General features: G+C 47.5%; 2 protein-coding genes, 1 long non-coding RNA gene and 5 other non-coding genes across 10 annotated transcripts in view; all 8 read right to left on the bottom strand.

The window, feature by feature from the left end:
* Positions 1-11,003: 11,003 nt before the first annotated feature.
* LOC130272831 (uncharacterized) lies at positions 11,004-23,881 on the bottom strand. Its single transcript, XM_056518770.1, has 4 exons — positions 23,802-23,881; positions 21,500-21,688; positions 19,792-19,886; positions 11,004-17,529 (listed from the first exon to the last, which is right to left on the bottom strand). The coding sequence occupies exons 2-4, from the start codon at positions 21,678-21,680 to the stop codon at positions 11,734-11,736; spliced, it is 6,072 nt and encodes a 2,023-aa protein (XP_056374745.1). The 5' UTR covers positions 21,681-21,688; positions 23,802-23,881; the 3' UTR covers positions 11,004-11,733.
* Positions 23,882-42,183: 18,302 nt separating this feature from the next.
* LOC130272832 (uncharacterized) lies at positions 42,184-50,002 on the bottom strand. The gene is made up of 6 exons (XR_008843756.1): positions 49,749-50,002; positions 47,360-47,441; positions 46,209-46,243; positions 45,789-45,870; positions 45,068-45,149; positions 42,184-42,584 (listed from the first exon to the last, which is right to left on the bottom strand). It is a non-coding gene; the product is annotated as an uncharacterized LOC130272832 (long non-coding RNA).
* On the bottom strand, positions 44,380-44,512 carry LOC130274763 (small nucleolar RNA SNORA9). Its single transcript, XR_008844477.1, has one exon. It is a non-coding gene; the product is annotated as a small nucleolar RNA SNORA9 (small nucleolar RNA).
* Positions 45,214-45,346, bottom strand: LOC130274761 (small nucleolar RNA SNORA9). The gene has a single exon (XR_008844475.1). It is a non-coding gene; the product is annotated as a small nucleolar RNA SNORA9 (small nucleolar RNA).
* On the bottom strand, positions 45,937-46,069 carry LOC130274762 (small nucleolar RNA SNORA9). The gene has a single exon (XR_008844476.1). It is a non-coding gene; the product is annotated as a small nucleolar RNA SNORA9 (small nucleolar RNA).
* On the bottom strand, positions 46,343-46,475 carry LOC130274765 (small nucleolar RNA SNORA9). The gene has a single exon (XR_008844479.1). It is a non-coding gene; the product is annotated as a small nucleolar RNA SNORA9 (small nucleolar RNA).
* On the bottom strand, positions 47,513-47,645 carry LOC130274764 (small nucleolar RNA SNORA9). Its single transcript, XR_008844478.1, has one exon. It is a non-coding gene; the product is annotated as a small nucleolar RNA SNORA9 (small nucleolar RNA).
* A 10,223-nt stretch (positions 50,003-60,225) lies between the features above and the next one.
* Positions 60,226-72,089, bottom strand: part of ANAPC15 (anaphase promoting complex subunit 15) — a 16,093-nt gene continuing 4,229 nt past the window's right edge. The window contains exons 2-5 of one of the 3 annotated variants that reach the window (XM_056518791.1): positions 63,747-63,869; positions 61,322-61,381; positions 60,784-60,918; positions 60,226-60,705 (exon numbers count right to left, since the gene is read on the bottom strand). In XM_056518791.1, the coding sequence (XP_056374766.1) occupies positions 60,658-60,705; positions 60,784-60,918; positions 61,322-61,381; positions 63,747-63,866 (363 nt within the window). In that variant the 5' untranslated portion in view covers positions 63,867-63,869 and the 3' untranslated portion in view covers positions 60,226-60,657. The remainder of the gene's footprint in view (positions 60,706-60,783; positions 60,919-61,321; positions 61,382-63,746; positions 63,870-72,089) is intronic. The other 2 variants (XM_056518789.1, XM_056518788.1) reach the window with 2 other exon arrangements.

Consider the following 72,089-nt stretch of genomic DNA (forward strand, 5'->3'; position numbering starts at 1 on the left):
TGCGGCAGAAGCTGTTGCAGCATAGCGGACAACTGAGTCAACTGCTGTCCTTGTAGCGCTATCTGCTGTGATTGCTGGGCGACCACGGAGGTTAGGTCAGCGACACTGGGCAGCGGGACCTCAGCGGGATCCATGGCCGGATCTACTGTCAGGATCCGGACTGGTATGCGGAGAGGACACTGGTGGTGGATCCTCTGTGTCAGTGAGGTGATGGCGTGGGCCGTACCAGGGGAACGGAATCTAAGGGGTTACTGGTTTTCACCAGAGCCCGCCGCAAAGCGGGATGGACTCGCAGCGGCAGGTAACCCCCAGGTCGTTCCACCCTATAGCGACTCAACCTCACTGACAGCTGAGACAGGCGCGGCACACAAGGACAAGGCAAGAGCAAGGTCGGACGTAGCAGAAGGTCTGGGCAGGCAGCAATGGTTCGTAGTCAGGGGCAACGACAAGGGTCTGGATACACAGGCAATGGAACACACAGAAACGCTTTCTCAGGGCACAAGGCAACAAGATCCGGCAGGGACAGGAAGGGGAAGTGGGTTTATATAGTGTAGGGAGTGTAGGGAACCAATTGGGCCAGGCACCAATTAATGATGCACTGGCCCTTTAAATCTGAGAGACCCGGCGCCCGCGCCCTAGATAGCGGTGCCGCGCGCCGGGACTCAGCAGGAGGACGGGGCAGGTGAGAGACACGGGGCGAGATCCGAGAGCGGGCACGTCCCGCACCTCGGATCGCGTCCCCTCCAGGAACATGGAAGCAGCGCTAGCGGTCAGCGGTGCCGACCAGAGCGCTGCATACAGGAGCAAGCCGCGAGCTCTCCGGGGAAGCAGCGGGACCGATCGGAGCGCTAGGCGTGACAAACGTCTAGTCAGCTTGATGAAAAAGGTAAATAGAGCTGTACTAATATCTAGTTAGCCTTATGTATAGAGGTATATGCCAATGTTCAGTTTAGCCTTAAAATGTATCATAAGTTTTATAAAGTTATATAGGAAGCTAGAAACTAAAGGATAGATAGCTTCTTCAACTGTCTAGATAGCATTCAAATGTCTAGATAGCATTCAAATATATAGATAGCATTTAAATGTCTAGATAGTAGTCAAATGTCTAGATAGCATCAAAACTGTGTTTAGACTACTCAGGATATATAGCGAAAGTACAAATCATCCTGTTCTATAGCATGCTGTTCTAATGCTAGTCCTAGTCCCTCTGTCTCAGGGGACAGACGTCAAGGCCGACTTATCTTTAGTAAGGGGGTTTGTGGTGTCCCAGTACCGCATTTCATACGGTACTTATCTATTTATGGGTCCCCATAGCCAGAGTCCCTAGGACGTAGGGATCCCTGTAATCTAGTCTACCCCTAGTCGCCTCTATCTTAACGTATAATTAGTAATTTATGCATAGATAATATGAATAGTGTTGTATAAATGTAAATAAATGGTTAACTACTTGTTTCCATGGTGTCGCAGGGCCTTCGGGTCATGTGATGCGTTCCAAGCCTCACTCTCGATGTGTTCCAGGCCTCACTTTGGTATCTCTAGCCTCGTTTTGGTTTTATAATGTATATAGATCCTGTGACGTAAGCAATCCCATCACACCATGTAAGGTGAATGGCAGACGTTCGGACCAATGAGATTCGCCACGCCCCCTGCCCATATAAGGGAGCGGCGGCCATGTTTCTCTCTCTCGTTCCTGGGTTGCTGAGCTAGCAACACCTCTCTTACCTCGTGGGCTGTCAAGCAAGCAAGACCTGTACAGCAGTAATCGCAGTGAGTTAGGCCCGAGCCTCGCGGCAACGGCTGAACGATTATAATTATAGAGTTTATAACCTCCCAAACACTCTGCAGCATCTCCGGACCTAATACCTCCCCTAAATCCGGACGGATCTGCAAATCTTTTCCAAAATTAAGAGACTTATTGTCTAGCTCAAGGTCCGCAACTACTGCCAGTCGCTAAGTAACCGAAGGACTGTTTGTATGAGACAGTGACTGTACCGTGAATATTGCAAGCACTTCAGTAAACATTGTTCAAGTTCAAATCTCCTTGTGGACCTTCAGTTATTTTATGCACCTATCGTTACTGGGAAGGGCGGCGATAGGCCGGAACACTGATTCAGCATACCAGCCCTCAGCCTGGCGTCACAAACTCTTCTAGGGTTAACATTAACCCCTTATATACCTATACACTACCATACACCCCCCAGGGGCTACCACACTGATGTAACTAAATGTAAATGGTTATTGTACACAAAAACATTTTTGCTTTATGCACGTGTACCCAAAAAGGAAAAAAAAAAATGTAAATAATAGGTGTTATAGTAGTTGCTAGTAGGTGGCTGTTACGCCTAGCGCTCCGGGTCCCCGCTCCTCCCCGGAGCGCTCACGGCGTCTCTCTCCCTGCAGCGCCCCGGTCAGTCCCGCTGTCCGGGAGCGCTGCACTGTCATGGCCGTCGGGGATGCGATTCGCACAGCGAGACGCGCCCGCTCGCGAATCGCATCCCAGGTCACTTACCCGTCCCGGTCCCCTGCTGTCATGCGCTGGCGCGCGCGGCTCCGCTCTCTAGGGCGCGCGCGCGCCAGCTCTCTGAGACTTAAAGGGCCAGTGCACCAATGATTGGTGCCTGGCCCAATCAGCTTAATTGGCTTCCACCTGCTCCCAGACTATATCTGCTCACTGCCCCTGCACTCCCTTGCCGGATCTTGTTGCCATTGTGCCAGTGAAAGCGTTTCCTTGTGTGTTCCTAGCCTGTGTTCCAGACCTCCTGCCGTTGCCCCTGACTACGATCCTTGCTGCCTGCCCCGACCTTCTGCTACGTCCGACCTTGCTCTTGTCTACTCCCTTGTACCGCGCCTATCTTCAGCAGTCAGAGAGGTTGAGCCGTTGCTAGTGGATACGACCTGGTTACTACCGCCGCTGCAAGACCATCCCGCTTTGCGGCGGGCTCTGGTGAATACCAGTAGTAACTTAGAACCGGTCCACTAGCACGGTCCACGCCAATCCCTCTCTGGCACAGAGGATCCACCTCCTGCCAGCCGAATCGTGACAGTGGCTCTCTCAGCTCCTCAGAGAGTAACATTTCTGTCACCCATCACTAACACCATCTCAAAGGTCTACACAAGGGAAACTACCCTTAAGATACCAAGACTGATCTTTCAAGTAGTACTGTACACATAGTACCTCAAACTAATCACTTAAGTGTACTTACCTCACTTAAATTTAGTACACCAAACAACAAAAATATCTCATACTCAAATAAATGCCTATGTCATTTCCCAATTCCTGCCACTGTTGTGTACACTAACTGTTCTCTTCTTTCTCTTATGTGTGCGAGAAGGTGCTCTTGCAAGCTAAACATAATACACGTAATCAAAAGGTAACCTAGGTAAGGTTTATCTGTTGTGTTCTAGGGATAAGAGCGTGTAGCCAATGGACCCTAGTAGCCAGTTTATTGGTAGAAAGCCTCAGGCAAGCCAGTAAAACCCTCAGTGTACTACACAGGTAACCAATATGGCAAAAATGTCTAGTGAGATTCAAAAAATGTCTAGTGAGATTCACAAAGGTCTAGTGAGATTCAGAAGTTTTAAGTAGGATGTATCTCATGTAAATAATAACATACTGTTACTAAATTCATGAACCAAGTAATCCTGTTCATGAGTTTACCCATGCTTATGTATGTACCTCCAAAAAAGTTAAGTAGCTTTGCAGTGTTATACAGCCTGATTGATGGACATTTAAAAAAGTTAAGCTCAGGACTGTTATAAACCAACCTTCACTTTGTCCCTCTGTCGGCCGACTTATTTTAAGTAAGGGGGTTTGTGGTGTCCCAGTACTGTATTGCATACCGTATCTTGTATGGTGGTCCCCAAAGTCAGAGTAACTATGCTCAGGTAGTGTTCCCCACGTGGGACAGCCCCTAGTCGCCTCTCTTCTACTCTAATTTCATAGTGTTTATATGTACATATATAATAATAATGCGTATTTAATATAATGTATAGTATGCTTACCTTGTTAGCGTTGCAGGACGTTCGGTCATGTGACCATGTTAATTCCTCTATGGTTTGGAGGTCCTTGGGTCACATGTTACCCATGATTCTATGTAAAGGTGATTGACAGAAGTATTGGACCAATTAGCTCTAGTCCAGCCCCTGCCCACAAAAGGGAGCTGTAGCCAATTATCGCTCTCTTGGGTTGCTGCTCTCATGGATGCCGGACTAGCAGGATGGATCTGCGCAACTTTCAAAGACACGCTAGGCCTGAAAACCTAGCGGCCTCAGCAGAAACTAAACCGTGACTACTGGACCGCAACTAAATCCCCTAAATCCAGTGGAACAGCACATATCAGTCTAAGGAATCAAAATTGCTTAACGTCCCAACCTTATTGGATTTGCATTTGTAGAGACTGTTCCTGTTATGAAGCTTGCATAAAATCTTCAGTAAAAGTTCCAACTGTTTTCAGCAAACTCTCTCCGGTTGTGGACATTCAATTGTTCTATACCTCCCTATCGCTCTTGGGAAGGGTGGCGGTAGGACAAGCATCACAGAGGAGCCCTCACCCTGGCGTCACGAATAGAAAGGGTTAACCAGACACCCTTTAGTCACCGCACAGCTACACTCCCTATACCCAGGAGGATATTGGGACGGAGGTGCAGGACAGGCAGTTAGCTGGGTTACAGTTAGAAAACGGGGTAGAGGGAAAAGTGTCAGGGAGGGTAGTCCTGATCTGGACACCCCAACAAGTTTGCCGATTGGCAGATAAGGGGGGATGCCATTTCAGAGCTAGCAGTACTGCAGCAGGACTCTGCCTCTGACCGCCGGGGGGACGGGGGGTCTGCTCCAGTAAGGAGGGAGGGAGGAGTGCAGGGCAGGCCAGACAGGTGCTGGTAGTGGGGGACTCTATTATTAGGGGGACAGACAGGACGATCTGGCACAAAGACCGGGATCGCAGAACAGTGTGTTGTCTTCCTGGCGCTCGAGTTCGGCACATCGCGGATCGGGTTGACAGGTTGCTGGGTGGGGCTGGAGAGGACACAGCGGTCATGGAACATATTGGCACCAATGACAAAGTAAGAGGTAGGTGGAGCGTCCTTAAAAATCATTTTAGGTACTTAGGCCGGAAGCTTAAGGCAAGGACCTCGAGGTAATATTTTCTGAAATATTACCTGTACCACGAGCCGCACCAGAGAGGCAGCGGAAGATCAGGGAGGTAAACAAGTGGCTCAGAAGCTGGTGTAGGAAGGAGGGGTTTGGGTTCATGGAGAACTGGGCCGACTTCGCTGTCAGTTACCAGCTCTACCGTAGGGAAGGCAAAGTTTGATCAACTCAGAGAAGCCTTAACAGTATAAATTGGGATAATGTCCTCAAAAACAAGAATACTGACACTAAATGGGAGACTTTTAAGAGTATCTGTAACATGCTGCGCTCTGGCCGCTGACTCCGGCTGGGGACTTAGTTGTCCCCCAGATTAGGAGCATAGTTGTCCCCCAGATAAGGAGCATAGTTGTCCACCAGATTAGGCAGCATAAATGTCCCCCAGATTAGGCAGCATAGTTGTCCCCCAGATTAGGCAGCATAGATGTCCCCCAGATTAGGAGCATACTTGTCCCCCAGAGTAGGCAGCATAGATGTCCCCCGGATTAGGAGCATAGATGTCCCCCAGATTAGGCAGCATAGATGTCCCCCAGATTAGGCAGCATAGATGTCCCCCAGATTAGGCAGCATAGATGTCCCCCAGATTAAGCAGCATAGATGTCCCCCAGATTAGGAGCATAGTTGTCCCCCAGATTAGGCAGCAAACCATGTGAAGGATGGCTTGACACCGCTGTGCCCTACACACGTGGTACGATGCAGGGCCACCGAGATTTGGATGTGCAGTGGAGGCAGAGGACACGGGGAGGAGGAGGCGCACACTGTAACAGGACCAACTGCCTGGGAGCGAGAGCATGGAGGAGGTGACCTGTCCAAGTTGCTGTTGTGGCTGTGCAGGAACAACATTTACCCAGTGGGCCGTAAAAGACGTATTGTCCCTGACCACAGTTGCAGCTCCATACGTCGGCGCTGCCGTGCACTTTTGAACACACCGACAGGCTCAAGGACTGGCCCACCTTCTCTTGTACAAACTTATGCAGGGCTGGTACTGCCTTCTTCGCAATGAAATGACGGCTTGGGACTCTCCACTTCGGCTCGGCACAAGCCATCAATTTCCTGAAAGCTGCAGCGTCCACCAGTTGGACAGGAGCACATTCAACTTCTGCACCGTTGGATGAGTGGGCGCATACTGTTGTCTCTTGGACATGACTTCGCCGATCGATTGTTGGCAGAATGGCTGACTACGAGCGGAAGAAGCAGGAGCGCAAGAAGGATGGTTTGACACAATGCTCCCTTCGGCTGAGGTGGTGGAGCCTTGGCTGGATGACGGAGGGAGCGGATGGCCACTGGGTAATGCGGCAGGCTGGACCACTACATCGGAGCCACGGTTATCCCAGGCCGCTTTATGGTGGCGAATCATGTGTTGACGCAGGGCCATGGTGCCGAGATTGGGACCCTGGCCACGCTTCTCTTTCTGCCGACAGATTTTGCATGTGACTACACTAAGGTCCTCCGGATTCTTTATGAAGAACCACACCGCAGAGTAGCTGATTTTCCCACCCGCAGTCCGCACTATTTCACTGCTATTGGTGCCGTCTCCAGGAACCCCTGTTCCACTACCTCCCTGAATGGTAGCTTGCCGCGAAGCAGGTGGTCTCCCCCTGGCACGTTTGGCTCCTGAATTTCCACTACTGCCACCACCACGCTGATTGCCAACCGTGCTACCACCTTGCTGCCTCATAGACAAAGAGCAAATCTCTTCTCCTGATGATGATGAAGCCCCGGCTTCTGCACCCGGCTCCCAATTGCGATCAGCTTCATCATCATCAAAAGATGTGTGCACGTCACTGATGTCCTCCTCGTGTTCCACAACAGTGTCTGCCTCAGGACCCTGAACAATTGAAACACCGCCTCCCACGTCACTCTCCGCATCACTACTTGCCCGCCTTACGGAGCAAGGGACGCATGTCTCCTCACATTCTTGGCTGCCCATTAGCTGCTGACTGTCCTCTATTGGATCGTCCTCAGTAAATAGTGGAGCTGAACCCAAAGCATGAGATACTTTTTTGGGAGAGGGAACAGCATAGGACAAAGGCAATGGGATTACGGGGACTTCTCCTGGGCCATGCCAACTGAGGGTTGTGTCTGAGGAACTCACCGACTCTTGACTGGGGTTGTCAGATGTCGCTTGTGATGATGGGGATGAGTGTGCAAACCAATTGACGAGGAGAGATGGGTCGACGACACGACCGCTGGGTGTTAACGGGAGCTCAGGCCTATTGCTGCGACTCCTGCTGCCACTCGCCCCATGTCTGCTGCCAACTCTGCCTGATGTATGTAGGCCTCTGCCCCTTCTCTGTGCACGTCCTGGCACTTCCCTGACATACTTAGTGCGTTTATGAGGGTATAGAACAGCAGCAGGCGATTACTTACGGCTGTCCTTTCAAAGTATATAGGTCCTAGACAGAATAACAGTTACTAAATAGTACACTCCTTTGTTGTATGTATGCCCTTTGCAATGATGAGCGCACTGGTATGCGTATTTCTACGCAGAAAAAACACTGTTTTTTTTTTTTAATACACCAGCAGGTGTATACTAATGTGTGGAATAGCACTGAATTTAGCACCGAGACAGAAATACAGGTACTAAATAGTACACTACTTGGTTGTATGTCGGCCCTTTGCAATGATGAGCGCACTGTTAAGCGTATTTGTACGCAGGAAAAACTTATTTTTTTCTTTAATACACCGGCAGGTGTATAACATGTGGTATAACACTGAATTTAGCACAGAGACAGATTAACAGGTGAAAAATGGTAAAAAGGCACTAAAGTCCACACTAATATGACTTACAGGGACTTTTTACAGGGATTAAACCCTAAATTGCACTGTGTCACACAATTGTGAGAATCAGATTTGTGGAGCAACAGAAAAAACTCAATTGGGCTGAAAAAAGAGGAGATTAGATGCTCCATCCAGGTAAAACAGCTGTGAGATCTATGACGCAGGTGACTGCTGTGCAGCACCTCTATGTCTGCTATATGGAGTAAGGAGAATATGAGGTTTTACTAGAATCGTTCTCGGTCAGAACTGCAGAAACACTGTGCCCTGTGTCTTTCCCTAATGCTGATGTCACCGCTGCATATATATTGTATAACGCCGTTGTATGCGATCAGCACACAGACGTGCAGTCACTTCCTTTCCCTATCTCAAGTGGAGAAGATATGACCCGAGGGAAGATGGCCGCCGATTATATGGGGCTCTGACATCACAGGGGTCAGTGAACACTGATAGGCTGCATCTGACATGCTTCCTGCCCTCCCATGGTGCCTTGCCCCATGTACTGACATGTGGAGCCGCCATCTTAGGTCTAAAACAGCCTAGAACGCAGGAAAATGGAGTTTAATAAAGCGATTTGTGCGATCGAATCGCAACGAAGTTCGTATTCGATCAGAATCGAATTTTTCCTGAAATTCGTAACGAATTCGGATTCGTCAGATTCAATTCGCTCATCTCTAAGTAATATTATCGCTGGATATGTATACTAGAATTATAGGGACAGAACGTTGATCCAGGGATTTATTCTGATGCCATATTTGGAGTCGGAAAGGAATTTTTACCTCTAGTCTGAGGGGTTTTGCCTTCACGGGATCAACTCAGTTATAGGTTGAACTTGATGGACTCTGGTCTTTTTTCAACCTTATGAACTATGTTACTATGTATGGTGGGGTGTCTGGGTGCTGCTGATTCCAGGGTACATTATGGTGTGGTGTCTGGGTGCTGCTGATTCCAGGGTACACTATGGTGTGGTGTCTGGGTGCTGCTGATTCCAGGGTACATTATGGTGTGGTGTCTGGGTGCTGCTGATTCCAGGGTACATTATGGTGTGGTGTCTGGGTGCTGCTGATTCCAGGGTACATTATGGTGTGCTGTCTGGGTGCTGGTGACCTTGGGGTACACTATGGTGTGATGTCTGGGTGCTGGTGATTCCAGGGTACACTATGGTGTAGTGTCTGGGTGCTGGTGATTCCAGGGTACACTATGGTGTGGTGTCTGGGTGCTGGTGACCTTGGGGTACACTATGGTGTGGTGTCTGGGTGCTGGTGACCTTGGGGTACACTATGGTGTGATGTCTGGGTGCTGGTGATTCCAGGGTACACTATGGTGTAGTGTCTGGGTGCTGGTGATTCCAGGGTACACTATGGTGTGATGTTTGGGGGCTGGCGACCCCAGGGTACACTATGGTGCAGCATCTGGGTGCTGGTGACCTCGGGGTACACAATGATGTAAGTGTCTGGCTACTAGTGATCCTAGGGTACACACTATGGTGTGGTGTTTAGGTGCTGGTGACCCCAGGGTACACCGTAGTGATCGTCTCTGGGTGGTGGTGACCCGGGGTACACTGTAATGATGGTCTCTGGGTGCTGGTGACCCTGGGGTACACTATAGTGTGGTGTCTGGGTGCTGGTGACCCCGGGGTACACTATGGTGTGGTGTCTGGGTGCTGGTGACCCAGGTGTACACTGTAGTGATGGTCTCTGGGTGCTGGTGACCCCAGGGTACACTGTGGTGTGGTGTCTGGGTGCTGGTGACCCAGGGGTACACTGTGGTGTGGTGTTTGGGTGCTGGTGACCCCAAGGTACACTATGGTGTGGTGTCTGGGTGCTGGTGACCCCGGGGTACACTGTAGTGATGGTCTCTGGGTGGTGGTGACCCCGGGGTACACTGTAGTGATGGTCTCTGGGTGCTGGTGACCCAGGGGTACACTGTAGTGATGGTCTCTGGGTGCTGGAGACCCTGGGGTACACTATGGTGTGGTATCTGGGTGCTGGTGACCCAGGGGTACACTGTGGTGTGGTGTCTGGGTTCTGGTGACCTCGGTGTACACTATGGTGTGGTGTCTGAGTGCTGGTGACCCCGGGGTACACTATGGTGTGGTGTCTGGGTGCTGGTGACCAAGGGATGCACTGTGGTGTGGTGTCTGGGTTCTGGTGAGCCCGGGGTACACTGTAGTGATGGGCTCTGGGTGCTGGTGACCCTGGGGTACACTACGGTGTGGTGTCTGGGTGCTGGTGACTCCGAGGTACACTATGGTGAGGTGTTTAGGTGCTGGTGACCCCAGGGTACACTATGGTGTGGTGTCTGGGTGCTGGTGACCCTGGGGTACACTATGGTGTGTTGTCTGGGTGCTGGTGACCCTGGGGTACACTGTGGTGTGGTGTCTGGGTGCCGGTTACCCCCGGGGTACACTGTGGTGTGGTGTCTGGGTGCTGGTGACCCAGGGGTACACTGTGGTGTGGTGTCTGGGTGCTGGTGTATCCATGATGTTAGGTGCAAATGACTTTATCAGACACAAGTGTAAACTTAAAAACCGAAACAACTTTACTTGTGCACAATACAAGAGATACAGGCTCCTTACAGCGCAGGGTAAAGAGACTTCACCCAGGTTTAAAGGGGTACTCCGGTGGAAAAACTATTTTTTTTTTCTTTTTTAAATCAACTGGTGGCAGAAAGTTAAACATATTTGTAAATTACTTCTATTAAAAAATCTTAATCCTTCCTGAATACTACAGAGGAAATTCTTTTCTTTTTGAAATGCTCTCTGATGACATCACGAACACGCTGCTCTCTGCTGACGTTATTATAATAATAATAAGTCTTTATTTATTGTTGTCCTTAGTGGGATTTGAACCCAAGTCCCCAGCACTGCAAGGCAGCAGTGCTAACCACTGATCCACCATGCTGCCCTTAGCATACATCTGCTATGCACGGTTGCTAAAATGGACAGAGATGTCAGCAGAGAGCACTGTGGTCGTGATGTCATCAGTGTTCCAAAAAGAAAGGAATTTCCTCTGTAGCATTCAGCAGCTAATAAGTACTGGAAGGATTAAGATTTTTTAATAGAAGTAATTTACAAATATGTTTAACTTTCTGGCACCAGTTGATTTAAAAAAGAAAAAAAAGTTTTTTCCACCGGAGTACCCCTTTAACGTCAGTATATGAGATGTGCGCACAATCTGCTCTAGTAGCTTTCTTAGCAGTAGTAATGTAGTAAGTCTCTAACACTATAATCACATAAAGTGCAATATACACAGCACAGTTACGGTTATCTCTACTGAGTGCGGTCTTCACAGCTTGGCTCACTGTGGTTCAGGTGTAGAAGACATTACTCTTGGTTAGCTGTGTTACCATTTCCTATCGCAAGGTGTAAGGTGAATATAATGTGACTCCAGACAATAAAGGGTCCAGTGAAAGCAGAAGAGCCCTTGTGCAGCTTTTATGTCTTCTGGCTTGAAATACGTCTCCTTTGATAGAGTAGGAAAATACATAAGTAGAATGGACACCCGTCAGCGTGGAAAGGGGGTAGGTCTTGGGAAATACATCTGCTAAATGCCAAAGAGTGCCCTGGTTAACCTTGACCGACCCAGAGTTGACTCAATTTGGTTAGCAACTTGAACAGGACGGCTGTCTGGGCATGCTGGGGGTTGTAGTTTTGAAACATCTGGAGGTTGACAGTTTAGAGACCACTAATATAGACCGTGGTGATAATTATTTTATCTGTCTTACATAGGACTGCAAGTTTGAAGTGTGCAGCAGGTGTGATGACTATGACATCCCCACAGCACCCAGTATAATGCTAATACCAGCTGTCATCTCCAGGGTTCTCTTGTGTGTCTCGCTGGGGACTTTCCTCTAAAAGAACTTGGCCCACCATGCTCGCGGTCTCTTCCTCTGTCGTGGGCCTCCTGACGCCCCTGGCGCCCTCTTGCCCTTCCATCTGATGCCATAGGTTGTGTTGAGTTATTGCTTTTTGTGGCTTTATTGTCCATCCCAACCATGGAGGAGCGGGAGGAGACAGAACCTGCAGCCTCCCCAATGATATATTGAACCAGTTGACCTCGAGCTCCTATCCATTCCTGCATAAACATTAGAACTTTCTCTGATGGGCCGATAATGGACAGCGTGTTGTCGTCCTTTGGTAATGAATAAATATCACACTTTAGTAAATACAGCTGGATCTTCCTGGTCATTTCTTCATTCGGAATCCTTGGGTCGGTTGGCAAAGTAATGTTTTCTGCACGAAGATGATTCTGATAACGGTCAAAGAATTCTTTCAGGAGCGAACAAGTCTTATCAAAGTCCTCCGGCTGCGCTGGTGTCAGGGAGGTCAATGTGATGCTGGTAAAGCCATCACTATATTTTTCTTTCATATCAATTTTATATTGTCTTAGAAAGTTACTAATCGTCTCTTGTTCAAATCTTTTTAAATATGTGTGGACCGCAGGGCCTACGAGGAAGGATTGGAACAGTCCTGGGGGGGAGGGAATGTTCTGGAATTGTGTTGGTGTTGATGATCTGGCTGGTTTAGTAGATGACTTCTGAGCACCTTGGTTTGTGCAGGAACTTTGGGTTGGGCTGAGATTATCTCTCGTCATATTGTCTTGTGTCATGTCTTCTCCTTCTTTAGGTGGTCTTCTGTCTTGTGTCATGTCTTCTCCTCCTTTAGGTGGTCTTCTGTCTTGTGTCATGTCTTCTCCTTCTTTAGGTGGTCTTCTGTCTTGTGTCAAGTGTTGTCCTTCTTTAGGTGGTTTTCTGTCTTGTGTCGTGTCTTCTCCTTCTTTAGGTGGTCTTCTGTCTTGTGTCATGTGATCTCCTTCTATAGGTGGTCTTCTGTCTTGTGCTAGGTTTTCTCTTTCTTTAGGTGGTCTTCCATCTTGTACCATGTGTTTTGTTGAGTTATTGCTATTTGTGGCCAAGTCCTTGTCCAACCCAACCATGGGGGAGCGGGAGGAGACAGAACCTGCAGCCTCCCCAATGATATATTGAACCAGTTGACCTCGAGCTCCTATCCATTCCTGCATAAACTTTAGAACTTTCTCTGATGGGCCGATAATGGACAGCCTGTTGTCGTCCTTTGGTAATGAATAAATATCACACTTTAGTAAATACAGCTGGATCTTCCTGGTCATTTCTTCATTCGGAATCCTTGGGTCGGTTGGCAAAGTAATGTTTTCTGCACGAATATGATTCTGATAACGGTCAAAGAATTCTTTCAGGAGCGAACAAGTCTTATCAAAGTCCTCCGGCTGCGCTGGTGTCAGGGAGGTCAATGTGATGCTGGTAAAGCCATCACTATATTTTTCTTTCATATCAATTTTATATTGTCTTAGAAAGTTACTAATCGTCTCTTGTTCAAATCTTTTTAAATATGTGTGGACCGCAGGGTCTACGAGGAAGGATTGGAACAGTCCTGGGGGGGAGGGAATGTTCTGGAATTGTGTTGGTGTTGATGATCTGGCTGGTTTAGTAGATGACTTCTGAGCACCTTGGTTTGTGCAGGAACTTTGGGTTGGGCTGAGATTATCTCTCGTCATATTGTCTTGTGTCATGTCTTCTCCTTCTTTAGGTGGTCTTCTGTCTTGTGTCATGTCTTCTCCTCCTTTAGGTGGTCTTCTGTCTTGTGTCATGTCTTCTCCTTCTTTAGGTGGTCTTCTGTCTTGTGTCAAGTGTTGTCCTTCTTTAGGTGGTTTTCTGTCTTGTGTCGTGTCTTCTCCTTCTTTAGGTGGTCTTCTGTCTTGTGTCATGTGATCTCCTTCTATAGGTGGTCTTCTGTCTTGTGCTAGGTTTTCTCTTTCTTTAGGTGGTCTTCCATCTTGTACCATGTGTTTTGTTGAGTTATTGCTATTTGTGGCCAAGTCCTTGTCCAACCCAACCATGGGGGAGCGGGAGGAGACAGAACCTGCAGCCTCCCCAATGATATATTGAACCAGTTGACCTCGAGCTCCTATCCATTCCTGCATAAACTTTAGAACTTTCTCTGATGGGCCGATAATGGACAGCCTGTTGTCGTCCTTTGGTAATGAATAAATATCACACTTTAGTAAATACAGCTGGATCTTCCTGGTCATTTCTTCATTCGGAATCCTTGGGTCGGTTGGCAAAGTAATGTTTTCTGCACGAATATGATTCTGATAACGGTCAAAGAATTCTTTCAGGAGCGAACAAGTCTTATCAAAGTCCTCCGGCTGCGCTGGTGTCAGGGAGGTCAATGTGATGCTGGTAAAGCCATCACTATATTTTTCTTTCATATCAATTTTATATTGTCTTAGAAAGTTACTAATCGTCTCTTGTTCAAATCTTTTTAAATATGTGTGGACCGCAGGGTCTACGAGGAAGGATTGGAACAGTCCTGGGGGGGAGGGAATGTTCTGGAATTGTGTTGGTGTTGATGATCTGGCTGGTTTAGTAGATGACTTCTGAGCACCTTGGTTTGTGCAGGAACTTTGGGTTGGGCTGAGATTATCTCTCGTCATATTGTCTTGTGTCATGTCTTCTCCTTCTTTAGGTGGTCTTCTGTCTTGTGTCATGTCTTCTCCTCCTTTAGGTGGTCTTCTGTCTTGTGTCATGTCTTCTCCTTCTTTAGGTGGTCTTCTGTCTTGTGTCAAGTGTTGTCCTTCTTTAGGTGGTTTTCTGTCTTGTGTCGTGTCTTCTCCTTCTTTAGGTGGTCTTCTGTCTTGTGTCATGTGATCTCCTTCTATAGGTGGTCTTCTGTCTTGTGCTAGGTTTTCTCTTTCTTTAGGTGGTCTTCCATCTTGTACCATGTGTTTTGTTGAGTTATTGCTATTTGTGGCCAAGTCCTTGTCCAACCCAACCATGGGGGAGCGGGAGGAGACAGAACCTGCAGCCTCCCCAATGATATATTGAACCAGTTGACCTCGAGCTCCTATCCATTTCTGCATAAACATTAGAACTTTCTCTGATGGGCCGATAATGGACAGCGTGTTGTCGTCCTTTGGTAATGAATAAATATCACACTTTAGTAAATACAGCTGGATCTTCCTGGTCATTTCTTCATTCGGAATCCTTGGGTCGGTTGGCAAAGTAATGTTTTCTGCACGAAGATGATTCTGATAACGGTCAAAGAATTCTTTCAGGAGCGAACAAGTCTTATCAAAGTCCTCCGGCTGCGCTGGTGTCAGGGAGGTCAATGTGATGCTGGTAAAGCCATCACTATATTTTTCTTTCATATCAATTTTATATTCTCTTAGAAAGTTACTAATCCTCTCTTGTTCAAATCTTTTTAAATATGTGTGGACCGCAGGGTCTACGAGGAAGGATTGGGACAGTCCGAGGGGGGAGGGAATGTTCTGGAATCGTGTCGGTGTTGATGATCTGGCTGGTTTAGTGGACGACTTCTGAGCACCTTGGTTTGTGCAGGAATGTTGGGTTGGGCTGAGATTATCTCTTGTCATATTTTCTTGTGTCATGTCTTCTCCTTCTTTAGGTGGTCTTCTGTCTTGTGTCAAGTGTTGTCCTTCTTTAGTTGGATTTCTGTCTTGTGTCATGTGTTCTCCTTCTTTAGTTGGTCTTCTATCTTGTGTCATGTGTTCTCCTTCTTTAGATGGTCTTCTGTCTTGTGTCATGTGTTCTCTTTCTTTAGGTGGTCTTCTGTTTTGGGCCGTGTCTTCTCCTTCTTTAGGTGGTCTTCTGTCTTGGGCCATGTGTACTCCTTCTTTGGGTGGTCTTCTGTCTTGTGTCATGTGTTCTCCTTCTTTAGGTGGTCTTCTGTCTTGGGTAATGTGTTCTCTTTCTTTAGGTGGTCTTCTGTCTTGTGTAACGTGTTGTCCTTCTTTAGGTGGTCTTCTGTCTTGCGTGTTGTCTTCTTCTTTAGGTGGTCTTCTGTCTTGGGCCATGTGTTCTCCTTCTTTAGGTGGTCTTCTGTCTTGTGTCATGTCTTCTCCTTCTTTATGTAGTCTTCTGTCTTGTGTCATGTGTTCTCTTTCTTTAGGTGGTCTTCTGTTTTGGGCCATGTCTTCTCCTTCTTTAGGTAGTCTTCTGTCTTGTGTCATGTGTTCTCCTTCCTTAAGTGGTCTTCTCTCTTGTCCTATGTGTTCTCCTTCTTTCAGTTCTTTTCTGTGTAGTGCCATGTCTTCCCCTTCTTTAGTTGGTCTTCTGTCTTGTGTCATGTGTTCTCCTTCTTTAGGTAGTCTTCTGTCTTGTGGCATGTGTTCTCTTTCTTTAGGTGGTCTTCTGTCTTGGGCCATGTCTTCTTCTTCTTTAGGTGGTCTTCTGTCTTGGGCCATGTGTTCTCCTTCTTTAGGTGGTCTTCTGTCTTGTGTCATGTCTTCTCCTTCTTTAGGTGGTCTTCTGTCTTGTGTCATGTCTTCTCCTTCTTTAGGTGGTCTTCTGTCTTGTGTCATGTCTTCTCCTTCTTTCGGTGGTCTTCTGTCTTTTGTCATGTGATCTCCTTCTTTAGGGGGCCTTCTGTCTTGTGCTAGGTGTTCTCTTTCTTTAGGTGGTCTTCTGTCTTGTACCATGTGTTTTGTTGAGTTACTGCTATTTGTGGCCAAGTCCTTCTTGTCCAACCCAACCGTGGGGGAACGTGAGGAGAAAGAACCTGCAGCCTCTCCAATGATGTTTTGAACCAGTTGACCTCGAGCTCCTATCCACTCCTGCATGAACATTAGAACTTTCTCTGATGGCCCGATAATGGACAGCGTGTTGTTGTCCACTGGTAATGAATAAATATCACGCTTTAGTAAATACAGCTCGATCTTCCTGGTCATTTCTTCATTCGGAATCCTTGGGTCGGTTGGCAAAGTAATGTTTTGTGCACGAAGATGATTCTGATAATGGTCAAAGAATTTTTTCAGGACCGAACAAGACTTATCAAAGTCCTCCGGCTGCGCTGGTGTCAGGGAGGTCAATGTGATGCTGGTAAAGCCATCACTATATTTATATGTCATATCAATATTATATTGTCTTAGTAAGCTATGGATTATCTCTTTTACGAATATTCTGACATATGTGTGGACCACAGGGTCTACGAGGAAGGATTGAGACAGTCCTTGGGGGGAGAGAACGTTCTGGAATCGTGTCGGTGTTGATGATCTGGCTGGTTTAGTGGACGACTTCTGAGCGGATTGGTTTGTGGGGGAATGTTGGGTTGGGCTGAGATTATCTCTTGTGATATTGTCTTTGGCCATGTTTTTTCCTTCTTTAGGTGATCTGTCTTGTGTTACGTGTTGTCCTTCTTTAGGTGGTCTTCTTTCTTGTGTCATGTGTTCTCTTTCTTTAGGTGGTCTTCTGTCTTGTGTCATGTGATCTCTTTCTTTAGGTGGTCTTCTGCTCAGATGAGATAACAATGGTAACTTCAGCTCTGGGACTGTAGTTACACTGTCGGGCGCTCTTCTGCCCTTCTCTGATGCAGAACGTTTACTTGCAGGAGATTCCATTGAATTGTGTTTTTCCATAGGATTCTGCCTACAGAGGATCATATTCAGGTCCTGATCACATCTTTTCAAATCACTGAAGTCCCCTTCGATGCCCAGTATGGAGCAGTCATCCTGGTATATACGGAGTCTGTGCTGCTCCAGGAGCTTCTTCACCTCCCGGAAATTACTGAAATGTGAAAGGACCAAGGAGGTCCTAACAGGCCCGGAGAACTGCAGGGAAAAGCGAAAGAGTGTTACAGTATAAAAAGGGTTAAAGGAGGTCGTCAGTCCTATGTAATTAAAACTTCATCAGTCCAAACCACCCACGGTCTGAGTATCTGTCCAAACCACAGACCCCTAGGCCAGAGAATGCCCCCAGCTTCAAGCTGCAGTCTACACCGGGGCAGAGCATGACCTTTGCCCTCGTGCAGGCAGCAACGTCACTTGCCAACGCGGCCTGCACCAAAGCAGAGCTGAATACACCCGGCCGGCTGCAGGAGAGAGGAAGATATAACTTTTCTTGCTTTTATTATTTTGCCAGGTAGGGGAGACTACCTGCTTACTTGGAGGTAGGGGGGCTACCTGCCTATTGAGAGGACTTCCTGCCTACTGGGAGCCTACCTGAATACTGATGAGACATACCTGCCTCATGGAAGAACTACCTAGCTGCTGTAGTACACATACCTAACCTCTTTAGGATGCAGGGAGTACCTGTACACCCTGTGCCCGCGATATAACGGGTCGGTCCCGGCGGCTAACAGTAGCGGGGAGGCGGGTGGATAATACCAGACATCACCAATCGCGGTGATGTCTGGTATTAACCCTTTAGAGTAATAAAAAAAAGTTTAAAAAAAGCATTCCCGGCTGCTCAGTCGGGCTGATCGGGACCACCGTGGTTGATCGGACTGATCGAGACCACTGAGGGTCCATAACCTTCCTCCTCTGCGTCCGATCGGAGATTGATTGCTTCAAGCCTGAGATCCAGGCTTGAGCAATCGACCGCCAATAACACTGATCAATGCAATGCTATGGCATATCATTGATCAGTGTCTGCAATCAATGTAATGCATGGTATAGCCCCCAATGGGAGCTATAACATTGCAAAAAAAAAGTGTAAAAAAAGTTAATAAATGTGATTAAAACTCTTCCCTAATAAAAGTTTGAATCACCCCCTCTTCCCATTATAAGAAAAAAACAATGTAAATAAAAATAAATATAGTATCGCCACGTGCGTAAATGTCCAAACTATAAAAATATATTATTAATTAAACCGCACGGTCAATGGTGTACACGTAAAAAAAATTCCAAAGTCCAAAATAGCGTATCTTTGGTCACTTTTGATACCATACTACGAGGCAAAAAATGAGCCCTCATACCGCCCTGTAAACGGAAAAATAAAAAAGTTATAGGGGTCAGAAGATGACATTTTTAAACATATTAATTTTCCTGCATGTAGTTATGATTTTTTCCAGAAGTGCGACAAAATCAAACCTATATAAGTAGGGTATCAGTTTAATCGTATGGACCTACAGAATAATGATAAGGTGTCATTTTTACTGAAATATACACTGCGTAGAAACAAAAGCCCCCAATCTTACAAAATAGTGGGGGGGTTTTCAATTTTGTTGCACAATGATTTTTTTATTTTTTTGTTTCGCCGTAGATTTAGGTAAAAAGACTGATGTCATTAGAAAGCAGAATTGGTGGCACGAAAAAAAAGCAATCATATGGGTTTGTAGGTGCAAAATTGAAAGGGTTATGATTTTTAAAAGGTGAGGTGGAAAAAACTAAAGTGCAAAAAACGGAAAAAGCCTGAGTCCTTAAGGGGTTAATGGGCAACCTATCTAATTAAAGGGGTATTCCAGGAAAAAAATTATTATTATTTTTTTTTTTATATCAACTGGCTCCAGAAAGTTAAACAGATTTGTAAATTACTTCTATTAAAAAACCTTATTCTTTCAATAATTATCAGCTGCTGAAGTTGAGTTGTTCTTTTCTGTCTCGCAACAGTGCTCTCTGCTGACATCTCTGCTTGTCTCGGGAACTGCACAGAGTAGAAGAGGTTTGCTATGGGGATTTGCTTTTATACTGGGCGTTTCCCGAGACAGGTGTCATCAGAGAGCACTTAGACAGAAAAGAACAACTCAACGTCAGCAGCTCATAAGTACTGAAAGGATGAAGATTTTTTAATAGAAGTAATTTACAAATCTGTTTTACTTTCTGGAGCCAGTGGATATATACAAAAAAGTTTTTTCCTGGATAACCCCTTTAATAGGGGATTTTCCAACCCATTCACTGTTAATGTGTGGGGCACAAAGAGGGGCATTATTACTATTTGGGGGACTATAGATGGGGAGATTGTATATCGACGACTAGCTAAGTGGGCAGTGAACGTGCCGACCACCAAAGTCAGCAATAGTGTGCCGGAGCGGTTCCGGAAGAACAGATTCTGGATTATGCAGAGAATTATATGTAAAGTCTGTGGATACTTACCATCGACTCACGAGGTTGGGGGCGCCTCACCTCCAGCGGGTAGATGTAGTCTCCGATTATCAGGTTGTGCGTTCGGCTCAGAATCCTCTCTGCCACTATAATACAATGAGTTAATGTGAGCATCATGGCGGTAACAATGCTAAACAAGGGGGGTGGATACAGCAATGTCTCCTGTGATACACCTGCTTGTGTGTTATTGCTGTTTAGACCTATTCAGATTTTTTAAAATCATTTCTTTTACCAAAAACGACATCACAGATAAAAATTAAAAAAAAGGTCTGAAGTTTTGGCCACTAGGTGTCTCCCATTTTGCAATCTGCTGTTCTCTGCCTGTTGTTAGAGGAATTCTGTCTCTGGTAAAAGAGACCGCAAGACAGAACACATTAAGTGGAGACGGGCATAGCTACTGCTATATACAGGAGAGAGAAAGAGCCTGGGCTGTGTACCTATAATCCGTGAGCCTGTCTGCTCCCTCCAGAGCATCCTTGCTATCTCTGAAAGGTAAATAAAGGCTTTCCTCTCAATTCAGTGCTCAGCTTAAAGGGGTAGTCCAGTGGTGAAAAACTTATCCCCTATCCTAAGGATAGGGGATAAGTTTGAGATCGCAGAAGGTCCAACCAGATAGCGGGTGTCAACCCCCGCACGAAGCGGTAACTGACACACCCCCTCAATACATCGCTATGGCAGAGCCGGAGATTGCCGAAGGCAGCACTCCGGCTCTGCCATAGAGTTGTATTGAGGGGGCGTGTCGGGCGCCGCTTCGTGCGGGGGTCGACATGCCCCCTTCGCGCAGGCTGTCGGGGCCCCGTACAGGAGATCGCGGGGAGCCCCAGCAGTCGGACCCCCGTAATCTGCAACTTATCACCTATCCTTTAGGATAGGGGATAAGTTGTTCACCACGTGTTCACTACTGGACTACTCCTTTAACCCTTTTCTTGTGTTTCTTTCATTTCTGTTCACATAGCACCTTGCAAAGCCAGTGCATCAGAACCCCCCCCACGCCTGAAACGCGTCAGGACATGAACGGGTGATCTGTACGGGTGTGATTTTGTAATTTTTTTATTGTGATGGAATAAAATCTGCATTCATCTGATGTGTTGGATTGTCTGTATTCTTTAATCTAACAAAACCAGGCAGGTATATAAAAATCTTATGAAACAATAGAAACACTTTAATGGAGCTGAGTTGCAATACCAGACACAGCCTGTGGCAGGAGTGGCACTGTTTTAAGATAAAAACAGACATGGGGACACTGGGGACCTCCATGATGATGCCAGTCCCAGTGAGCATCCTGCTAGGATTGACAATCCCCAGCCCCTCCCCTCGTGATGTCATGCCCCGCCCCCTCAATGCAAGTCTATGGGAGGGGGCATGACGCTGTCATGCCCCCTCCCATAGACTTGAATTGAGGGGGCGTGGCGGGACATCACATGGGGTGGGGTGTGACATCACAAGGGGGAGTGGTGACCCCCGAAGCCTTCACCCAGCATTCGGAACTAAATGCTCCGAACACTGAGAAGTGGAATACCCCTTTTAATGTACTTTTGAAAGGTCCGCAAGAAATAGGCAACACAGGGAAGGTATCACAGCAGATCAGACTACACAATCACTGTTTGTAGTCTGTTACCATGGCGACACATCTATAGGATGGGAATATAAAGCCTTAGTTACCCAAAACCTAAGAAATAAACAGCAGATAACACGTCACCTTTCTCGTCCTCGAACACCAGTAACGCGGCACCCTTCTCCTCGGTGGGGTAGTGAACATTGACATCACCGCCGCCATTGTTGGGTCGCAGGAAGTGTAGTAAAAGCTGATCCTTGATAAAATCCTCATCAGAGAGGAAACTTGGGAGGCCGGATACTTCTATAGATCGTCTGTCAGCCATGGTGTGACCTGGTAAAAGAGAGATCACTAGATTAACTACGGCAGACTATACAAATGGATCGACGATATCACTGATCAGTACCGCGCCCATGCATAACACTGAACAGTCAGAGCAATGAATAGATCTCTATGGGGACAAAAATACAAGAAAATAAAGATTTAATCGCCCTCCTTTGCCAATTAAAAAAAAAGTAACAAAAATAAATATGTAAACATATTTGGTATCACTGTATGCGGAAATGTCCGAACTATTAAGATATAATGTTAATGATCCCGTATGGTGAATGGCGTAAAAGTAAAAAAAATTATAATTACAAAATTGCTGATTTTTGGTCACATCACACCACAGAAAAAATGGAAAAAAAATAAAATAAAAAAAAGTGATCAAAAAGTCACATATACTCAAATACGCCCCCATGTGACGTCACGCTCCGCCCCCATGTGACGTCACGCTCCGCCCCCTCAATGAAAGCCTATGGGAGGGGGCGTGACAGCTGTCACGCCCCCTCCCATAGGCTTGCATTGAGGGGGTGTAGCCGTGACGTCACAACGCTCCGGCCCCCGTGATTACCAGTTATCAGACCCGGAGCGAACGCGCTCCGGGGACTGATTCTAACGGGGTGCTGCGTGCAAGATCACAGGGGTCCCCAGCGGCGGGACACCCGCGATCAGGCATCTTCTCCCCTATCCTTTGGATAGGGGATAAGATGTCTTAGCGGCGGAGTACCCCTTTAAAGGGGTATTCCACCCCTAGACATCTTACCCCCTATACAAAGGGGATAGGGGATAAGATGTCTGATCACGGGGGTCCCGCCGCTGGGGACCCCTGTGATCTTGCACGCAGCACCCCGTTAGAATCAGTCCCCGGAGCATGTTCGCTCCGGGTCTGATTACTGGCGATCACGGGGACGGAGCATTGTGATGTCACGGCTCCGCCCCCGTGTGACGTCACGCTCCGTGACCCCCTCAATGCAAGCCTATGGGAGGGGGGGCGTAAGATGTCTGATCGCGGGGGTCCTGCCCCTGGGGACCCCCGCGATCTCGACTGTGGCACCCCAGACATCCGGTGAATGCAGCAAACTTCGCCCCGTGCTGGATGACTGGCGATGCAGAGGCTTGAAGCATCACGGCCACGCCCCACTCATGACGTCACGGCCACGCCCCCCTTGTGAAATCATGACCACGCCCCCTGAATGCAAGTCTGTGGGAGGGGGTGTGATGGTCCCTCCCATATACTTGAAATTAGGGGGCGTGGCCATGATTTCACAAGCGGGGCGTGGCCGTGATGTCATGAGCCACCGGCGCTGCACCTGACGCTCTAAAGCAGTGGTCTCCAACCTGCGGAGCTCCAGATGTTGCAAAACTACAACTCCCAGCATGCCCGGACAGCCGTTGGCTGTCCGGGCATGCTGGGAGTTGTAGTTTTGCAACATCTGGAGGGTCGCAGGTTGGAGACCACTGCTCTAAAGAAATGCTGGGTGCATCCGGGAGATTGCGGGGGACCCCCGTGATCAGACATCTTACCCTCTATCCTTTGGGGATAGGATGTCTAGGGGTGGAGTACCCCTTTAAAGTCTACTTTAAATAAAATTTTAAAAAGTAGTAAAAGAACAGATAAACACGTAACCACAGAAATCGCATTAATCGTACTGACCCCCAGAATAAAGAGAACACTACCGTAAAGTGTACTGCGTAAAAATTAACCCCCCCCCCAAAGGTTGTAAAATTGCGTGGTTTGTTTTTCAATTTCCCCACAAATTGCACCGTACGTTTTACGCTAAAATGAAAGGTGTCCTTACGAAGTACGATCGGTTGTGCACAAAGCAACAACAACCTCATTATGTTATGGCTCTAGATAAAAACGAAAATGCGGATAATTTTAATTGTCTTCAAGGGGTTAACTTAGGATCAGCCGTTGCCTCTGCTGCTTTCTGATTGGCTGATTACATTCATAGACCTTTAACCCTTTATCTCGCAGCCTCTGGTTGTAGCCTCGGTCACACGAATAGACAATAAGGCAGCTGGTAGTGAGGACTGTGCTGACCCCCTCCCCCGGTGCTGACCCCCTCCCCCGATGCTGACCCCCTCCCTCCCCCGGTGTTGACCCCCTCCTCCCCCTCACCTGTCTCCTCTCCCAGGGGCCACAGTTTAGGGCCCTCCAGACTCAGTTGCGTTTTTCCTCCTTCAAGAAGTGAAAGCGAAAGTTTCTACAAAGTTTCCTCCCACATTATAACCAAAACAGAGACCTTCCCCATTCTACTGTATACAGGGTACAGGGCTGTGTATAAGGCTGCTCTACTGTATACAGGGTACAGGGCTGTGTATAAGGCTGCTCTACTGTATACAGGGTACAGGGCTGTGTATAAGGCTGCTCTACTGTATACAGGGTACAGGGCTGTGTATAAGGCTGCTCTACTGTATACAGGGTACAGGGCTGTGTATAAGGCTGCTCTACTGTATACAGGGTACAGGGCTGTGTATAAGGCTGCTCTACTGTATACAGGGTACAGGGCTGTGTATAAGGCTGCTCTACTGTATACAGGGTACAGGGCTGTGTATAAGGCTGCTCTACTGTATACAGGGTACAGGGCTGTGTATAAGGCTGCTCTACTGTATACAGGGTACAGGGCTGTGTATAAGGCTGCTCTACTGTATACAGGGTACAGGGCTGTGTATAAGGCTGCTCTACTGTATACAGGGTACAGGGCTGTGTATAAGGCTGCTCTACTGTATACAGGGTACAGGGCTGTGTATAAGGCTGCTCTACTGTATACAGGGCTGTGTATAAGGCTGCTCTACTGTATACAGGGTACAGGGCTGTGTATAAGGCTGCTCTACTGTATACAGGGTACAGGGCTGTGTATAAGGCTGCTCTACTGTATACAGGGTACAGGGCTGTGTATAAGGCTGCTCTACTGTATACAGGGCACAGGGCTGTGTATAAGGCTGCTGTACTGTATACAGGGTACAGGGCTGTGTATAAGGCTGCTCTACTGTATACAGGGCTGTGTATAAGGCTGCTCTACTGTATACAGGGCACAGGGCTGTGTATAAGGCTGCTCTACTGTATACAGGGCTGTGTATAAGGCTGCTCTACTGTATACAGGGTACAGGGCTGTGTATAAGGCTGCTCTACTGTATACAGGGTACAGGGCTGTGTATAAGGCTGCTCTACTGTATACAGGGCTGTGTATAAGGCTGCTCTACTGTATACAGGGTACAGGGCTGTGTATAAGGCTGCTCTACTGTATACAGGGTACAGGGCTGTGTATAAGGCTGCTCTACTGTATACAGGGCTGTGTATAAGGCTGCTCTACTGTATACAGGGCACAGGGCTGTGTATAAGGCTGCTGTACTGTATACAGGGTACAGGGCTGTGTATAAGGCTGCTCTACTGTATACAGGGTACAGGGCTGTGTATAAGGCTGCTCTACTATATACAGGGCACAGGGCTGTGTATAAGGCTGCTCTACTGTATACAGGGCACAGGGCTGTGTATAAGGCTGCTCTACTGTATACAGGGTACAGGGCTGTGTATAAGGCTGCTCTACTGTATACAGGGTACAGGGCTGTGTATAAGGCTGCTCTACTGTATACAGGGTACAGGGCTGTGTATAAGGCTGCTCTACTGTATACAGGGTACAGGGCTGTGTATAAGGCTGCTCTACTGTATACAGGGCACAGGGCTGTGTATAAGGCTGCTGTACTGTATACAGGGTACAGGGCTGTGTATAAGGCTGCTCTACTGTATACAGGGCTGTGTATAAGGCTGCTCTACTGTATACAGGGCACAGGGCTGTGTATAAGGCTGCTCTACTGTATACAGGGCTGTGTATAAGGCTGCTCTACTGTATACAGGGTACAGGGCTGTGTATAAGGCTGCTCTACTGTATACAGGGTACAGGGCTGTGTATAAGGCTGCTCTACTGTATACAGGGCTGTGTATAAGGCTGCTCTACTGTATACAGGGTACAGGGCTGTGTATAAGGCTGCTCTACTGTATACAGGGTACAGGGCTGTGTATAAGGCTGCTCTACTGTATACAGGGCTGTGTATAAGGCTGCTCTACTGTATACAGGGCACAGGGCTGTGTATAAGGCTGCTGTACTGTATACAGGGTACAGGGCTGTGTATAAGGCTGCTCTACTGTATACAGGGTACAGGGCTGTGTATAAGGCTGCTCTACTATATACAGGGCACAGGGCTGTGTATAAGGCTGCTCTACTGTATACAGGGCACAGGGCTGTGTATAAGGCTGCTCTACTGTATACAGGGTACAGGGCTGTGTATAAGGCTGCTCTACTGTATACAGGGTACAGAGCTGTGTATAAGGCTGCTCTACTGTATACAGGGTACAGGGCTGTGTATAAGGCTGCTCTACTGTATACAGGGCTGTGTATAAGGCTGCTCTACTGTATACAGGGTACAGGGCTGTGTATAAGGCTGCTCTATTGTATACAGGGTACAGGGCTGTGTATAAGGCTGCTCTACTGTATACAGGGCACAGGGCTGTGTATAAGGCTGCTCTACTGTATACAGGGTACAGGGCTGTGTATAAGGCTGCTCTACTGTATACAGGGTACAGGGCTGTGTATAAGGCTGCTCTACTGTATACAGGGCTGTGTATAAGGCTGCTCTACTGTATACAGGGCACAGGGCTGTGTATAAGGCTGCTCTACTGTATACAGGGTACAGGGCTGTGTATAAGGCTGCTCTACTGTATACAGGGCACAGGGCTGTGTATAAGGCTGCTCTACTGTATACAGGGTACAGGGCTGTGTATAAGGCTGCTCTACTATATACAGGGCACAGGGCTGTGTATAAGGCTGCTCTACTGTATACAGGGCACAGGGCTGTGTATAAGGCTGCTCTACTGTATACAGGGTACAGGGCTGTGTATAAGGCTGCTCTACTGTATACAGGGTACAGGGCTGTGTATAAGGCTGCTCTACTGTATACAGGGCTGTGTATAAGGCTGCTCTACTGTATACAGGGCTGTGTATAAGGCTGCTCTACTGTATACAGGGTACAGGGCTGTGTATAAGGCTGCTCTACTGTATACAGGGTACAGGGCTGTGTATAAGGCTGCTCTACTGTATACAGGGCTGTGTATAAGGCTGCTCTACTGTATACAGGGCTGTGTATAAGGCTGCTCTACTGTATACAGGGTACAGGGCTGTGTATAAGGCTGCTCTACTGTATACAGGGTACAGGGCTGTGTATAAGGCTGCTCTACTGTATACAGGGTACAGGGCTGTGTATAAGGCTGATCTACTGTATACAGGGTACAGGGCTGTGTATAAGGCTGCTCTACTGTATACAGGGTACAGGGCTGTGTATAAGGCTTCTCTACTGTATACAGGGTACAGGGCTGTGTATAAGGCTGCTCTACTGTATACAGGGTACAGGGCTGTGTATAAGGCTGCTCTACTGTATAAAGTGTACAGGGCTGTGTATAAGGCTGCTCTACTGTATACAGGGTACAGGGCTGTGTGTAAGGCTGCTCTACTGTATACAGGGTACAGGGCTGTGTATAAGGCTGCTCTACTGTATACAGGGTACAGGGCTGTGTATAAGGCTGCTCTACTGTATACAGGGTACAGGGCTGTGTATAAGGCTGCTCTACTGTATACAGGGTACAGGGCTGTGTATAAGGCTGCTCTACTGTATACAGGGCACAGGGCTGTGTATAAGGCTGCTCTACTGTATACAGGGCACAGGGCAGTGTATAAGGCTGCTCTACTGTATACAGGGTACAGGGCTGTGAATAAGGCTTCTCTACTGTATACAGGGTACAGGGCTGTGTATAAGGCTGCTCTACTGTATACAGGGTACAGGGCTGTGTATAAGGCTGCTCTACTGTATACAGGGTACAGGGCTGTGTATAAGGCTGCTCTACTGTATACAGGGTACAGGGCTGTGTATAAGGCTGCTCTACTGTATACAGGGCTGTGTATAAGGCTGCTCTACTGTATACAGGGCTGTGTATAAGGCTGCTCTACTGTATACAGGGTACAGGGCTGTGTATAAGGCTGCTCTACTGTATACAGGGTACAGGGCTGTGTATAAGGCTGCTCTACTATATACAGGGCACAGGGCTGTGTATAAGGCTGCTCTACTGTATACAGGGCACAGGGCTGTGTATAAGGCTGCTCTACTGTATACAGGGCACAGGGCTGTGTATAAGGCTGCTCTACTGTATACAGGGCACAGGGCTGTGTATAAGGCTGCTCTACTGTATACAGGGCACAGGGCTGTGTATAAGGCTGCTCTACTGTATACAGGGTACAGGGCTGTGTATAAGGCTGCTCTACTGTATACAGGGTACAGGGCTGTGTATAAGGCTGCTCTACTGTATACAGGGCACAGGGCTGTGTATAAGGCTGCTCTACTGTATACAGGGTACAGGGCTGTGTATAAGGCTGCTCTACTGTATACAGGGTACAGGGCTGTGTATAAGGCTGCTCTACTGTATACAGGGTACAGGGCTGTGTATAAGGCTGCTCTACTGTATACAGGGCTGTGTATAATGCTGCTCTACTGTATACAGGGTACAGGGCTGTGTATAAGGCTGCTCTACTGTATACAGGGCACAGGGCTGTGTATAAGGCTGCTCTACTGTATACAGGGCTGTGTATAATGCTGCTCTACTGTATACAGGGTACAGGGCTGTGTATAAGGCTGCTCTACTGTATACAGGGCACAGGGCTGTGTATAAGGCTGCTCTACTGTATACAGGGTACAGGGCTGTGTATAAGGCTGCTGTACTGTATACAGGGTACAGGGCTGTGTATAAGGCTGCTGTACTGTATACAGGGCACAGGGCTGTGTATAAGGCTGCTCTACTGTATACAGGGCTGTGTATAATGCTGCTCTACTGTATACAGGGTACAGGGCTGTGTATAAGGCTGCTCTACTGTATACAGGGCTGTGTATAAGGCTGCTCTACTGTATACAGGGTACAGGGCTGTGTATAATGCTGCTCTACTGTATACAGGGTACAGGGCTGTGTATAATGCTGCTCTACTGTATACAGGGTACAGGGCTGTGTATAAGGCTGCTCTACTGTATACAGGGTACAGGGCTGTGTATAAGGCTGCTCTACTGTATACAGGGTACAGGGCTGTGTATAATGCTGCTCTACTGTATACAGGGTACAGGGCTGTGTATAATGCTGCTCTACTGTATACAGGGTACAGGGCTGTGTATAAGGCTGCTCTACTGTATACAGGGTACAGGGCTGTGTATAAGGCTGCTCTACTGTATACAGGGTACAGGGCTGTGTATAAGGCTGCTCTACTGTATACAGGGTACAGGGCTGTGTATAAGGCTGCTCTACTGTATACAGGGTACAGGGCTGTGTATAAGGCTGCTCTACTGTATACAGGGTACAGGGCTGTGTATAAGGCTGCTCTACTGTATACAGGGTACAGGGCTGTGTATAAGGCTGCTCTACTGTATACAGGGTACAGGGCTGTGTATAAGGCTGCTCTACTGTATACAGGGCACAGGGCTGTGTATAAGGCTGCTGTACTGTATACAGGGTACAGGGCTGTGTATAAGGCTGCTCTACTGTATACAGGGTACAGGGCTGTGTATAAGGCTGCTCTACTGTATACAGGGTACAGGGCTGTGTATAAGGCTGCTCTACTGTATACAGGGTACAGGGCTGTGTATAAGGCTGCTCTACTGTATACAGGGTACAGGGCTGTGTATAAGGCTGCTCTACTGTATACAGGGCTGTGTATAATGCTGCTCTACTGTATACAGGGTACAGGGCTGTGTATAAGGCTGCTCTACTGTATACAGGGCACAGGGCTGTGTATAAGGCTGCTCTACTGTATACAGGGCTGTGTATAATGCTGCTCTACTGTATACAGGGTACAGGGCTGTGTATAAGGCTGCTCTACTGTATACAGGGCACAGGGCTGTGTATAAGGCTGCTCTACTGTATACAGGGTACAGGGCTGTGTATAAGGCTGCTGTACTGTATACAGGGTACAGGGCTGTGTATAAGGCTGCTGTACTGTATACAGGGCACAGGGCTGTGTATAAGGCTGCTCTACTGTATACAGGGCTGTGTATAATGCTGCTCTACTGTATACAGGGTACAGGGCTGTGTATAAGGCTGCTCTACTGTATACAGGGTACAGGGCTGTGTATAAGGCTGCTCTACTGTATACAGGGTACAGGGCTGTGTATAAGGCTGCTCTACTGTATACAGGGCACAGGGCTGTGTATAAGGCTGCTCTACTGTATACAGGGTACAGGGCTGTGTATAAGGCTGCTCTACTGTATACAGGGTACAGGGCTGTGTATAAGGCTGCTCTACTGTATACAGGGCACAGGGCTGTGTATAAGGCTGCTCTACTGTATACAGGGTACAGGGCTGTGTATAAGGCTGCTCTACTGTATACAGGGCACAGGGCTGTGTATAAGGCTGCTCTACTGTATACAGGGCACAGGGCTGTGTATAAGGCTGCTCTACTGTATACAGGGCACAGGGCTGTGTATAAGGCTGCTCTACTGTATACAGGGTACAGGGCTGTGTATAAGGCTGCTCTACTGTATACAGGGTACAGGGCTGTGTATAAGGCTGCTCTACTGTATACAGGGTACAGGGCTGTGTATAAGGCTGCTCTACTGTATACAGGGTACAGGGCTGTGTATAAGGCTGCTCTACTGTATACAGGGCTGTGTATAAGGCTGCTCTACTGTATACAGGGCACAGGGCTGTGTATAAGGCTGCTCTACTGTATACAGGGTACAGGGCTGTGTATAAGGCTGCTCTACTGTATACAGGGTACAGGGCTGTGTATAAGGCTGCTCTACTGTATACAGGGGCTGTGTATAAGGCTGCTCTACTGTATACAGGGCACAGGGCTGTGTATAAGGCTGCTCTACTGTATACAGGGTACAGGGCTGTGTATAAGGCTGCTCTACTGTATACAGGGTACAGGGCTGTGTATAAGGCTGCTCTACTGTATACAGGGTACAGGGCTGTGTATAAGGCTGCTCTACTGTATACAGGGTACAGGGCTGTGTATAAGGCTGCTCTACTGTATACAGGGCACAGGGCTGTGTATAAGGCTGCTCTACTGTATACAGGGCACAGGGCTGTGTATAAGGCTGCTCTACTGTATACAGGGTACAGGGCTGTGTATAAGGCTGCTCTACTGTATACAGGGTACAGGGCTGTGTATAAGGCTGCTCTACTGTATACAGGGCACAGGGCTGTGTATAAGGCTGCTCTACTGTATACAGGGCACAGGGCTGTGTATAAGGCTGCTCTACTGTATACAGGGTACAGGGCTGTGTATAAGGCTGCTCTACTGTATACAGGGCTGTGTATAATGCTGCTCTACTGTATACAGGGTACAGGGCTGTGTATAAGGCTGCTCTACTGTATACAGGGCACAGGGCTGTGTATAAGGCTGCTCTACTGTATACAGGGTACAGGGCTGTGTATAAGGCTGCTCTACTGTATACAGGGCACAGGGCTGTGTATAAGGCTGCTCTACTGTATACAGGGTACAGGGCTGTGTATAAGGCTGCTCTACTGTATACAGGGCTGTGTATAATGCTGCTCTACTGTATACAGGGTACAGGGCTGTGTATAAGGCTGCTCTACTGTATACAGGGTACAGGGCTGTGTATAAGGCTGCTCTACTGTATACAGGGTACAGGGCTGTGTATAAGGCTGCTCTACTGTATACAGGGTACAGGGCTGTGTATAAGGCTGCTCTACTGTATACAGGGTACAGGGCTGTGTATAAGGCTGCTCTACTGTATACAGGGTACAGGGCTGTGTATAAGGCTGCTCTACTGTATACAGGGTACAGGGCTGTGTATAAGGCTGCTCTACTGTATACAGGGTACAGGGCTGTGTATAAGGCTGCTCTACTGTATACAGGGCACAGGGCTGTGTATAAGGCTGCTGTACTGTATACAGGGTACAGGGCTGTGTATAAGGCTGCTCTACTGTATACAGGGTACAGGGCTGTGTATAAGGCTGCTCTACTGTATACAGGGTACAGGGCTGTGTATAAGGCTGCTCTACTGTATACAGGGTACAGGGCTGTGTATAAGGCTGCTCTACTGTATACAGGGTACAGGGCTGTGTATAAGGCTGCTCTACTGTATACAGGGCTGTGTATAATGCTGCTCTACTGTATACAGGGTACAGGGCTGTGTATAAGGCTGCTCTACTGTATACAGGGCACAGGGCTGTGTATAAGGCTGCTCTACTGTATACAGGGCTGTGTATAATGCTGCTCTACTGTATACAGGGTACAGGGCTGTGTATAAGGCTGCTCTACTGTATACAGGGCACAGGGCTGTGTATAAGGCTGCTCTACTGTATACAGGGTACATGGCTGTGTATAAGGCTGCTGTACTGTATACAGGGTACAGGGCTGTGTATAAGGCTGCTGTACTGTATACAGGGCACAGGGCTGTGTATAAGGCTGCTCTACTGTATACAGGGCTGTGTATAATGCTGCTCTACTGTATACAGGGTACAGGGCTGTGTATAAGGCTGCTCTACTGTATACAGGGCACAGGGCTGTGTATAAGGCTGCTCTACTGTATACAGGGCACAGGGCTGTGTATAAGGCTGCTCTACTGTATACAGGGCACAGGGCTGTGTATAAGGCTGCTCTACTGTATACAGGGTACAGGGCTGTGTATAAGGCTGCTCTACTGTATACAGGGTACAGGGCTGTGTATAAGGCTGCTCTACTGTATACAGGGTACAGGGCTGTGTATAAGGCTGCTCTACTGTATACAGGGTACAGGGCTGTGTATAAGGCTGCTCTACTGTATACAGGGCTGTGTATAAGGCTGCTCTACTGTATACAGGGCACAGGGCTGTGTATAAGGCTGCTCTACTGTATACAGGGTACAGGGCTGTGTATAAGGCTGCTCTACTGTATACAGGGCTGTGTATAAGGCTGCTCTACTGTATACAGGGCACAGGGCTGTGTATAAGGCTGCTCTACTGTATACAGGGTACAGGGCTGTGTATAAGGCTGCTCTACTGTATACAGGGTACAGGGCTGTGTATAAGGCTGCTCTACTGTATACAGGGTACAGGGCTGTGTATAAGGCTGCTCTACTGTATACAGGGTACAGGGCTGTGTATAAGGCTGCTCTACTGTATACAGGGCACAGGGCTGTGTATAAGGCTGCTCTACTGTATACAGGGCACAGGGCTGTGTATAAGGCTGCTCTACTGTATACAGGGTACAGGGCTGTGTATAAGGCTGCTCTACTGTATACAGGGTACAGGGCTGTGTATAAGGCTGCTCTACTGTATACAGGGCACAGGGCTGTGTATAAGGCTGCTGTACTGTATACAGGGTACAGGGCTGTGTATAAGGCTGCTCTACTGTATACAGGGTACAGGGCTGTGTATAAGGCTGCTCTACTGTATACAGGGTACAGGGCTGTGTATAAGGCTGCTCTACTGTATACAGGGTACAGGGCTGTGTATAAGGCTGCTCTACTGTATACAGGGTACAGGGCTGTGTATAAGGCTGCTCTACTGTATACAGGGCTGTGTATAATGCTGCTCTACTGTATACAGGGTACAGGGCTGTGTATAAGGCTGCTCTACTGTATACAGGGCACAGGGCTGTGTATAAGGCTGCTCTACTGTATACAGGGCTGTGTATAATGCTGCTCTACTGTATACAGGGTACAGGGCTGTGTATAAGGCTGCTCTACTGTATACAGGGCACAGGGCTGTGTATAAGGCTGCTCTACTGTATACAGGGTACATGGCTGTGTATAAGGCTGCTGTACTGTATACAGGGTACAGGGCTGTGTATAAGGCTGCTGTACTGTATACAGGGCACAGGGCTGTGTATAAGGCTGCTCTACTGTATACAGGGCTGTGTATAATGCTGCTCTACTGTATACAGGGTACAGGGCTGTGTATAAGGCTGCTCTACTGTATACAGGGCACAGGGCTGTGTATAAGGCTGCTCTACTGTATACAGGGCACAGGGCTGTGTATAAGGCTGCTCTACTGTATACAGGGCACAGGGCTGTGTATAAGGCTGCTCTACTGTATACAGGGTACAGGGCTGTGTATAAGGCTGCTCTACTGTATACAGGGTACAGGGCTGTGTATAAGGCTGCTCTACTGTATACAGGGTACAGGGCTGTGTATAAGGCTGCTCTACTGTATACAGGGTACAGGGCTGTGTATAAGGCTGCTCTACTGTATACAGGGCTGTGTATAAGGCTGCTCTACTGTATACAGGGCACAGGGCTGTGTATAAGGCTGCTCTACTGTATACAGGGTACAGGGCTGTGTATAAGGCTGCTCTACTGTATACAGGGTACAGGGCTGTGTATAAGGCTGCTCTACTGTATACAGGGCTGTGTATAAGGCTGCTCTACTGTATACAGGGCACAGGGCTGTGTATAAGGCTGCTCTACTGTATACAGGGTACAGGGCTGTGTATAAGGCTGCTCTACTGTATACAGGGTACAGGGCTGTGTATAAGGCTGCTCTACTGTATACAGGGTACAGGGCTGTGTATAAGGCTGCTCTACTGTATACAGGGTACAGGGCTGTGTATAAGGCTGCTCTACTGTATACAGGGCACAGGGCTGTGTATAAGGCTGCTCTACTGTATACAGGGCACAGGGCTGTGTATAAGGCTGCTCTACTGTATACAGGGTACAGGGCTGTGTATAAGGCTGCTCTACTGTATACAGGGTACAGGGCTGTGTATAAGGCTGCTCTACTGTATACAGGGCACAGGGCTGTGTATAAGGCTGCTCTACTGTATACAGGGCACAGGGCTGTGTATAAGGCTGCTCTACTGTATACAGGGTACAGGGCTGTGTATAAGGCTGCTCTACTGTATACAGGGCTGTGTATAATGCTGCTCTACTGTATACAGGGTACAGGGCTGTGTATAAGGCTGCTCTACTGTATACAGGGCTGTGTATAAGGCTGCTCTACTGTATACAGGGCTGTGTATAATGCTGCTCTACTGTATACAGGGTACAGGGCTGTGTATAAGGCTGCTCTACTGTATACAGGGCTGTGTATAATGCTGCTCTACTGTATACAGGGTACAGGGCTGTGTATAAGGCTGCTCTACTGTATACAGGGTACAGGGCTGTGTATAAGGCTGCTCTACTGTATACAGGGTACAGGGCTGTGTATAAGGCTGCTCTACTGTATACAGGGTACAGGGCTGTGTATAAGGCTGCTCTACTGTATACAGGGCACAGGGCTGTGTATAAGGCTGCTCTACTGTATACAGGGTACAGGGCTGTGTATAAGGCTGCTCTACTGTATACAGGGTACAGGGCTGTGTATAAGGCTGCTCTACTGTATACAGGGCACAGGGCTGTGTATAAGGCTGCTCTACTGTATACAGGGTACAGGGCTGTGTATAAGGCTGCTCTACTGTATACAGGGCACAGGGCTGTGTATAAGGCTGCTCTACTGTATACAGGGCACAGGGCTGTGTATAAGGCTGCTCTACTGTATACAGGGCACAGGGCTGTGTATAAGGCTGCTCTACTGTATACAGGGTACAGGGCTGTGTATAAGGCTGCTCTACTGTATACAGGGTACAGGGCTGTGTATAAGGCTGCTCTACTGTATACAGGGTACAGGGCTGTGTATAAGGCTGCTCTACTGTATACAGGGTACAGGGCTGTGTATAAGGCTGCTCTACTATATACAGGGCACAGGGCTGTGTATAAGGCTGCTCTACTGTATACAGGGTACAGGGCTGTGTATAAGGCTGCTCTACTGTATACAGGGCACAGGGCTGTGTATAAGGCTGCTCTACTGTATACAGGGTACAGGGCTGTGTATAAGGCTGCTCTACTGTATACAGGGTACAGGGCTGTGTATAAGGCTGCTCTACTGTATACAGGGCACAGGGCTGTGTATAAGGCTGCTCTACTGTATACAGGGCACAGGGCTGTGTATAAGGCTGCTCTACTGTATACAGGGTACAGGGCTGTGTATAAGGCTGCTCTACTGTATACAGGGTACAGGGCTGTGTATAAGGCTGCTCTACTGTATACAGGGCACAGGGCTGTGTATAAGGCTGCTCTACTGTATACAGGGCACAGGGCTGTGTATAAGGCTGCTCTACTGTATACAGGGTACAGGGCTGTGTATAAGGCTGCTCTACTGTATACAGGGTACAGGGCTGTGTATAAGGCTGCTCTACTGTATACAGGGCACAGGGCTGTGTATAAGGCTGCTCTACTGTATACAGGGTACAGGGCTGTGTATAAGGCTGCTCTACTGTATACAGGGCTGTGTATAAGGCTGCTCTACTGTATACAGGGTACAGGGCTGTGTATAAGGCTGCTCTACTGTATACAGGGTACAGGGCTGTGTATAAGGCTGCTCTACTGTATACAGGGTACAGGGCTGTGTATAAGGCTGCTCTACTGTATACAGGGTACAGGGCTGTGTATAAGGCTGCTCTACTGTATACAGGGTACAGGGCTGTGTATAAGGCTGCTCTACTGTATACAGGGCTGTGTATAAGGCTGCTCTACTGTATACAGGGTACAGGGCTGTGTATAAGGCTGCTCTACTGTATACAGGGTACAGGGCTGTGTATAAGGCTGCTCTACTGTATACAGGGTACAGGGCTGTGTATAAGGCTGCTCTACTGTATACAGGGTACAGGGCTGTGTATAAGGCTGCTCTACTGTATACAGGGCTGTGTATAAGGCTGCTCTACTGTATACAGGGTACAGGGCTGTGTATAAGGCTGCTCTACTGTATACAGGGCACAGGGCTGTGTATAAGGCTGCTCTACTGTATACAGGGCACAGGGCTGTGTATAAGGCTGCTCTACTGTATACAGGGCTGTGTATAAGGCTGCTCTACTGTATACAGGGTACAGGGCTGTGTATAAGGCTGCTCTACTGTATACAGGGTACAGGGCTGTGTATAAGGCTGCTCTACTGTATACAGGGCACAGGGCTGTGTATAAGGCTGCTCTACTGTATACAGGGCACAGGGCTGTGTATAAGGCTGCTCTACTGTATACAGGGCACAGGGCTGTGTATAAGGCTGCTCTACTGTATACAGGGTACAGGGCTGTGTATAAGGCTGCTCTACTGTATACAGGGTACAGGGCTGTGTATAAGGCTGCTCTACTGTATACAGGGCACAGGGCTGTGTATAAGGCTGTTCTACTGTATACAGGGCTGTGTATAAGGCTGCTCTACTGTATACAGGGCTGTGTATAAGGCTGCTCTACTGTATACAGGGTACAGGGCTGTGTATAAGGCTGCTCTACTGTATACAGGGCTGTGTATAAGGCTGCTCTACTGTATACAGGGTACAGGGCTGTGTATAAGGCTGCTCTACTGTATACAGGGCTGTGTATAAGGCTGCTCTACTGTATACAGGGTACAGGGCTGTGTATAAGGCTGCTCTACTGTATACAGGGTACAGGGCTGTGTATAAGGCTGCTCTACTGTATACAGGGTACAGGGCTGTGTATAAGGCTGCTCTACTGTATACAGGGTACAGGGCTGTGTATAAGGCTGCTCTACTGTATACAGGGCACAGGGCTGTGTATAAGGCTGCTCTACTGTATACAGGGTACAGGGCTGTGTATAAGGCTGCTCTACTGTATACAGGGTACAGGGCTGTGTATAAGGCTGCTCTACTGTATACAGGGTACAGGGCTGTGTATAAGGCTGCTCTACTGTATACAGGGCTGTGTATAAGGCTGCTCTACTGTATACAGGGTACAGGGCTGTGTATAAGGCTGCTCTACTGTATACAGGGCACAGGGCTGTGTATAAGGCTGCTCTACTGTATACAGGGCTGTGTATAAGGCTGCTCTACTGTATACAGGGTACAGGGCTGTGTATAAGGCTGCTCTACTGTATACAGGGCACAGGGCTGTGTATAAGGCTGCTCTACTGTATACAGGGCACAGGGCTGTGTATAAGGCTGCTCTACTGTATACAGGGCTGTGTATAAGGCTGCTCTACTGTATACAGGGTACAGGGCTGTGTATAAGGCTGCTCTACTGTATACAGGGTACAGGGCTGTGTATAAGGCTGCTCTACTGTATACAGGGCACAGGGCTGTGTATAAGGCTGCTCTACTGTATACAGGGCACAGGGCTGTGTATAAGGCTGCTCTACTGTATACAGGGCACAGGGCTGTGTATAAGGCTGCTCTACTGTATACAGGGTACAGGGCTGTGTATAAGGCTGCTCTACTGTATACAGGGTACAGGGCTGTGTATAAGGCTGCTCTACTGTATACAGGGCACAGGGCTGTGTATAAGGCTGTTCTACTGTATACAGGGCTGTGTATAAGGCTGCTCTACTGTATACAGGGCTGTGTATAAGGCTGCTCTACTGTATACAGGGTACAGGGCTGTGTATAAGGCTGCTCTACTGTATACAGGGCTGTGTATAAGGCTGCTCTACTGTATACAGGGTACAGGGCTGTGTATAAGGCTGCTCTACTGTATACAGGGCTGTGTATAAGGCTGCTCTACTGTATACAGGGTACAGGGCTGTGTATAAGGCTGCTCTACTGTATACAGGGTACAGGGCTGTGTATAAGGCTGCTCTACTGTATACAGGGTACAGGGCTGTGTATAAGGCTGCTCTACTGTATACAGGGTACAGGGCTGTGTATAAGGCTGCTCTACTGTATACAGGGCACAGGGCTGTGTATAAGGCTGCTCTACTGTATACAGGGTACAGGGCTGTGTATAAGGCTGCTCTACTGTATACAGGGTACAGGGCTGTGTATAAGGCTGCTCTACTTTATACAGGGCACAGGGCTGTGTATAAGGCTGCTCTACTGTATACAGGGTACAGGGCTGTGTATAAGGCTGCTCTACTGTATACAGGGTACAGGGCTGTGTATAAGGCTGCTCTACTGTATACAGGGCTGTGTATAAGGCTGCTCTACTGTATACAGGGTACGGGGCTGTGTATAAGGCTGCTCTACTGTATACAGGGTACAGGGCTGTGTATAAGGCTGCTCTACTGTATACAGGGTACAGGGCTGTGTATAAGGCTGCTCTACTGTATACAGGGTACAGGGCTGTGTATAAGGCTGCTCTACTGTATACAGGGCACAGGGCTGTGTATAAGGCTGCTCTACTGTATACAGGGTACAGGGCTGTGTATAAGGCTGCTCTACTGTATACAGGGTACAGGGCTGTGTATAAGGCTGCTCTACTTTATACAGGGCTGTGTATAAGGCTGCTCTACTGTATACAGGGTACAGGGCTGTGTATAAGGCTGCTCTACTGTATACAGGGCTGTGTATAAGGCTGCTCTACTGTATACAGGGTACAGGGCTGTGTATAAGGCTGCTCTACTGTATACAGGGTACAGGGCTGTGTATAAGGCTGCTCTACTGTATACAGGGTACAGGGCTGTGTATAAGGACGGCAGTGCCAGATCTACTACTGTAGGGGCCAATCCTCTATAGAGTTTAGTTTTTGTCACTTTTTGTTTCCCATAGAGACGGGAGGAGATTTATCAAACCTGTCCAGAAGAAGAGTTGCCCATAGCAACCAATCAGATCTCTTCCATTTTTGAAAAGGCCTCTGAGAAATGAAAGCAGCGATCTGATTGGTTGGGCAACTCTTCTTCTGGACAGGTTGTGATAAATCTCCCCCATAGTTATTGCAGAGTCTATATTTATCCCCAATCCCTGGAATATAGATACAATGATCGCCTAGCCCCGGAATCTGCATTTATCTCTGGGATCTAGATACAATGATCGCCTAGCCCCGGAATCTGCATTTATCTCTGGGATCTAGATACAATGATCGCCTAGCCCCGGAATCTGCATTTATCTCTGGGATCTAGATACAATGATCGCCTAGCCCCAGAATCTGCATTTATATCTGGGATCTAGATACAATGATCGCCTAGCCCCGGAATCTGCATTTATCTCTGGGATCTAGATACAATGATCGCCTAGCCCCAGAATCTGCATTTATCTCTGGGATCTAGATACAATGATCGCCTAGCCCCAGAATCTGCATTTATATCTGGGATCTAGATACAATGATCGCCTAGCCCCGGAATCTGCATTTATCTCTGGGATCTAGATACAATGATCACCTAGCCCCAGAATCTGCATTTATCTCTGGGATCTAGATACAATGATCGCCTAGCCCCGGAATCTGCATTTATCTCTGGGATCTAGATACAATGATCGCCTAGCCCCGGAATCTGCATTTATCTCTGGGATCTAGATACAATGATCGCCTAGCCCCGGAATCTGCATTTATCTCTGGGATCTAGATACAATGATCGCCTAGCCCCGGAATCTGCATTTATCTCTGGGATCTAGATACAATGATCGCCTAGCCCCAGAATCTGCCTTTATCTCTGGGATCTAGATACAATGATCGCCTAGCCCCGTAATCTGCATTTATCTCTGGGATCTAGATACAATGATCGCCTAGCCCCGGAATCTGCATTTATCATTTATCTCTGGGATCTAGATACAATGATCGCCTAGCCCCGGAATCTGCATTTATCTCTGGGATCTAGATACAATGATCGCCTAGCCCCGGAATCTGCATTTATCTCTGGGATCTAGATACAATGATCGCCTAGCCCCGGAATCTGCATTTATATCTGGGATCTAGATACAATGATCGCCTAGCCCCGTAATCTGCATTTATCTCTGGGATCTAGATACAATGATCACCTAGCCCCAGAATCTGCATTTATCTCTGGGATCTAGATACAATGATCGCCTAGCCCCAGAATCTGCATTTATCATTTATCTCTGGGATCTAGATACAATGATCGCCTAGCCCCAGAATCTGCATTTATCTCTGGGATCTAGATACAATGATCTGCCTAGCCCCGGAATCTGCATTTATCTCTGGGATCTAGATACAATGATCGCCTAGCCCCGGAATCTGCATTTATCTCTGGGATCTAGATACAATGATCGCCTAGCCCCGGAATCTGCATTTATCTCTGGGATCTAGATACAATGATCACCTAGCCCCGGAATCTGCATTTATCTCTGGGATCTGAATACATTAATCCCCTGGGTTCAGTAGAATGACCGTCTCCAGTGTGTGATCTACTGATGTGGAATACACTGGATTCTTCCCATATATGAGACATATTCTACAGCAGTGGTCTTCAACCTACAGACCTCCAGTTGTTGCAAAACTACAACTCCCAGCATGCCCGGACAGCCAATGGCTATCCGGGCATGCTGGGAGTTGTAGTTTTGCAACATCTGGAGGTCCGCAGGTTGAAGACCACTGTTCTACAGCTTTGTGGGAAGAATGGAAACCATCATCGTTACAATCCATGGGGACACCGCTCAGGTCTGCCATAGCAGGAACTCACACTGGTGCCGCAGATTTGGGAGCGCAGCTTTAGTACCTGGTTCAAAAAAGTTTATTTTTTATTTTTTTTTTATAAAGCTGCATGGTTTGTTATATTAACCCTTCAGAGAAGTGACAAGGTGATTTTGGACTCATTCCTGGACAAAGCACAAGCTAAGCCCCACCCCCTCACTTCCTGGGTTGTCCTGGACACTCCCAGCTTTAATTTTGTGTTTTTTTTCCCACTTCTCACAAAGTTCTTTAAATTTTCCAATACCACCATATGCAGCTTGTTCTTTGTACATCCAATTATACTTTGTTCAATAAAATGTTTAGGACAATGAAACACTTATTTGGCGAGTTTCATTTCTACAGTTTACGGTAAAAATTGACGTCATTATTCTGTAGGTCAATATGATACCCATGGTTATTTGTCTGTTACTGCTTAAAATTGTTCTCAACCCCTAGAGATGAGCGAACTTACAGTAAATTTGATTCGTCACGAACTTCTCGGCTCAGCAGTTGCTGACTTTTCCTGCATAAATTAGTTCAGCCTTCAGGTGGGCTGGAAAAGGTGGATAGAGTCCTAGGAGACACTTTCCTAGGACTGTATCCACCTTTTCCAGCCCACCGGAAAGCTGAACTAATTTATGCAGGAAAAGTCAGCGACCGCTGAGCTGAGACGTTCGTGACGAATCGAATTTACTGTAAATTCGCTCATCTCTACTCACCCCTATAACACTTGTTTTCGGCAGATGTGGTATTTTTGACTGTAGTTTTTATAGTACCACTTCTACTTAAATTACTTTTTTTTATTATTTTATCTTCCCCTTTTTTTTCTGGGATGTAAAAAAAAGATAAAATAAAAATATAAAAAACATTTAAAAATAATCAGTAATTTTTCACCTTTACACCGTACGGAACCAGTAAGATATTTTAATAGTTCCTACTTTTCTGCACAATGTAGTAAAACCAAATATGTTTATTCTTTCACTTTAATTTTTTGGGGAGAGGTTTATTAAAAAAAAAAAAAAAAAAAAAAAAAAAAAACACATGAAAAAAAAAAATTACAATTATATATTTTATACACACACACACACTAATATATATATACACATACATACATACATACACATATACACTTTTTTTGCACTGATCAGTAATATTGTCTACTTCTATGGTTCGCCCTCTGGCAGGAGCAGGTGGAGTGCCAGCCGCCATCTTGAGTCATCAGTACCTCTGCAATCTTGCTGCAGATAGTCCAATGAGTCTCAACATGTACCACCACTGGCTGTCTGGGCATGCTGGGAGTTGTAGTTTTGCAACAGGCCCCCTGATTAGGATACATTTGGCTACACAGAATTTAATTGCGCACATAACTATTATTTTAGGTGATCATTGAGAGGCGCAATGAATCCGACACACAAGACATGGGGCCGCAGACTGTTCACATTTATTCGCCTTTTCTTTTACATTACAGACAAGTTCTTTATTAAGAGGATCAGGACGCAGCCGCCCGGAGGAGATCTCATCATCCGCAGCCTCATCCGCTCCTGCAAGAGAAAGCAGAGGATACATGAATAGGAATATAAGAGAGCCGCCCCCCAATTCTATGGAGATAACCCTAGAAGGCGCCACACCTGTCCTTAGGTAGTGTGTGGTATTGCAGCTCCGTTCCATTACAGCGAATAGAGCAGAGTTGTAATACCGCGCACAACCTACGGGCAGGTGGAGCAGCTTTTTTTTTCCCCAAAAAAAAAAATAAATAAAAAAAATGTATCAACAGGGCGCACCAACTAACCGGCTGGGATCAGGCATCAGCCCCGATGACGTTGATCTTTGTGTCACATCTTTTTTTTTCCAGCCACTTTGTCATTTTTAGCCTCTAACTATACCTGCTTATAAATCAAATGTTTTACAATCATGGTGCCTCCAGCTGTTGTAAAACTACAACTCCCAGCATGCCCAGACAGCAAAAGGCTGTCCGGGCATGCTAGGAGTTGTAGTTTTGCAACAGCTGGAGGCACCCTGGTTTGGAAACTATGTTATAAATATTCAAAGTCCTTTTTAGTCACATAGCTCTCGTGCCCCGTGTATACCCCGATACACCCCCAGGAAATGCAGGGGGAGAGAGGCCGTCACTGCCCGCTTCTCTCCCCCTGCCTTTCCTGGGGTCTAGAGCGCTGCTGCCGGCCCTTCTCTCCCCCTGACTATCGGCATTGCCGGCACCGCTGCCCCGTTGCCTCCCCCCATCCCCGGTGGCATAATTAACTGTTGCCGGGGTCAGGTCCGCGCTGCTTCAGGCCCCCAGTGTGCGTCCCCTGCGTCGTTGCTAAGCACTGCACGGCGCATAGCAACGACGCACACTGGAGGCCTGAAGCAGCGCGGACCTGACCCCGGCAACAGGTAATTATGCCACCGGGGATGGGGGGAGGCAACGGGGCAGCGGTGCCACTGCCACTTCTCTCCCCCTGGCTGCCGGTGCCGGCACCAATAGTCAGGTGGGACAGAACGGGCAGCGGCGCCGATAGCAGCGATCTAGACCCCAGGAAAGGTAGGGGGAGAGAAGCGGGCAGCGACGGCCTTTCCTGGGGGTGTATCGGGGTATAACATGCACATAATTTTTAGCCTAAAGTCTGTGTTATACGCCGATAAATACGGTATTTATTTATATTTTACACGGAACCAATTGTACTTTGTAATGATCCCTTTTCATTTTCCATAACATTCTCTGAAACAAAGAAGAAATTGTGAGGCAAAAAAAAATAAAAAATTTAAAAGCAGTTTTGCCAATTTTGGTTTTTAATTTTTACCCCATTCACCTTACAAATGTGTTTAGTTTCCGTCATGTTTTAATTTCAGATTCTAAATTTTCTCTTCATTTTGCCATTTTCTGACCCCTATAACTTTTTTGATTTTTCCGTATACCGGGCTGTATGTAATCTGCTGTTTTTAATCGATAAATTTTGGTATTGATTGGACTTTTGAAATCACTTTCTTATTTCTGGATATGATATGGAGTTTAAAAAAAAAAAAATCATAATTCTGTGACAGTCGCACTGCAGGGGGGGGGGGTTGCCACATGCCGGACTGTTGCCCCCGGCTACTGCAATCAGCTGGGTATGCAGCGGCCTCGAGTAAGGAGCCCAATCCATACACCCTGCATGTCCTGGGCGATAGGATTTCCACAGACTGGAGAACAGAGATACAAGGACATTGATTGGAAGAAGACCAGAGAACAGTCATTAAGTGCAGACCCCCCCCCCATATCCTATAACCTGCCGAGTGTACTGCCCCCTACAGACCAACATCATGACCCAGTACCTTACCCATCCTACCAGACACATAACATGTCTGGGATTTCTATAACCTCCCCCCGGAGGAGCAGGGAGAGGCCTCAAACCGTCCCAGCACTGATCTAGCAGAGTCTACAGGAACGGACGGGACTACAACAAGCCCCACCATGCTGGAAGACCTGCACAGGTATATAGGGTCAGTCACATGGATTTATATCCCAGGTATATAGGGTCACATGGCCTTTACATCCCAGGTCTATAGGGTCAGTCACATGGCCTTTACATCCCAGGTCTATAGGGTCAGTCACATGGCCTTCATATCCCAGGTATATAGGGTCAGTCACATGGCCTTCACATCCCAGGTCTATAGGGTCAGTCCCATGGCCTTCATATCCCAGGTCTATAGGGTCAGTCCCATGGCCTTCATATCCCAGGTCTATAGGGTCAGTCCCATGGCCTTCATATCCCAGGTCTATAGGGTCAGTCGCATGGCCTTCATATCCCAGGTCTATAGGGTCAGTCGCATGGCCTTCATATCCCAGGTCTATAGGGTCAGTCACATGGCCTTTACATCCCAGGTCTATAGGGTCAGTCACATGGCCTTTATATCCCAGGTCTATAGGGTCAGTCACATGGCCTTTATATCCCAGGTCTATAGGGTCAGTCACATGGCCTTTATATCCCAGGTCCATGCTGGAAGACCTTCATGTGTTCCTCACTATATGATGACTCCATCTTACCTTCTATAAGGAGTGCAGTCATGTGGCCTCGATGTGCGCCATTTATGGGTTTATCCATCCCACAGTATCATGGTTGATACATCTGAGGGGAAAAATAAATAAAAATACAATAAGTAAATGCTGGAGTCCTATAGATAACACATATTGAGTGTCTGGGATTTCTATAACCTCCCCCCGGAGGAGCAGGGAGAGGCCTCAAACCGTCCCAAAACTGATCTAGCAGAGTCTACAGGAACGGACGGGACTACAACAAGCCCCACCATGCTGGAAATCCTGCAGAGGTATATAGGGTCAGTCACATGGCCTTCATATCCCAGGTATATAGGGTCAGTCACATGGCCTTCATATCCCAGGTATATAGGGTCAGTCACATGGCCTGCAGAGGTATATAGGGTCAGTCACATGGCCTTTATATCCCAGGTCTATAGGGTCAGTCACATGACCTGCAGAGGTATATAGGGTCAGTCACATGGCCTTTATATCCCATGTCTATAGGGTCAGTCACATGGCCTTTATATCCCATGTCTATAGGGTCAGTCACATGGCCTTTATATCCCAGGTCTATAGGGTCAGTCACATGGCCTTTATATCCCAGGTCTATAGGGTCAGTCACATGGCCTTTATATCCCAGGTCTATAGGGTCAGTCACATGGCCTTTATATGCCAGGTCCATGCTAGAAGACCTTCATGTGTTCCTCACTATATGATGACTCCATCTTACCTTCTATAAGGAGTGCAGTCATGTGGCCTCGATGTGCGCCATTTATGGGTTTATCCATCCCACAGTATCATGGTTGATACATCTGAGGGGAAAAAAATAAATAAAAATACAATAAGTAAATGCTGGAGTACTACAGATAACACATATTGAGTGTCTGGGATTTCTATAACCTCCCCCCGGAGGAGCAGGGAGAGGCCTCAAACCGTCCCAGGACTGATCTAGCAGAGTCTACAGGAACGGACGGGACTACTACAAGCCCCACCATGCTGGAAGACCTGCACAGGTATATAGGGTCAGTCACATGACCTGCAGAGGTATATAGGGTCAGTCACATGACCTGCACAGGTATAAAGGGTCACCAGCACAAACATTTGTCACAGGAGGACCTGCCCGGAGGAGCTACCAGAGGACCATACACACCTTATATGCAGCTCCGTCACAACAGACTCCGGTTCCTGAAAGACAACATGGATGTTAAACACAATCCTATCAGATGTAGAGGTATATTATAAACATTATTAATAGGGGAGGGGGACATCATCTTTGGTGACAGGTGGTGTCTGGGATTTCTATAACCTCCCCCCGGAGGAGCAGGGAGAGGCCTCAAACCGTCCCAGGACTGATCTAGCAGAGTCTACAGGAACGGACGGGACTACTACAAGCCCCACCATGCTGGAAGACCTGCACATGTATATAGGGTCAGTCACATGACCTTTATATCCCAGGTCTATAGGGTCAGTCACATGACCTTTATATCCCAGGTCTATAGGGTCAGTCACATGGCCTTTATATCCCAGGTCTATAGGGTCAGTCACATGGCCTTTATATCCCAGGTCTATAGGGTCAGTCACATGGCCTTTATATCCCAGGTCTATAGGGTCAGTCACATGGCCTTTATATCCCAGGTCTATAGGGTCAGTCACATGGCCTTTATATCCCAGGTCTATAGGGTCAGTCACATGACCTTTATATCCCAGGTCTATAGGGTCAGTCACATGGCCTTTATATCCCAGGTCTATAGGGTCAGTCACATGACCTTTATATCCCAGGTCTATAGGGTCAGTCACATGGCCTTTATATCCCAGGTCTATAGGGTCAGTCACATGGCCTTTATATCCCAGGTCTATAGGGTCAGTCACATGGCCTTTATATCCCAGGTCTATAGGGTCAGTCACATGACCTTTATATCCCAGGTCTATAGGGTCAGTCACATGGCCTTTATATCCCAGGTCTATAGGGTCAGTCACATGACCTTTATATCCCAGGTCTATAGGGTCAGTCACATGGCCTTTATATCCCAGGTCTATAGGGTCAGTCACATGGCCTTTATATCCCAGGTCTATAGGGTCAGTCACATGGCCTTTATATCCCAGGTCTATAGGGTCAGTCACATGGCCTTTATATCCCAGGTCTATAGGGTCAGTCACATGACCTTTACATCCCAGGTCTATAGGGTCAGTCACATGGCCTTTATATCCCAGGTCTATAGGGTCAGTCACATGGCCTTTATATCCCAGGTCCATGCTGGAAGACCTTCATGTGTTCCTCACTATATGATGACTCCATCTTACCTTCTATAAGGAGCGCGGTCATGTGGCCTCGATGTGCGCCATTTATGGGTTTATCCATCCCACAGTATCATGGTGGATACATCTGAGGGGAAAAATAAAGATTAAATAAATGCTGGAGTCCTATAGATAACAGAATGCCCTATAACACATATTGCGTGTCTGGGATTTCTATAACCTCCCCCCGGAGGAGCAGGGAGAGGCCTCAAACCGTCCCAGGACTGATCTAGCAGAGTCTACAGGAACGGACGGGACTACTACAAGCCCCACCATGCTGGAAGACCTGCACAGGTATATAGGGTCAGTCACATGACCTTCATATCCCAGGTATATAGGGTCAGTCACATGGCCTTTATATCCCAGGTATATAGGGTCAGTCACATGGCCTTCACATCCCAGGTATATAGGGTCAGTCACATGGCCTTCACATCCCAGGTCTATAGGGTCAGTCACATGGCCTTCACATCCCAGGTCTATAGGGTCAGTCACATGGCCATCATATCCCAGGTCTATAGGGTCAGTCACATGGATTTATATCCCAGGTATATAGGGTCACATGGCCTTTACATCCCAGGTATATAGGGCCAGTCACATGGCCTTCATATCCCAGGTATATAGGGTCAGTCACATGGCCTTCACATCCCACGTCTATAGGGCCAGTCACATGGCCTTCACATCCCAGGTCTATAGGGCCAGTCACATGGCCTTCACATCCCAGGTCTATAGGGCCAGTCACATGGCCTTCACATCCCAGGTCTATAGGGCCAGTCACATGGCCTTCATATCCCAGGTCTATAGGGTCAGTCACATGGCCTTCACATCCCAGGTCTATAGGGTCAGTCACATGGCCATCATATCCCAGGTATATAGGATCAGTCACATGGCCTTTATATCCCAGGTATATAGGGTCAGTCACATGGCCTTCATATCCCAGGTCTATAGGGTCAGTCACATGGCCTTCATATCCCAGGTCTATAGGGTCAGTCACATGGCCTTCATATCCCAGGTCTATAGGGTCAGTCACATGGCCTTCATATCCCAGGTATATAGGGTCAGTCACATGGCCTTCATATCCCAGGTCTATAGGGTCAGTCACATGGCCTTTATATCCCAGGTCTATAGGGTCAGTCACATGGCCTTCATATCCCAGGTCTATAGGGTCAGTCACATGACCTTCATATCCCAGGTCTATAGGGTCAGTCACATGACCTAGCACAGGACCCTTATACCGTAGGTCAGTGGTCTTTAAACGGTGACCCTCCAGCTGTTACAAGTCTACAACTCCCAGCATGCTGGGGGTTGTAGCTTTGCAACAGCTGGATGCTCACCGTTTAAAGACGACTGTCATAGCAGTCAGTATTAGGTATGTCACATGACATTTGTGTCACAGGGGTCAGTACTAGCACGGAACTTTATACCCAGTACTGAGCCCTGAGATATAAGAGGTCACATGACAAGCACAGACACTATATACAGAACAGAGTTATATACAGGAGATTAATAAATAGGGTTATATACTCTACAGCAGTCGTCTTCAACCTGCGGACCTCCAGGTATTGCAAAACTACAACTCTTAGCATGCCCGGACAGCCGTTGGCTGTCCAGGCATGCTGGGAGTTGTAGTTTTGCAACATCTGGAGGTACGCATGTTGAAGACCACTCCTCCACAGGTTATTACATAGCATTATATACTGTACAGGTTATTATTCCACAGTAATATAATAATACTCAAGTTATTCCACACAGTAATATAATAATACTCAGGTTATTCCACACAGTAATATAATAATACTCAGGTTACTCCACACAGTAATATAATAATACTCAGGTTACTCCACACAGTAATATAATAATACTCAGGTTACTACACAGTAATATAATAATACTCAGGTTACTACACAGTAATATAATAATACTCAGGTTACTACACAGTAATATAATAATACTCAGGTTACTACACAGTAATATAATAATACTCAGGTTACTACACAGTAATATAATAATACTCAGGTTATTACACAGTAATATAATACTCAGGTTATTACACAGTAATATAATACTCAGGTTATTACACAGTAATATAATACTCAGGTTATTACACAGTAATATAATAATACTCAGGTTATTACACAGTAATATAATACTCAGGTTATTACACAGTAATATAATACTCAGGTTACTACACAGTAATATAATAATACTCAGGTTACTACACAGTAATATAATAATACTCAGGTTATTACACAGTAATATAATAATACTCAGGTTATTACACAGTAATATAATAATACTCAGGTTATTACACAGTAATATAATACTCAGGTTACTACACAGTAATATAATACTCAGGTTATTACAGTAATATAATAATAATACTCATGTTATTACACACCATCCTCCTCTATAACAATAATACAGACAGGGGACACAATGACCCCGGAGCCCGCACATTACCGCACCTCACCGCCGCCCGACACGTGTACACTGAGCCCTGAGCAGCCGCCGCCGCTTCCTTCCTCCCGGCCGTACCACTATTACCACAGGATGTGACACAGAGGCACTACGACCCTCAACCGGTCATCACCCCCGGACACTACGACCCCCATCCGGTCCCCACACACGCAGGGAACATTATACCATGTTTCCGAGAGGAGTTATTATAAATCTGTCTATAGAGCTGAGGGAAAAGAGGAGATGTAGAGAGCAGACTCCCCCTCCTTCGGTACGGAGAATGGTACAGTCTGATGTAATACTCGTATTGTGCAGCAGATGGCGCCTGGAGCTTTGTGAATATCCGCGCCGCGTGGGATTAGACCGGGTTCACACCTGCGGTTTTGTCCCTATTTCACTTACATTTATGACTGTTCAGAAAAGTGGCCGACTGCGCATGCGTCCTGAGTGTCCATTACTGTATATGTATTTAACGTATATACTATAAAACGGGTACAAATGAAGCAGCATGAACACAACTGTATACCACGACAGGCAGCAGTGGGCGCTATAGAGTTCCAATTAAATAGCGTATATAAGGCGACAGGCAGCAGTGGGCACTATAGAGTTCCAATTAAATAGCGTATATAAGGCGACAGGCAGCAGTGGGCGCTATAGAGTTCCAATTAAATTACGTATATATGGCGACAGTCAGCAATGGGCGCTATAGAGTTCCAATTAAATAGCGTATATATGGCGACAGGCAGCAGTGGGCGCTATAGAGTTCCAATTAAATAACGTATATATGGCGACAGGCAGCAGTGGGCGCTATAGAGTTCCAATTAAATTACGTATATATGGCGACAGTCAGCAATGGGCGCTATAGAGCTCCAATTAAATAGCGTATATATGGCGACAGGCAGCAGTGGGCGCTATAGAGTTCCAATTAAATAACGTATATATGGCGACAGGCAGCAGTGGGCGCTATAGAGTTCCAATTAAATAACGTATATATGGCGACAGGCAGCAGTGGGCGCTATAGAGTTCCAATTAAATAACGTATATATGGCGACAGGCAGCAGTGGGCGCTATAGAGTTCCAATTAAATAACGTATATATGGCGACAGACAGCAGTGGGCGCTATAGAGTTCCAATTAAATAGCGTATATAAGGCGACAGGCAGCAGTGGGCGCTATAGAGTTCTGTTTAAATAGCGTATATATGGCGACAGGCAGCAGTGGGCGCTATAGAGATCTGTTTAAATAGCGTATATATGGCGACAGGCAGCAATGGGCCCTATAGAGCTCCAATTAAATAGCGTATATATGGCGACAGGCAGCAGTGGGCGCTATAGAGCTCCAATTAAATAGCGTATATAAGGCGACAGGCAGCAATGGGCGCTATAGAGCTCCAATTAAATAGCGTATATAAGGCGACAGGCAGCAGTGGGCGCTATAGAGTTCCAATTAAATAACGTATATATGGCGACAGGCAGCAGTGGGCGCTATAGAGTTCTGTTTAAATAGCGTATATATGGCGACAGGCAGCAGTGGGCGCTATAGAGTTCTGTTTAAATAACGTATATATGGCGACAGGCAGCAGTGGGCGCTATAGAGTTCTGTTTAAATAGCGTATATATAGCGACAGGCAGCAGTGGGCGCTATAGAGTTCCAATTAAATAACGTATATATGGCGACAGGCAGCAGTGGGCGCTATAGAGTTCTGGTTAAATAGCGTATATATGGCGACAGGCAGCAGTGGGCGCTATAGAGTTCTGGTTAAATAGCGTATATATGGCGACAGTCAGCAGTGGGCGCTATAGAGTTCTGTTTAAATAGCGTATATATGGCGACAGGCAGCAGTGGGCGCTATAGAGTTCCAATTAAATAACGTATATATGGCGACAGTCAGCAGTGGGCGCTATAGAGTTCCGTTTAAATAGCGTATATATGGCGACAGGCAGCAGTGGGTGCTATAGAGTTCCAATTAAATAACGTATATATGGCGACAGTCAGCAGTGGGCGCTATAGAGTTCTGTTTAAATAGCGTATATATGGCGACAGGCAGCAGTGGGCGCTATAGAGTTCCAATTAAATAACGTATATATGGCGACAGGCAGCAGTGGGCGCTATAGAGTTCCAATTAAATAACGTATATATGGCGACAGGTAGCAGTGGGCGCTATAGAGTTCCGTTTAAATAGCGTATATAAGGCGACAGGCAGCAGTGGGCACTATAGAGTTCCAATTAAATAACCTATATATGGCGACAGTCAGCAGTGGGCGCTATAGAGTTCTGTTTAAATAGCGTATATATGGCGACAGGCAGCAGTGGGCACTATAGAGTTCTGTTTAAATAGCGTATATATGGTGACAGGCAGCAGTGGGCGCTATAGAGTTCTGTTTAAATAGCGTATATATGGCGACAGTCAGCAGTGGGCGCTATAGAGTTCTGTTTAAATAGCGTATATATGGCGACAGGCAGCAGTGGGCGCTATAGAGTTCCGTTTAAATAGCGTATATATGGTGACAGGCAGCAGTGGGCGCTATAGAGCGTTTAAATAGCGTATATAAGGCGACAGGCAGCAGTGGGCGCTATAGAGTTCCAATTAAATAGCGTATATAAGGCGACAGGCAGCAGTGGGCGCTATAGAGTTCCAATTAAATAGCGTATATATGGCGACAGGCAGCAGTGGGCGCTATAGAGTTCCAATTAAATTACGTATATATGGCGACAGTCAGCAATGGGCGCTATAGAGTTCCAATTAAATAGCGTATATATGGCGACAGGCAGCAGTGGGCGCTATAGAGTTCCAATTAAATAACGTATATATGGCGACAGGCAGCAGTGGGCGCTATAGAGTTCCAATTAAATTACGTATATATGGCGACAGTCAGCAATGGGCGCTATAGAGCTCCAATTAAATAGCGTATATATGGCGACAGGCAGCAGTGGGCGCTATAGAGTTCCAATTAAATAACGTATATATGGCGACAGGCAGCAGTGGGCGCTATAGAGTTCCAATTAAATAACGTATATATGGCGACAGGCAGCAGTGGGCGCTATAGAGTTCCAATTAAATAACGTATATATGGCGACAGGCAGCAGTGGGCGCTATAGAGTTCCAATTAAATAACGTATATATGGCGACAGGCAGCAGTGGGCGCTATAGAGTTCCAATTAAATAGCGTATATAAGGCGACAGGCAGCAGTGGGCGCTATAGAGTTCTGTTTAAATAGTGTATATATGGCGACAGGCAGCAGTGGGCGCTATAGAGATCTGTTTAAATAGCGTATATATGGCGACAGGCAGCAATGGGCCCTATAGAGCTCCAATTAAATAGCGTATATATGGCGACAGGCAGCAGTGGGCGCTATAGAGCTCCAATTAAATAGCGTATATAAGGCGACAGGCAGCAATGGGCGCTATAGAGCTCCAATTAAATAGCGTATATAAGGCGACAGGCAGCAGTGGGCGCTATAGAGTTCCAATTAAATAACGTATATATGGCGACAGGCAGCAGTGGGCGCTATAGAGTTCTGTTTAAATAGCGTATATATGGCGACAGGCAGCAGTGGGCGCTATAGAGTTCTGTTTAAATAACGTATATATGGCGACAGGCAGCAGTGGGCGCTATAGAGTTCTGTTTAAATAGCGTATATATAGCGACAGGCAGCAGTGGGCGCTATAGAGTTCCAATTAAATAACGTATATATGGCGACAGGCAGCAGTGGGCGCTATAGAGTTCTGGTTAAATAGCGTATATATGGCGACAGGCAGCAGTGGGCGCTATAGAGTTCTGGTTAAATAGCGTATATATGGTTACAGGCAGCAGTGGGCGCTATAGAGATCTGGTTAAATAGCGTATATATGGCGACAGGCAGCAGTGGGCGCTATAGAGATCTGGTTAAATAGCGTATATATGGTTACAGGCAGCAGTGGGCGCTATAGAGATCTGGTTAAATAGCGTATATATGGCGACAGGCAGCAGTGGGCGCTATAGAGTTTTGGTTAAATAGCGTATATATAGTTACAGGCAGCAGTGGGCGCTATAGAGATCTGTTTAAATAGCGTATATATGGTGACAGGCAGCAGTGGGCGCTATAGAGTTCCAATTAAATAACGTATATATGGCGACAGTCAGCAGTGGGCGCTATAGAGTTCCGTTTAAATAGCGTATATATGGCGACAGGCAGCAGTGGGTGCTATAGAGTTCCAATTAAATAACGTATATATGGCGACAGTCAGCAGTGGGCGCTATAGAGTTCTGTTTAAATAGCGTATATAAGGCGACAGGCAGCAGTGGGCGCTATAGAGTTCCAATTAAATAACATATATATGGCGACAGTCAGCAGTGGGCGCTATAGAGTTCCGTTTAAATAGCGTATATATGGCGACAGGCAGCAGTGGGCACTATAGAGTTCCGTTTAAATAGCGTATATATGGTGACAGGCAGCAGTGGGCGCTATAGAGTTCTGTTTAAATAGCGTATATATGGCGACAGTCAGCAGTGGGCGCTATAGAGTTCTGTTTAAATAGCGTATATATGGTGACAGGCAGCAGTGGGCGCTATAGAGCGTTTAAATAGCGTATATAAGGCGACAGGCAGCAGTGGGCGCTATAGAGTTCTGGTTAAATAGCGTATATATGGCGACAGGCAGCAGTGGGCGCTATAGAGTTCCATTTAAATAGCGTATATAAGGCGACAGGCAGCAGTTGGCGCTATAGAGATCCAATTAAATAGCATATATATGGCGACAGGCAGCAGTGGGCGCTATAGAGTTACGTTTAAATAGCGTATATATGGCGACAGGCAGCAGTGGGCGCTATAGAGTTACGTTTAAATAGCGTATATATGGCGACAGGCAGCAGTGGGCACTATAGAGCTGTTTAAATAGCGTATATATGGCGACAGGCAGCAGTGGGCGCTATAGAGCTGTTTAAATAGCGTATATGTATATACATGTTGTCCGTCACAGTATCCATTATCCTGTTCCTGGCAGGATACGGGCGGATACCTGTAGCGGGCAGCTAAAAAGCGCAGTGTGGACCCGGCCTTAGTTCGGACATTGAAATAAATGGCGCCCTCTGCTGTCAGTCACAGTATATGTCGGTGTCCGGTTCTTGGCAGGATAGAAAAAAAATTCAGCTTGCAAGATTTTTTTTGTTCAGTATTCTGTGACACAGATGTGAACATGGCCATAGAAACTAGGTCACCAAACTGAGGACCTCCAGCTGTTGCAAAAACAACAACGCCCAGCATGCCCGGACTGCCAATGGCTCTCCCATCATGCTGTGCTGGGAGGTGTAGTTTGCTACAGCTGGAGGTCCACAGTTTGGAGACTACCATACAGGACATTATAATAAAAAAACATTATTGATGTAGCAGAGCAGAAGTTGTTGTTTCTTTGTTTCAGGCTGCGCTGATTTGCAACGTAATTTCTTTTTCTCTCCAGTAGTTAATACAGACATGAGAGGCAATGATGTATACAGCTTCTAAGACTGTGCAGCAGCAGCACAGCCAGCATTGTATAGGAGCTGCACAGCCTCTACAGCAGCAGCAGCACAGCCAGCTATGTAAAGGAGCTGCACAGCCTCTACGGCGGCAGCAGCACAGCCATCTATGTACAGGAGCTGCACAGCCTCTACGGCAGTAGCACAGCCATCTATGTACAGGAGCTGCACAGACTCTACAGCAGCACAGCCAGCAGAATCAGCAGCGCTGATTTGCAATGTAATTTATTTTTCTCTCCAGTAGTGATTACAGACATGAGAGGCAATGATCTATACAGCTTCTCTCTAAGACTGTACAGCAGCAGCACAGCCAGCTATGTACAGGAGCTGCACAGACTATAGCAGTGTCATAGCCATATATGAAATAGGAGTAACAGTCCTCCAGTGCACCAGATCTATTCATCTGTTGGTAGACTAAGGACTGTTACTCCTATTTCATGCACTTTTTGGGGTATAAGTGTTTTTTCAGTTAACCTTTATTTTTGTTGTGAGCTGCACAATTATATATATTTTTGATTATAGCCAGATATGCAGTCAGCTATGTACAGACCCTATAGCAGAAGCGGCTATGGAAAGTTGCTGCATAGACTCTACAGCAGAAGCACAGCCGGTTATGTACAGGAGCTGCACAAACACTAAAGTAGAAGCAGACTCTACAGTAGAAACACTATGTACTTGAGCTGCACAGACTCTACAGCAGCAGCAGTTGAATATGCACAGGAGCTGCACAGACTAAAGCAGCAGGATAGCCGAGTGTGCACAGACCACAGCAGCAGCAAAGCCAGCTATGTTAAGGAGCTACACAGACTACAGCAGCACAACCAGGTAGGTGCAGGAGATGCATAGACTCTACAATAGAAGCAGAGCTAGCCTTGTTATGGAGCGGCATAGACTACAACAACACAGCCAGCTATTTACAGGAGCTACAAAGACAACAGCAGAAGTATCAACCTCCCCACATTCCACCTCCTTAAAGGACATCTGCAGCGGTACGAACACTTATCCTCTATCTTGAAGATAGGGGATAAGTGTTTGATTGCGGGGGTCCGAACACTGGGGCCCCGGCTCTCCTGTGCAGGGGGCGTGCCAGCTGCAGCATGACGTTGCGGCCGGCACGCCTCCTCCATACATCTCTATGGGAGAGGCGGGGAGGCACCGTTCGTGCCTCCCCGCATCCCCATAGAACTGTATGGGGACGGGGAGTCACCGTCGACCTCTATGTTGACGCTACGTCACCATGGGCGCTAATGCCGGCACCCCGTTAGGGAGATCGAGGGGGGTCCCAGCGGTTGGACCCCCCGCAATCAAACACTAATCCTCTATCCTGTGGATAGGGGATAAGTGTAATTCCGCTGCAGTTGTCCTTTAAGGCTTTTTTTTGGCATTTTTTTTCAAAATTTGTTGGATAGAAAAAAAAAAAAAAAAGGATGCAGTAGGGATCTAAAAAATGTAATGACATTTTTATTTTTTATAAAGAAATTGTAATACATTTTTAAACAGGGCCAATTTATGTGGGCGGGCAGGGAACTGAAAATGTAGCCGACAATAATAAAACTGTGTGTAGTGTGTTTAATAAAGTGTGTGTGTTTCACTTTTTTAGGTAGTACTACTACTCCCAGCATAAAACAGACTGTTCCATGATGGGAGTAGTAGTACCTGTACTAGCAGACAGATCACCCTGGGTGTTCACTTCTGACACCCCTTGCGATCCTCCTGTATAATGTATAGATGCGGCCGCTCTTCTATGGTCCCCTGCACTGCCTTATATACACACATATAAATATTTCCCGCAGAGCTGTGATTGGCCAGATGGTTCCAGCCAATCACAACTCTCTGTGGGAAATATGAATAATAGGTAAATATATATTCGTCAGCACAGGGGACCATAGAAGAGCGTCCGCCAGCCCACATCTATACATTATACAGGACGATCGCAACGGGTGTCAGAAGTGAACACCCAGGGTGATCTGTCTGCTAGTACAGGTACTACTACTCCCATCATGGAACAATCTGTTCTATGCTGGGAGTAGTAGTACTACGTAAAAAAAATTTACAAAAATAAAGAGAAAAAAGTTAAAACACACAGACACACTTTAATCAATACATTAGTAATAAAAAGTTTAACAAAATTAGTAACAAATATATTATTTCTACATTTAAATGGCCCCTTTCTAAATTTTTATTATTGTCAGCTACATTTTTAGTGACCTGCCCGTCCCCATAAATTGATCCGTTTAAAAATTAATAAAAATTTCATTATAAAAAAGAAATTTTGTTAAATACAATTTTTTTCCCATCACTACTGTATGTTTTAATATATTTTTTTAATGGTACCCTACAAAATTTTATTTTAAAAAAAAAAGGTATCTCCTCACTTTTTTGGATCGCTAAAGTCCAAAAAAAGAATAAAAACCTCCTGCAAAAATGCCAAAGATGAAATCCACATGGCGTTTTTTTCTTAGTATTTTTTTTACCCCCATAGACTTCTATGGGAGAAAACGCCACGGTTTCAGGGGGGGGGGGGAAACGCCATAGGCTTAACATGCTGCGACTTTGTAAAACTGCCAAGGAGCTGAAAAAGAGTGGAAAAATGCCAAAAGGATATAAAAAAAATAAATAAATAAATAAAAAAACAACAGCAGCACAGCCAGCTATGTACAGGAACCGTACATACTCTATAGTAGCAGCACAGCCATCTAAGCAGGAACTGCAAACTAAAGAAGCAGCACAGCCGGCTATGTACAGGAGCTGCACACACTACAGCCTGTAAAGTACAGGAGCTGCACAAACTACAGCAGTACAGCCTGTAAAGTACAGGAGCTGCACACACTACAGCAGTACAGCCTGTAAAGTACAGGAGCTTAACAGATTCTATAGCAGCAGCACAGCCTTTTATGGGCAGGAGTTAAGACAGGCTCTACAGCAGCATCACAACCATCTATAGACAAGACCTGTAGACTCTACAGAAGCAGCACAGATGGCTATGTATAGGAGCTGCCCAAACTACAGCAGCAACACTGCCAGCTATGTACAAAAGCTGTACAGACTGTATAGCAGCAGCACAGAAAATTACAGGCAGAAGCTGGACTACAGCAGCAGCAGCACAACCGGCTATAATGAGTGGGGGGGATGCGAGCAGGAATACATTGTTTTACTCAGGATCACCTTTTCAATTGGTTCTGTTTTAGGTTCCATATTGAAGTTGGCCATTTTTCATCCATATACTTCAGAATTTCTATTCTTTTTTTGTATTTTTGCCGAAATACAGATGTAAAAAGCTGAAAAACAGACAACTTGTAACAAAATATGGAACAACATTTTTTTTTATGCGAGTAAAAATATTTATTCCAGCTCGCAGGTGTTAAAGTCTATAAAAAAAAAAACTAAAAAAATCTTAAATGGGCACTGTCATTAAACATGATTTTTAATATTTGATTCCTTATGCCAAATAAATAATTTTTGTAATTGACTTCCATTAAAAAAATAAATAAACTTTTGTTAGTTTTTCTGTTGTATACTTCTGGCCACCAGGGGTCTCCCTTCTTGGCCAGAACACATTCCATCTGGTCAAAATATCAGATTTTAGTCTCCTGCTAGAAAGGCAGGAGACCAAACTCAGGAAGTGTTTCTCTGCACTGAGCTTGATTGACAGCTGCAAAGAGCCTCACTGAAAGCTGCAGCAAAGACTAAACAGAGTTGAACAGAGCCTCACTGAAAGCTGCAGCAAAGACTAAAAGTTGAACAGAGCCTCACTGAAAGATACAGACTGAAAGCTGCTGCACAGAGCCTGAGGTCTTCTATTCATCAAAGCACTGCAACCATGGGAGGGCAGAAGTAGTCCCCCAGCAGGCTTCAGTGATGTCATGCCTGCTGGGAAACACCCACTTTCTTCTGCTGGAAGGAGTGTTAGGGAACATAGCCTAAGTTGGTTTAGAAAAGTTTATTTAGTGGCAGGTACTCGAAGCGTAAATTTGCATGCAACAGATTTGTTGCAGAATGTTGAGTCCAAGGTTGTCTGAATGGCGCTAGGAATTTTTTTTTTTTTTATATAGAAAGAGCCGATTTTTTCAATAGAACAGCGCCACACCTGTCCTCAGGTTGTTTGTGGTATTGCAGCTAATTTCCATTAAATGTGAATGGAGCCAAGTTGTAATGCTACACAAAACCCAAGGACAGGAGTGGCGCTGTTTTTGGAAGAAATTAGCTCTGGTTTTCAATAGTTGGATAAAAATGACTTTTGACTTATGCTCTGCGGGAATAACCCCAGTGAGACGACTAGAACGGATTTTTGCAACAAATATTTTACCCCTTAAAAGGGGGTTATCCAGGAAAAACTTTTTATATCTATCAACTGGCTCCAGAAAGTTAAACAGATTTGTAAATTTCTTCTATTAAAAAATCTTAATCCTTTCAATACTTATGAGCTTCTGAAGTTAAGGTTGTTCTTTTCTGTCTAAGTGCTCTCTGATGACACCTGTCTCGGGAAACGACCAGTTTAGAAGCAAATCCCCATAGCAAACCTGCTCTAAACTGGGCTGTTCCCGAGACAGGTGTCATCAGAGAGGATTTAGACAGACAAGAACAACCTTAACTTCAGAAGCTCATAAGTACTGAAAGGATTAAGATTTTTTAATAGAAGTAATTTACAAATCTGTTTAACTTTCTGGAGCCAGTTGAGATATATATAAAAAAATTTTTTCCTGGATAACCCCTTTAAGCTCTCTGCTTGCAGACAGTGAATAAAAACACTCACTGTTTATACCCAGAGTAGTATTTCCGTACCAGGGTGCCTCCAGCTGTTGCAAAACTACAACTCCCAGCATGCCCGGACAGCCTTCGGCTGTCCGGGCATGCTGGGAGTTGTAGTTTTGCAACGGCTAGATAGGCACCCAGGTTGGGAAACACTGACCTAGAGGCTTAAAACTATCACCTGAGCCTAGAAACTGGTGATGACCATAATAAATATTCATACGAATCATCCAATAAACAGGACGCGGGGGGCGAGTATGTAAAATAAAAAGAAAAAAAAACGAAATGCAAGTTTATTGTAAAATCAATAAATATCATCACATAACAGCGATCACTAATGTCACCCCGAAATACAAATACTGGAGGGCTCCCCCATATTTTGGGTGCGGTCCTGGGCTCCATCGGTACACGCGGATCCAGCTCATGTTTCTGCATTAAACGTACAGATGGAACGTGGACCAGAAACGTAATGTGGCCCGAGTCTCTGAGGTTCTGCATTGCGGAGCCTCGTGTGCGCCGTAGTGTAGTCTCCCCTATAGGGACAGGTAAGTGATCTGTGTCGGGTCCATGTTATCCCCCAGGGCTGTACAGATCTCCATGCAGGAGCCTCAGATCATCCACTGGTCCTGGTCCTGTTCCGCTCCCTCCATGTCGGCCTGAGGATGAGGTAGAGACATTAGTCACTGACCGACAGCGCGCGGCAATGATGTCACAGCGCCGCCCCGTCCACTCACCTCGATCTCGCCGTCATCCGGAGACTCGTTGTAGTCGTTCATCTCGTCCATGTCCTGCATGTCCTCGTCGTCCTCAGAGTCTTCCTCACTGTCCTCATCATCCTCATCGTCCTCCTCTTCCTCCTCGTCATAAGGCTGGTGAGACAGAAGGGGGCGCTATTACTATCACTTCTGGAATTACATGGTGCTGATCGATAAGTGAACCGTTTCTGCAGCCGCCCCTCATACACTCCTCACATCCAGAGCTGCATTCACAATTCTGCTGGCTGTACACTAATGGACGCCCCTTAATAGCATAGTCTTTATTCCGTGAAAGACCCTCACTCTGCACAGTACTGGATTATCCAAAGTGGCCGACCCTGTAGAGGACCCCCTACTGCAGAACATTGTGGGAGATGTAGGGTTTCCATCAGGAAGGTCAGGGAATGATGGGAGTTGTAGTTCTGCACCAGCTGTAGAGCCGCAGGTTGGGAACGGCTGATGTGATGTGAGGCTATCCCCTTCCCTGGTCTATTATAACATAAGACTACTCTCTTACCTCGGAGGCGGGCTTCCCTATGGGCACTAGGTTGTTGTCTTTCTCTGCAATGCTCTGGAGCTGGGGAGAAGATCTCACATTAGAATATATGGGGTAACCCTGAGAGAGGGGTGTGCAGCAAGCAGAGAGGGAGAGAGAGGGGTGTGCAGCAAGGAGAGGGAGAGAGAGGGGTGTGCAGCAAGGAGAGGGGGAGAGGGGTGTGCAGGAATAGAGAGAGGGGTGTGCAGCAAGGAGAGGGGGAGAAGGGTGTGCAGGAATAGAGAGAGGGGTGTGCAGCAAACAGGGAGAGAGAGGGGTGTGCAGCAAGGAGAGGGGGGGGAGAGAGAGAGGGGTGCAGCAAGGAGAGGGGGGAGAGAGAGAGGGGTGCAGCAAGGAGAGGGGGGGAGAGAGAGAGAGGGGTGTGCAGCAAGCAGAGAGGGAGAGAGAGGGGTGTGCAGCAAGGAGAGGGAGAGAGAGGGGTGTGCAGCAAGGAGAGGGGGAGAGGGGTGTGCAGGAATAGAGAGAGGGGTGTGCAGCAAACAGGGAGAGAGAGGGGTGTGCAGCAAGGAGAGGGGGAGAGGGGTGTGCAGGAATAGAGAGAGGGGTGTGCAGCAAACAGGGAGAGAGAGGGGTGTGCAGCAAGGAGAGGGGGGGGAGAGAGAGAGGGGTGCAGCAAGGAGAGGGGGGAGAGAGAGAGAGGGGTGCAGCAAGGAGAGGGGGGGAGAGAGAGAGAGGGGTGTGCAGCAAGCAGAGAGAGAGAGGGGTGTGCAGCAAGCAGGAAGAGAGAGAGGGGGGTGTGCAGCAAGCAGGAAGAGAGAGAGGGGTGTGCAGCAAGCAGGGAGAGAGAGAGAGAGGGGGGGGTGTGCAGCAAGCAGAGAGAGAGGGGGGTGTGCAGCAAGCAGAGAGAGAGAGAGAGAGAGAGGTGTGCAGCAAGCAGAGAGCGAGGTGTGCAGCAAGCAGAGAGAGCGAGAGAGAGAGGGGTGTGCAGCAAGCAGAGAGAGAGAGAGAGAGAGAGGTGTGCAGCAAGCAGAGAGAGAGAGGGGTGTGCAGCAAGCAGGAAGAGAGAGAGAGAGAGGTGTGCAGCAAGCAGAGAGAGAGAGAGAGAGAGAGAGAGAGAGAGAGATGTGCAGCTGGCAGAGAGAGAGAGAGAGAGAGAGAGAGAGAGAGATGCGCAGCAGAGAGAGAGAGAGAGAGAGAGGGGTGTGCAGCAAGCAGAGAGAGAGAGGGGTGTGCAGCAATAGAGAGAGAGGGAGAGGGTGGTGTGCAGGAAGAGAGAGAGGGGTGTGCAGCAAGCAGGAAGAGAGAGAGAGGTGTGCAGCAAGCAGGGAGAGAGAGAGGGGTGTGCAGCAAGCAGAGAGGGTGGTGTGCAGGAATAGAGAGAGAGAGGGGTGTGCAGCAAGCAGAGAGAGAGGGGTGTGCAGCAAGAAGAGAGGGTGGTGTGCAGGAATAGAGAGAGAGAGGGGTGTGCAGCAAGCAGAGAGAGAGGGGTGTGCAGCAATAGAGAGAGAGAGGGGTGTGCAGCAAGCAGAGAGAGAGAGAGGGGTGTGCAGCAAGCAGAGAGAGAGAGAGGGGTGTGCAGCAAGCAGAGAGAGAGGGGTGTGCAGCAAGCAGGAAGAGAGAGAGAGAGAGGTGCAGCAAGCAGGAAGAGAGAGAGGGGGGTGCAGCAAGCAGGAAGAGAGAGAGGGGGGTGCAGCAAGCAGGGAGAGAGAGAGGGGTGTGCAGCAAGCAGGAAGAGAGAGAGGGGTGTGCAGCAAGCAGGAAGAGAGAGAGGGGTGTGCAGCAAGCAGGAAGAGAGAGAGGGGTGTGCAGCAAGCAGGAAGAGAGAGAGAGGGGTGTGCAGCAAGCAGGAAGAGAGAGAGAGGGGTGTGCAGCAAGCAGGAAGAGAGAGAGAGGGGTGTGCAGTAAGCAGGAAGAGAGAGAGAGGGGTGTGCAGCAAGCAGGAAGAGAGAGAGGGGTGTGCAGCAAGCAGGAAGAGAGAGAGGGGTGTGTGCAGCAAGCAGGAAGAGAGAGAGGGGTGTGCAGCAAGCAGGAAGAGAGAGAGAGGGGTGTGCAGCAAGCAGGAAGAGAGAGAGAGGGGTGTGCAGCAAGCAGGAAGAGAGAGAGGGGGGTGCAGCAAGCAGGAAGAGAGAGAGGGGGTGCAGCAAGCAGGAAGAGAGAGAGGGGGGTGCAGCAAGCAGGAAGAGAGAGAGGGGGGTGCAGAAAGCAGGAAGAGAGAGAGGGGGGTGCAGCAAGCAGGAAGAGAGAGAGGGGGTGCAGCAAGCAGGAAGAGAGAGAGGGGGGTGCAGCAAGCAGGAAGAGAGAGAGGGGGGTGCAGCAAGCAGGAAGAGAGAGAGGGGGGTGCAGCAAGCAGGAAGAGAAAGAGAGGGGTGTGCAGCAAGCAGGGAGAGAAAGAGAGGGGGTTGCAGCAAGCAGGAAGAGAGAGGGGGGTGCAGTAAGTCGCACTCACCCAGGCCTGGTGCTGCTGCTCCTGCTGCTGGAGTTCGTTCTCATCCACACACGGTCGGTCCAGGTTAAACCATAAAGACTCCGTGACTTGTGGGAACAACGATGGGAACAGAGTGGACATGATCTGAGGAGAGAAGAGACAATACTGTGTATATACCGCCCCCTATGTGTCACCCCGAGATCTACACAATACTGTGTATATACCGCCCCCTATGTGTCACCAGAGATCTACAGGAGACAATACTGTGTATATACCGCCCCCTATGTGTCACCAGAGATCTACAGGAGACAATACTGTGTATATACCGCCCCCTGTGTGTCACCAGAGATCTACAGGAGACAATACTGTGTATATACCGCCCCCTGTGTGTCACCCCGAGATCTACAGGAGACAATACGGTGTATATACCGCCCCCTGTGTGTCACCCCGAAATCTACAGGAGACAATACTGTGTATATACCGCCCCCTGTGTGTCACCAGAGATCTACAGGAGACAATACTGTGTATATACTGCCCCCTGTGTGTCACCAGAGATCTACAGGAGACAATACTGTGTATATACCGCCCCCTGTGTGTCACCCCGAGATCTACAGGAGACAATACGGTGTATATACCGCCCCCTGTGTGTCACCAGAGATCTACAGGAGACAATACTGTGTATATACCGCCCCCTGTGTGTCACCAGAGATCTACAGGAGACAATACTGTGTATATACCGCCCCCTGTGTGTCACCCCGAGATCTACAGGAGACAATACTGTGTATATACTGCCCCCTGTGTGTCACCAGAGATCTACAGGAGACAATACTGTGTATATACTGCCCCCTGTGTGTCACCAGAGATCTACAGGAGACAATACTGTGTATATACCGCCCCCTGTGTGTCACCAGAGATCTACAGGAGACAATACTGTGTATATACCGCCCCCTGTGTGTCACCAGAGATCTACAGGAGACAATACTGTGTATATACCGCCCCCCTGTGTGTCACCCCGAGATCTACAGGAGACAATACGGTGTATATACCGCCCCCTGTGTGTCACCAGAGATCTACAGGAGACAATACTGTGTATATACTGCCCCCTGTGTGTCACCAGAGATCTACAGGAGACAATACTGTGTATATACCGCCCCCTGTGTGTCACCCCGAGATCTACAGGAGACAATACTGTGTATATACCGCCCCCTGTGTGTCACCAGAGATCTACAGGAGACAATACTGTGTATATACCGCCCCCTGTGTGTCACCAGAGATCTACAGGAGACAATACTGTGTATATACCGCCCCCTGTGTGTCACCCCGAGATCTACACAATACTGTGTATATACCGCCCCCTGTGTGTCACCAGAGATCTACAGGAGACAATACTGTGTATATACCGCCCCCTGTGTGTCACCAGAGATCTACCAGAGACAATACTGTGTATATACCGCCCCCTGTGTGTCACCAAAGATCTACAGGAGACAATACTGTGTATATACCGCCCCCTGTGTGTCACCAGAGATCTACAGGAGACAATACTGTGTATATACCGCCCCCTGTGTGTCACCAGAGATCTACCAGAGACAATACTGTGTATATACCGCCCCCTGTGTGTCACCAAAGATCTACAGGAGACAATACTGTGTATATACTGCCCCCTGTGTGTCACCAGAGATCTACAGGAGACAATACTGTGTATATACCGCCCCTATGTGTGTCACCCCGAGATCTACAGGAGACAATACTGTGTATATACCGCCCCCTGTGTGTCACCAGAGATCTACAGGAGACAATACTGTGTATATACCGCCCCCTGTGTGTCACCAGAGATCTACAGGAGACAATACTGTGTATATACTGCCCCCTGTGTGTCACCAGAGATCTACAGGAGACAATACTGTGTATATACCGCCCCCTGTGTGTCACCAGAGATCTACAGGAGACAATACTGTGTATATACCGCCCCCTGTGTGTCACCAGAGATCTACAGGAGACAATACTGTGTATATACTGCCCCCTGTGTGTCACCCCGAGATCTACACAATACTGTGTATATACCGCCCCCTGTGTGTCACCAGAGATCTACAGGAGACAATACTGTGTATATACCGCCCCCTGTGTGTCACCCCGAGATCTACAGGAGACAATACTGTGTATATACCGCCCCCTGTGTGTCACCAGAGATCTACAGGAGACAATACTGTGTATATACCGCCCCCTGTGTGTCACCCCGAGATCTACAGGAGACAATACTGTGTATAATACCGCCCCCTGTGTGTCACCAGAGATCTACAGGAGACAATACAGTGTATATACCGCCCCCTATGTGTCACCCCGAGATCTACAGGAGACAATACTGTGTATATACCGCCCCCTGTGTGTCACCAGAGATCTACAGGAGACAATACTGTGTATATACCGCCCCCTGTGTGTCACCAGAGATCTACAGGAGACAATACTGTGTATATACTGCCCCCTGTGTGTCACCAGAGATCTACAGGAGACAATACTGTGTATATACCGCCCCCTGTGTGTCACCCCGAGATCTACAGGAGACAATACTGTGTATATACCGCCCCCTGTGTGTCACCAGAGATCTACAGGAGACAATACTGTGTATATACTGCCCCCTGTGTGTCACCCGAGATCTACACAATACTGTGTATATACCGCCCCCTGTGTGTCACCAGAGATCTACAGGAGACAATACTGTGTATATACCGCCCCCTGTGTGTCACCAGAGATCTACAGGAGACAATACTGTGTATATACCGCCCCCTGTGTGTCACCAGAGATCTACAGGAGACAATACTGTGTATATACCGCCCCCTGTGTGTCACCAGAGATCTACAGGAGACAATACTGTGTATATACCGCCCCCTGTGTGTCACCCCGAGATCTACAGGAGACAATACTGTGTATATACCGCCCCCTGTGTGTCACCAGAGATCTACAGGAGACAATACTGTGTATATACCGCCCCCTGTGTGTCACCAGAGATCTACAGGAGACAATACTGTGTATATACCGCCCCCTGTGTGTCACCCCGAGATCTACAGGAGACAATACTGTGTATATACCGCCCCCTGTGTGTCACCAGAGATCTACAGGAGACAATACTGTGTATATACCGCCCCCTGTGTGTCACCCGAGATCTACAGGAGACAATACTGTGTATATACTGCCCCCTGTGTGTCACCCCGAGATCTACAGGAGACAATACTGTGTATATACTGCCCCCTGTGTGTCACCCCGAGATCTACAGGAGACAATACTGTGTATATACCGCCCCCTGTGTGTCACCAGAGATCTACAGGAGACAATACTGTGTATATACCGCCCCCTGTGTGTCACCCCGAGATCTACAGGAGACAATACTGTGTATATACTGCCCCCTGTGTGTCACCAGAGATCTACAGGAGACAATACTGTGTATATACCGCCCCCTGTGTGTCACCCCGAGATCTACAACAATACTGTGTATATACTGCCCCCTGTGTGTCACCCCGAGATCTACAGGAGACAATACTGTGTATATACCGCCCCCTGTGTGTCACCAGAGATCTACAGGAGACAATACTGTGTATATACCGCCCCCTGTGTGTCACCCGAGATCTACGACAATACTGTGTATATACTGCCCCCTGTGTGTCACCCCGAGATCTACAGGAGACAATACTGTGTATATACCGCCCCCTGTGTGTCACCAGAGATCTACAGGAGACAATACTGTGTATATACCGCCCCCTGTGTGTCACCCCGAGATCTACACAATACTGTGTATATACCGCCCCCTGTGTGTCACCCCGAGATCTACAGGAGACAATACTGTGTATATACCGCCCCCTGTGTGTCACCCCGAGATCTACAGGAGACAATACTGTGTATATACCGCCCCCTGTGTGTCACCCCGAGATCTACAGGAGACAATACTGTGTATATACTGCCCCCTGTGTGTCACCCCGAGATCTACAGGAGACAATACTGTGTATATACCGCCCCCTGTGTGTCACCAGAGATCTACAGAGACAATACTGTGTATATACCGCCCCCTGTGTGTCACCCCGAGATCTACAGGAGACAATACTGTGTATATACCGCCCCCTGTGTGTCACCCCGAGATCTACAGGAGACAATACTGTGTATATACCTGCCCCCTGTGTGTCACCAGAGATCTACAGGAGACAATACTGTGTATATACCGCCCCCTGTGTGTCACCCGAGATCTACAGGAGACAATACTGTGTATATACCGCCCCCTGTGTGTCACCAGAGATCTACAGGAGACAATACTGTGTATATACCTGCCCCCTGTGTGTCACCCGAGATCTACAGGAGACAATACTGTGTATATACCGCCCCCTATGTGTCACCAGAGATCTACAGGAGACAATACTGTGTATATACCGCCCCCTGTGTGTCACCCCGAGATCTACACAATACTGTGTATATACCGCCCCCTGTGTGTCACCAGAGATCTACACAATACTGTGTATATACCGCCCCCTGTGTGTCACCAGAGATCTACAGGAGACAATACTGTGTATATACCGCCCCCTGTGTGTCACCAGAGATCTACAGGAGACAATACTGTGTATATACCGCCCCCTGTGTGTCACCAGAGATCTACAGGAGACAATACTGTGTATATACCGCCCCCTGTGTGTCACCATAGATCTACAGGAGACAATACTGTGTATATACTGCCCCCTGTGTGTCACCCCGAGATCTACAGGAGACAATACAGTGTAAATACCGCCCCCTGTGTGTCACCAGAGATCTACAGGAGACAATACTGTGTATATACCGCCCCCTGTGTGTCACCCCGAGATCTACAGGAGACAATACTGTGTATATACCGCCCCCTGTGTGTCACCAGAGATCTACACAATACTGTGTATATACCGCCCCCTGTGTGTCACCAGAGATCTACAGGAGACAATACTGTGTATATACCGCCCCCTGTGTGTCACCAGAGATCTACAGGAGACAATACTGTGTATATACCGCCCCCTGTGTGTCACCAGAGATCTACAGGAGACAATACTGTGTATATACCGCCCCCTGTGTGTCACCAGAGATCTACAGGAGACAATACTGTGTATATACCGCCCCTATGTGTGTCACCCCGAGATCTACAGGAGACAATACTGTGTATATACTGCCCCCTGTGTGTCACCCCGAGATCTACAGGAGACAATACTGTGTATATACCGCCCCCTGTGTGTCACCAGAGATCTACAGGAGACAATACTGTGTATATACCGCCCCTATGTGTGTCACCCCGAGATCTACAGGAGACAATACTGTGTATATACCTGCCCCCTGTGTGTCACCCCGAGATCTACAGGAGACAATACTGTGTATATACCGCCCCCTGTGTGTCACCAGAGATCTACAGGAGACAATACTGTGTATATACCGCCCCCTGTGTGTCACCAGAGATCTACAGGAGACAATACTGTGTATATACCTGCCCCCTGTGTGTCACCAGAGATCTACAGGAGACAATACTGTGTATATACCGCCCCCTGTGTGTCACCAGAGATCTACAGGAGACAATACTGTGTATATACCGCCCCCTGTGTGTCACCAGAGATCTACAGGAGACAATACTGTGTATATACTGCCCCCTGTGTGTCACCCCGAGATCTACAGGAGACAATACTGTGTATATACCGCCCCCTGTGTGTCACCAGAGATCTACAGGAGACAATACTGTGTATATACCGCCCCTATGTGTGTCACCCCGAGATCTACAGGAGACAATACTGTGTATATACTGCCCCCTGTGTGTCACCCCGAGATCTACAGGAGACAATACTGTGTATATACCGCCCCCTGTGTGTCACCAGAGATCTACAGGAGACAATACTGTGTATATACCGCCCCCTGTGTGTCACCAGAGATCTACAGGAGACAATACTGTGTATATACTGCCCCCTGTGTGTCACCAGAGATCTACAGGAGACAATACTGTGTATATACCGCCCCCTGTGTGTCACCAGAGATCTACAGGAGACAATACTGTGTATATACCGCCCCCTGTGTGTCACCAGAGATCTACAGGAGACAATACTGTGTATATACTGCCCCCTGTGTGTCACCCCGAGATCTACAGGAGACAATACTGTGTATATACCGCCCCCTGTGTGTCACCAGAGATCTACAGGAGACAATACTGTGTATATACCGCCCCCTGTGTGTCACCCCGAGATCTACAGGAGACAATACGGTGTATATACCGCCCCCTGTGTGTCACCAGAGATCTACAGGAGACAATACTGTGTATATACTGCCCCCTGTGTGTCACCCCGAGATCTACACAATACTGTGTATATACCGCCCCCTGTGTGTCACCAGAGATCTACAGGAGACAATACTGTGTATATACCGCCCCCTGTGTGTCACCCCGAGATCTACAGGAGACAATACTGTGTATATACCGCCCCCTGTGTGTCACCAGAGATCTACAGGAGACAATACTGTGTATATACTGCCCCCTGTGTGTCACCAGAGATCTACAGGAGACAATACTGTGTATATACCGCCCCCTATGTGTCACCCGAGATCTACACAATACTGTGTATATACCGCCCCCTGTGTGTCACCCCGAGACCTACACAATACTGTGTATATACCGCCCCCTGTGTGTCACCAGAGATCTACACAATACTGTGTATATACCGCCCCCTGTGTGTCACCAGAGATCTACAGGAGACAATACTGTGTATATACCGCCCCCTGTGTGTCACCAGAGATCTACAGGAGACAATACTGTGTATATACCGCCCCCTGTGTGTCACCAGAGATCTACAGGAGACAATACTGTGTATATACCGCCCCCTGTGTGTCACCAGAGATCTACAGGAGACAATACTGTGTATATACTGCCCCCTGTGTGTCACCAGAGATCTACAGGAGACAATACTGTGTATATACCGCCCCCTGTGTGTCACCAGAGATCTACAGGAGACAATACTGTGTATATACCGCCCCCTGTGTGTCACCCCGAGATCTACAGGAGACAATACTGTGTATATACCGCCCCCTGTGTGTCACCAGAGATCTACAGGAGACAATACTGTGTATATACCGCCCCCTGTGTGTCACCCGAGATCTACAGGAGACAATACTGTGTATATACTGCCCCCTGTGTGTCACCCCGAGATCTACAGGAGACAATACTGTGTATATACTGCCCCCTGTGTGTCACCCCGAGATCTACAGGAGACAATACTGTGTATATACCGCCCCCTGTGTGTCACCAGAGATCTACAGGAGACAATACTGTGTATATGCCGCCCCCTGTGTGTCACCCCGAGATCTACAGGAGACAATACTGTGTATATACTGCCCCCTGTGTGTCACCAGAGATCTACAGGAGACAATACTGTGTATATACCGCCCCCTGTGTGTCACCCGAGATCTACACAATACTGTGTATATACTGCCCCCTGTGTGTCACCCCGAGATCTACAGGAGACAATACTGTGTATATACCGCCCCCTGTGTGTCACCAGAGATCTACAGGAGACAATACTGTGTATATACCGCCCCCTGTGTGTCACCCCGAGATCTACACAATACTGTGTATATACCGCCCCCTGTGTGTCACCCCGAGATCTACAGGAGACAATACTGTGTATATACCGCCCCCCTGTGTGTCACCCCGAGATCTACAGGAGACAATACTGTGTATATACCGCCCCCTGTGTGTCACCCCGAGATCTACAGGAGACAATACTGTGTATATACTGCCCCCTGTGTGTCACCCCGAGATCTACAGGAGACAATACTGTGTATATACCGCCCCCTGTGTGTCACCCCGAGATCTACACAATACTGTGTATATACCGCCCCCTGTGTGTCACCCCGAGATCTACAGGAGACAATACTGTGTATATACCGCCCCCTGTGTGTCACCCCGAGATCTACAGGAGACAATAATGTGTATATACTGCCCCCTGTGTGTCACCAGAGATCTACAGGAGACAATACTGTGTATATACCGCCCCCTGTGTGTCACCAGAGATCTACAGGAGACAATACTGTGTATATACTGCCCCCTGTGTGTCACCCCGAGATCTACACAATACTGTGTATATACCGCCCCCTGTGTGTCACCAGAGATCTACAGGAGACAATACTGTGTATATACCGCCCCCTGTGTGTCACCCCGAGATCTACAGGAGACAATACTGTGTATATACCGCCCCCTATGTGTCACCAGAGATCTACAGGAGACAATACTGTGTATATACCGCCCCCTGTGTGTCACCAGAGATCTACAGGAGACAATACTGTGTATATACCGCCCCCTGTGTGTCACCAGAGATCTACAGGAGACAATACTGTGTA

The sequence above is a fragment of the Hyla sarda genome, chromosome 5 (assembly GCF_029499605.1).
Source record: "Hyla sarda isolate aHylSar1 chromosome 5, aHylSar1.hap1, whole genome shotgun sequence".
In the NCBI taxonomy this organism is placed as follows: Eukaryota; Metazoa; Chordata; class Amphibia; order Anura; family Hylidae; genus Hyla; species Hyla sarda.

Coding starts and splice junctions, on each gene's coding strand:
- LOC130272831 (XM_056518770.1), bottom strand. CDS start 21,680: ATGGCTGACAGACGATCTATAGAAGTATCCGGCCTCCCAAGTTTCCTC. Junction 19,887..21,499: donor GGTGTTCGAGGACGAGAAAG/GTGACGTGTTAT, acceptor ATTGTATTATAG/TGGCAGAGAGGATTCTGAGC. Junction 17,530..19,791: donor CCCAACCTCGTGAGTCGATG/GTAAGTATCCAC, acceptor TTTTCCCTGCAG/TTCTCCGGGCCTGTTAGGAC.